The sequence below is a fragment of the Petaurus breviceps genome, unplaced genomic scaffold (genome assembly GCF_028583685.1).
Source record: "Petaurus breviceps papuanus isolate PSGF00001 unplaced genomic scaffold, PetGlider_PUasm1.0 37, whole genome shotgun sequence".
NCBI classification, from domain to species: Eukaryota; Metazoa; Chordata; class Mammalia; order Diprotodontia; family Petauridae; genus Petaurus; species Petaurus breviceps.
In genome coordinates this window covers 86,429,957-86,502,045 of record NW_027186296.1, presented here as the reverse complement: position 1 = coordinate 86,502,045, position 72,089 = coordinate 86,429,957, and positions in this window count along the sequence as shown.

Genomic DNA, 72,089 nt, shown 5'->3' with positions numbered 1-72,089 from the left:
GGCCCTGGAGTCAGGAGGATCTGAGTTCAAATCCCGCCTCAGGCACTTAACATTAGCCTTGTAACCTTGGGCAAGTCACTTAACCCCAATTGCCCTGCCTTCCCTCCTCCAAAAGAAAAAAAAAATGATCTCTCTTTCTTTAGCAAGTCACTTAACCCCAACTGCCCTCCAAAAAGCAAAAAAAAAAAAAGGAAAATAAAAAGAAAATATTTCTAAAATTTATGTCTAACATCTCCCCATTTCTTTGTAGAAGTGGGGGAACATAGGTGTAGAACACCATATAGAGCATCAAACTTTTCCAATAATTTGGCTAGTTACACTAAACTTTTATATTTCCTTTTCTTTATTCTTTATTATAAGAGACGGTTCTCAGAGGCAGCCAGGTGGCACAGTGAGTAAGAGTAAGGCCCTGGCATCGGGAGACCCGGAATCAGTTCTGGCCTCAGATACTCGGCACCCACACAAAAATAACTGGCCATGTAACCTTGAACAAGTTACTTAACCCTGGTTGCTTTAAAAAAAAAAAAGAGATGGTTCTCTAGGAAGTGGGGGTGGGAGAAGAGAACTATAGAGGGAAATAGAAGTTATATAAAACAAAAGATATCAATGTTTTTAAAGCTATTCTGAAACTGTTGTAGTTTAGTGGATAGAGAGCTATCCTCTAAGCCAAGAAGACCCAGATACAAATCCTGCCTCTGACACATACTCCTTAGTGGCCCTAGGCAAGTCACTTAACTTTTTAGTACTAGAGACAACTCTAAGCTTACTGGTGCAGAGAAGGTGATGACCAGCACCAGCAAAGGACGTTTCCTCATCCTAGAGTTCCCTGTATCATAGACCTATGAATCACATCTCAATTTTTACCAACATTTCAGAGACAAATGCTATTCAAATATTTGTTCTTGGCACTGGACCAAAGTTTAAAAAATAAAATAAATATCTGTTTTCTTGTCTTGGTGGAATATGTGGAAAATTTTTTTTTCATTTTTTTTATGATTAAGGTTCATGCAATGCCTTAGGACCCTCCTGCACATTGTCTGTAGGTCTATATAAGGATAGAAGATTTTCCCAGGAGTTTTGTCAAGAATGACAGGTTTGAAGAATGAGGCCTTTGTTGAAAAGACCTCTGTATATAGAGAATAGGCATTCTTGCTGACTCTGCATTTGGGAATTTGATGATGGCTCCTTGGTGAGGTAAGAATTGGTATTCAAGCTTCTAAATGACTGATTGTATCATGGCATTTGGAAGTTAAACATATTTTGAGTCATGAATAGTGTCTAACTCAACCATAGCCCCAGGCTTGGGCTTTAAAGAGGAGCAGAGGGAGCTAGAGCTGAGACAAAGAAAATCCAGTCCAGAGAACACAGATCCCATCTTTCTGATTGGAGGGTTAGATTCCAAAGCAACACAAGGCCATTTAAAGATCCAAGTAGCCCCAGGAGGAACCACATAGCATGAGACATGACAGAGGTCTCCCTTATCTATCTATCAATCAATCTATCTATCTATCTATCTGTCTGTCTGTCTGTCTATCTATCTATATTTATTTATTTATATAGATCTACATCTACATCTATATGTATCTATCTAGGTATATAATATTCATCTCTCTCTTCATCTCCAGGATTGTATTAACAATGGCCTGATAGATATAACCAACAGAATTCCCATAGGACTCTCAAAACATAGTTAACATTTAACTATGTTAAAATGGAAACTTTTTGTTCTCCCAAAATCTATCCCTTCTCCAATCATCCCTATTTCTGGCAAAAGCAGCAGCATCCTGCCTGTAACCCAGGTTTAGAACCTCAGAGTTGTTTTTCACTCTCCCTTCACCCTCACCTTTAATAACCAATCAATTCTTGTCATCAATTCTATCTCTGTGAGATTTCTCATCAGTCTCCTCCTTTCTACTTACACACCATCTACACACTCACGTTATCTACATATCTTTGGACACACATCCCCTTTCACCTGATCTATTATAATAAACTTCTACTAAGTCTCCCTGCTCATTGTCTCTTCCCTCTTAAATTTTTTCTCCACATTATTATCAAATTGGTACTCCTGGGCAGCTAGGTGGCACAATGAATAGAGCACTGACCCTGGAGTCAGGAGGATCTGAGTTCAAATCTGGTCTCAGACACTTGATACACTTAATAACTGTGTAACCTTGGGCAAGTCACTTAACCCCAATTGCCTTACCTTTTCCCTCCAAAAAAAATTTTGTAATTGGTACTCCTAAAACATATTTGCCTATGTCGATTTCCTCCTCAAATATATTCTGTGGTTCCCTATTGCCTCTTGGACAAAATACAGCTACTTAGCCTGGCATTTATAGTCCCCAATAATGTGTATCTCAACTATTTTTTCTGTCTTTTTTCATAACCATCTATGTCACCCCCAAGCTTTATAAACTTCAGTAGCTTCCTAGCAAAAATGAAGTACAAACTGTTTGGCATGTAAAGTCCTTTATAACCTGACTCTAATATACCTTTCCAGGCTTCAGATGCATTTAATGTATTTTACACATTCTATGATTCATTCAAAATGGCTTTCCTCTAGAAGAGGTAATGAAAATCTCTTGAGTAATAACACTATTTTCTTTTGGGGGGTCATCTCAAAATAATGCTGAAAGGAAACTTAGATTTGTTGATCCAATTAATCAAGATGAATTGGGTTCAAGTTTCATCTCTGACATATACTGGTTTTATGACCCTGGGGAAGTCATTAACCTCTCATTGGTCAAAGACTCTAAATTGAAGTGAAGGTGCTGACCTGCATTAGTAGAAGAAATTTCCTCACCTTCTTTGTTTCATCATTATATTCTCTAACAATGAAATCACAGGTTTATTTGGTCTCATCCCATAATAATTCTCATCACAATGCTGGACGCATAGTAGACATTCACTAAATGTTTATTAAGCATTATTCTGAGATTTTCTTTTCTCTTAAGGCAGTAGTATAAACTGTTACCAAGGGAGGTCAGGAGGGATAGGGTGATTAACTTGAGGGCTACCACATATATTATTCTACATACAAAGGACCCCAGTTTTCACAGAATTCATAAACAAAACACACTTACCATTAAGACAATATTGAACATAAATGCAAACCTTTTTTGATGATTCACAATTTCTCAGGAACCTCAGAATGAAAGGAATCATTGGATTGTAGAAACATGGAAGGGCTAGCTAATAGAGATTTCAGGATCATGGATGAATCAGCTTTTGCTATGGAATATTTTGAAACTATTGTTATTTTTTCCCAACAATATTCTTATGAAGCATCTGGGGAATACTCTAGTCTAAAAAACCTTTAAAACACTAGCATGGGCCAAATGGTTTATTCCATCAAAAAACCACTCTATCCCCTGAAAGATCCTACTTTAAAACACCTGTATTGTTGTGAGTGGGAGTGGTTGCATACACACACATGTGCACACCCCAGAATGATTATGCTTCGAAGCTATTTAATCTTTAAAATCACACATGTGACCTGCTAAATTGGTTTCACATGTAAACTCTCCCAGTGGGCAGATGGACTCTGGTACCCAATTCAATGCTGTAACCACACAACAGAGTCCACAAGTAACATACCCTAACCAGTTGTTTACATGGTTGTCCTCCTCTCATAAGTTCCTAAGGATCCAATAAATAAAACTATGTTACCAAGAAAGTTCAGGACTGTCAGGAGCCTCCCTACCCAATATCTTATAAATAATGCATCCCAACTGTCCCTACAAAGGCAGTCCCAGTAGCCATCAAGATCTCATTTGAAAACAGGAGATTTTAATAAATATCCACTCTCCCAATAAACCTAACACATTTAAAGATATCTTTGAAAGACAGGAACTAAACTGAAAAGCTTCTACACACCAAATAATAATAATAATAACACATCTAGGATAAAAAAGGCAGTCAATTGGGAAAAAAATCTTTGTAACAAGTATAACTGACTACAGTTTGATATCTAAGATTGTGGCAGCAAGCACCCCAAGTGTCCTCAGGGTTTGCTGCTAACACAGGTTCTTAGATCTGCTTTGTTAAAGGAAAGCAACTCAAAATGGGTTAACAAGCTTACTTTAATCAGTCAAACATATATCATTTACCTCGTTCAGGGGAAAAAGGTCAGCACCCTGAACTTCAAAGTATACAGGCAGAATTATCAAGACAGAAACAGATCAAGTAGACAGCTTTCCAAACTGTCCAACCATTACATCCATACCAAACAACATCTGTATTTCAAACCCAGGGGCTCTGGACAACGGCTAGCCCAGAGTTTCATCAAATCACAGAACACTTCTCAAAGTGAGCCCCAAAACAAAGCCTCACATCAGGGCTTATATAGCCTTCACCTGCTCAGAGAATGTAACAACCTTTTGGACCCACTGGCCAATCAAAAAGTATCTACTGAAAAACAAGCCTCCCACCCCAGGCTCCACATACACTTTAGCCTAGGGGCAGGGAAGATCTTTACATTAGAAATGTCTAAGAATAAAAGACATTTCACAAAAGATAAATAATCAAAGGATACAAACTATTCTCAAAAGTATTAAAATTGTCAACAACTATGTGAAATAATACTCCAAATTAATCATTTTAAAAGAAATACAATCAAAGCAACAATCACACCCAGTGATTTGGAAAAGGTGACAAAAATTGGAATACACAATGTTGGAGGAGTTGTGGATAGACAGACATATTTACTCATACAATGTTCTCCTGATTCTGCTCACTTCATGTTACATCAGCTCACATAAATTTTCCCAGATTTTACTGAAACCATCCTGCTCATCATTTCTTCTGGCACAATAATACTCCATTGCATTCATATAACACAACCTGTTTTGCCATTTCCCAATTTATGGACATCCCCTCAATTTCCATTTTTTTCACACCACTAAAAGAGCTGCTATAAATATTTTTGTACATATTGGCCCTTTCCTTTTATTGTAATCTTTGAGATACAGACTTAGTAGTGGTATTACTGAGTCAAATGGTATGCATAGGTTTATAGCCCTTTAGGCATAGTCCCAAATTTCTTTCCAGAATGGTTGAATCAGTTCACAATTCCACCAAAAGTATGTTAGTCCCAATTTTTCCAAACCTCTCCAATTTTATCATTGTCCTTTTCTGCCATATTAGCCAATCTGATAGGTGAGAGGTGATACCTCAGAGTTGTTTTAATTTGCATTTATCTAATCAATAATGATTTGGGAAAAATTTTAAAATATAACTATAAATAACTTTGATTTCTTCATCTAAAAACTGCCCAATCATATCCTTTAACCAGTTCTCAATTGGAGAATGATTAGTAGTCTTATAATTGTGAATCACTTCTCTACATATTGGAGAAATGAGGCCTTTATCAAAGACATTTGCTGTAAAAATTGTTCTCCCTTTCCTGCTTTCCTTCTAATCTTGGCAGCATTGATTTTATTTGTGTAAAAACTTTTTTAACTTAATGTAATCAAAAACATAGATTTTACATCTCATAATGATTTGATCACAAAGTCTTCCCTTATTCATAGACCTATCAAGTAAAATTTTCCATGTGTCTCTAATTTTCTTATGATGTCATTCTTTATGCCTAAATCATGTACCCATTTTGACCTTATCTTAGTATATGGTATAAAATGCCAGTCTCTACATAGTCTCTGCCAAACTGCTTTCCAGTTTTCCCAGCAATTTGAGTTCTTGTCCCCAAAACATGGATCTTTGCATTTATCAAACATTAAATTACTCTGATCGTTTACTATTATGTATTGTGTACCTAATCTATTACACTGATCTTTCTTAATTCCCTTTCTTAATCAGTAACAGATTGTTTTGATGATTACCACTTTGTTAATAGAATTTGAGATCTGGTACTGCTAGGCCACCTTCCTTCACTTTACTTTTAAGATGCCCCTGATGTTCCTGACCAAATTTTGTTATTATTTTTTCTAGCTCTAGAAAAATTTTTGGCACGTTGACTGGTATGTCACTGAATGAGCAAATTAATTTAAGTAGAATTGTCATTTTATTATATTGATTTAGCCTACACATGAGCAATTAATTTTTCTCCAATTGTCTGGACTTAATTCTGTTTGAAAAGTATTTTGTAATTGAGTTTATATAATTCTTGGGTTTGTCTTGGCATATAGACTCATAAGTTTTTTATGTTCTCTACAATTATTTTAAACATATTTTTTCTGTCTTTCTGCTAGACTTTTTTGATGATATATAGAAATGATGATGCTTCATGTGGATTCATTTTATATAATGCAACTTTGCTGAAGTTGTTCATTATCTCAACTAGTTTTGTAATTGACTCTCTAGGATTATATAAATATGCTATCACAATATTTTCAAAGAGTAAGAGCTCTGATTCCTCCTTTGCCTACAATAATCCATCCAGTTACTTTTTCTTCTCTTATGATTATAGCTGGACTTTCTAGTACAATATTGAATAAAGTATAAATGAATAAAAGTACAATGTAATTGAATAAAGTATAAAAGAATAAAATATAATGGGCAGCCTTGCTTCATCCCTTATATTATTGGGAAGGCTTCTAGTGTATCCTTCTCATAGATAATGTTTGCTGGTGGTTTAGATATGTGCTACTTATAATTTTAAGGAAAGCTCCATTATTTCTGTTTTCTGTTATTTTTAATAGGAATATAAGAGTTGTATTTTGTCAAAAGCCTTTTCTATATCTATTGACATAATCATATGATTTTTGTTTCTTTCCATTTGTTTTTAATTGTATTCTATTTCATCTTCTTTTAATATGAAAAATTTATATTTTTGTAAATATTCATTTTCCTTAAGTTGTCAGATTTATTGGAATATAATTGGACAAAATAGCTTCTAATAATTATTTTAATCTCATCTTCATTGGTGGTAAATTCACCCTTATCATTTTTGGTGCTGGTAATTTTATTTTCTTCATTCTTTTTAAAAAGATCAAATTAACCAATGGTTTGTCCATTTTATATTTTAATACCAGCTTCTAATTCTATTTATTAGTTCAATGGTTGTCTTACTCTTGATTTTATTAATCTTTCATTTGATTTTCAGGATTTCCAACTTGGGGTTTAAATTAGGAATTTTGAATTTGTTCTTTTTCTATTTTTTTTACCTGCATGTCCAATTCATTAATCTGCTCTTTGTCTATTTTATTGATGTAATCATTTAGAAATATAAATTTTTAGGGGTGGAGCCAAGATGGCAGTGTAGAAGCAAGAAAACTCCCTGAACTCCCCCAATAATGAGCTCAAATACCTATAAAATATGACTCTCTAAACAAACTTCAGAGCTACAAGACTCACAAAGTGACAGAGAGAAACAAATATCCTGCTGAAGGCAGCCCAGAAGGAGGGGTCCAATAACGGTGTACTGGGAGCAGAGCCCAGTCCTGCGTGAACCTGAAGTTTTGGCCCAACGGCAGCCTTGACCAGCATTGGCTAGAGGAACTTCAGGGAGAGTGGATCACCAGAAGCTGTGGCAGTTTCTAGAATTATCAACCCATAAATGCCAAAGGCAAAGTAAAAGGTCTGTGTGGACTTTGAGAATGGGTGGACTGAGAGTGTGGTCTGGCCTTTGCCCCAAGAGGGAGAAGAGGCTCAGGAAAAGCTGCCATGCAGCCACCACCATGAGGCTGCTTCAGAGCTCCTGGCCTGCAGATTGTAGGGGGACCAAGCAACCATTCTGAGGGGTAATCGCTCTTGCTTTAACCTGCTTGAATCTGCATCACTGTCTTGGGTGGAGGTCCTGGGATGTGACCAGATGCCAGAGCCTGTGGAGGCTTCAGAGAGGGCACCCAACTAACAGCTCCAGCTGAGAAAACCCCAGTCATTTGGGACAAAGTTCTCCTCTTTGGAACAGAGTTCTACTGTGGCAAAAGCTCAAAAGTCAAGTAATTGAGTGTCAACATGAGCAAGCAAAGGAAGCAAAGCAAGTACAGAAATGCAACTTTGGATTCCTTTGTGGGGGACAAAAAGGATCATAGCATGGAATACAAGAAAACAATGAACTCAGAACTCCTGCACCAAAAGCTTCCAAGAAAAATATGAATCTGTTACAGGCCATAAAGGAGTTTATGAAGTATTTTGAAAACCAAATAAGAGAAGTAGAGGAAAAAATTGGGAAGAGAAATGAGAATGATGCAAGAAAATCATGAAAAGAGAGTCAACAACCTGGCTGAAAAAAATAACACCTTAAAAAATAGACTAACTCAAATGGCAAAAGAGGCTTAAAAAGCTAATGAGGAGAAGAATGACTTAAAAAGTCAAATTTGCCAGATGGGAAAAAAAATCCCAAAAGCTCACTGAAGAGAATTATTCCTTCAGAATTAGAATGGAGAAAACGGAAGCTAGTGACTTTATGAGAAATCAAGATGCTATTAAATAGATCCAAACAAATGAAAAAATAGAAGGCAATGAGAAATATCTCAATGGGAAAACCACCGACCTGGAAAATAGATCCAGTAGAGATAATTTTAAAATTACTGGACAACCTAGAAGTCATGATGAAAAAAAGAACCTAGAAATCATCCTTCAAGAAATTCTCAAGGGAAACTGCCCTGATGTTTTAGAACCAGAGAGCAAAATAGAGGTTGAAAGAATCCACCCATCACCTTCTGAAAAAAGATCCCTAAAAGAAAACTCCTAGGAATATTGTAGCCAGGTTCTGGAGTTCCCAGATCAAGGATAAAATATTACAAGCAGCCAGGAAGAAACAATTTCAATATTGTAGCAACACAATAAGGATAACACAGGATCTGGCAGCTTCTACATTGAGGGATTGAAGGGCTTGGAATATGATATTCTGGAGGTCAAAGGAGCTGGGATTAAAACCAAGAATCACCTACCCAGCAAAACTGAGTATCATGTTTCAGGGGGAAATATTGTCATTCAATGGAATAGAGGACTTTCAAGCATTCTTGATGAAAAAACCAGGATTGAATAGAAAATTTGACATTCAGATACAAGAAGCAAGAGAAGCATGAGAAGGTAAACAGGGAAAAGAAATCATAAGAAACTTATCAAAGTTGAACTATTTACATGCCTACATGGAAAAATGATAATTGTAACTTATAAAACTTTTCTCAGTATGAGGATAGTTGAAGGAAATATAAATGTCTGTATGTATATGTGTGTGTACATACATATATATATATATGTATACATACATATATGTCTATAAAGGAGGGTATTTGGGTATATGAAAACATATGTGAGTGTGTATATATGTGTACAGGTATACATAGGCAGAGGGCACAAAATCAGTTGAATAGGAAGGGATGATACTTAAAAGGTAAAATTGAGAGGTGAGAGGAATATAATGAGAGGAGATGGGGAGAGACAGAGTGGGGTATATGATCTCATATAGAAGAGACAAGGGAAAACTGTTACAATGGAAAGGAACAAAAGGAAGGAAAAAGGGAATGAGTCAAACTTACTCTCATTGAATTTGGCTTAGGGAGGGAATTACATACACACTAAATTGGGTATCTTGCCCTACAGGAGAGTAGGGGGGACGGGGATGAGAGGAGGAATGATTGAGGGGAAGGCAGGTTGGGGGGAGGGTAGTTAGAAGCACACACTTTTAAAAAGGGACAGGGTCAAAGTAGAGAATAGAACAAGTAGGAGGAGGGATAGGATGGAGGGAAATATAGTCAGTCTTTCACAATATATCCACTATGGAAATGTTTTCCATAGCTACACAATACAACCTATATTGAATTGCTTATCTTCTCTGTAAGGGTGGGTGACAAGGAAGGAAAGGAAAGAATCTGGAATTCAAAGTTTTAAAATCAAATGTTTAAAAAAAAGAAATATAAATTCTCCCTAAACACTGCTTTGGCTGCATCCCATAACTTTTAGCATATTGTCTCATTGCTGTCTTTCTCTTTAATGAAATTATTCATTGTTTTTATGATTTGTTCTTTTACCCACTCATTCTTTAAAATTAGATCATATTGTTTTCAATTAATTTTTAATTCATGTGTCTATGATGCTTTATTGGATGTAACTTTTATTGTATTATGTTCTGAAAAGATGCATTTAATATTTATGTTTCTCTGCACTTCATTGTGAGGGTTTTAATACATGGTCAATTTTTATATAGGTCTCATTTGAATCTGGAAGAAAATGGTATACTTCTTTCTATTCCCATGCAATTGTCTCCATAGATCTATCATATCTAACTTTTCTAAAATTCTATTCAAGTTCTTTCTTGTTTATTTTGTGGAGAGCTTCAATTTTTAATTTATTAATTTTAAATTTAATTCAAGCATTTGCACTTTGGAAATCAGCAAATGCTGCAAATCACATCAATTAATGTAGTGCAGATTAAATTTAAAATTGTATTGTGTATTCATTTTTTTAAGGAAAGCTAGGTGTTAAATATTTACATTGTTGGTTTGTACTCTGAGAACCTTATTTTTGTCTCAGTGTCTTGACTGCTTTTCACATTTGCTCATCAAAACTATTCTCTATGGTTGCTAGCTTAGCAAATATATATATAGTTTTCAGCTTCCTCAATTTTTGAACTGAAATCTGTCATGATATTATTTCTACCCATTTGACCTAGGTCCCTGGGGTTTCTCTGCAGCAACCTATAGAGAACAAATTGAACTCTTCCTAGACAGAACAACCCTTCATGTGTTCTGAGTTACAATATTACCCCATTAAAAATATAGACAACCTGACTTTCAGCACTGGACACCATAGGATCCCAAACATAACTACTGGTTAAAAATATAACAATTGACCATTTCACTTACCTATGGATTTCCTGTGTCAAGATTTCTCAGTGTTGGTTCTACTGAGTCCTATACATACCATCCTTATAGCTTTCTAAGCAGAGTATTTGACCTTTTAAATGCATCAAGTATTAAACAAATAAAAAGTCCCCTCAGATTCATGTTATCCTTCTCTATGAAAAAAATCACATATATCCAATTTGTCAGGCAGCAACTCAGAGATCTAGTCATGTTTTTATTTCTTTTATCATGAATTCAAATAGATACCGTCCTTCATCCTGAGTATTTTAAGACAAACAGGAAGGCAGCAAGATCATTTTCCCACTCTTATTTCTTAAGTCCCTTTCAAATACATTTGAGAAAATGTGAAACTTCCTTCAAAGATGTGATAAAAGCAGTATATACCAAACTCAATTCTCTGACAGTGTCACCAATTCCAACTGAAATCCTACTCCAGAAATGATCCTTAACTAGTTTTGAAGAATAAACAACACTTACTGCTGAAACCTCAACTTATTCATTCATAAGTCATTCAAGTTGTACTACCATTTGAATACTCTACAAGACTCCTTTGAACTTCTTTTTCTCCAGATCATATAATCTTTATCCATGTACAAGCTGACTTCTAAAGGGTCTTACCTATTAATGAAACATCAGTGAACTGTGTCCTCACTTTAAGATTTTCAAAGAGAATTGGCTCCTTAGAGAGTGAAATCCAACCTCAAAACCCAACTGCTGAGGTTTCAGGGGATATGATACTTCATGGAGAAGGTGTTTGATAAATATCATCTCAAAGAATTCACCCACTTGGTGAGTTACAACCCAGAACACATCTGATTCTTTCATTTGGGATGAAAAAATACAGGGGGAAATCTTTATTGTCAAAGTTGGTTCCCTGATCTCACAAGATTATCATACTAATCTCTGAAATGCCCAGTTACAGAATTTTTGGTAGGTTGAAAGGTACCAGGTAGTAGTAGTGGACTGAGTGTTCAAGTTGGAGTCAGAAAGATCTGGGTTCAAATTCCTTATCTGGAATTTACTGTGCAACCAAGAAAAAAAAGTCACAACCTCTCTGAGCAAGTTTCCTCATCTGTAAAATGGTGCTTGTAGAATCATAGGTTTAGGATCATAAGGAGTTATAGGAATTGCCAAATCCAATGATTTTCTGTTACATGTGAATATATTGAGAATCAGAGGAGTTGTGACTTGTCCATGGTTATACAGGAAATAAGTGAAAGAATCTGAATTCAAACCCAAGTCCTCTGACTCCAAATCCAGTACTATTTCCATAGTGTCATGAAAGAAGATTTGCAGTACCAAATTTACAGGATTTCTGAGGTTCGAATTAGATAATTTATGTAATGTGTTTTGCAGACTTTAAAGTGTTATAAAAATGTCAGTTGTTAGGTAGTTTTCATTTTTAAGACTAATTTCTTCCATTATTTTTTCACATTTTTGACTCAAGATACATTTCATATTTATATCCTCTACACACAAGCAAATGCAATCCTTTATTTTAAGTAGCTGATGTCCCAGAAAGAAAAGATTGTCTTTATTTGTTTGTCAGGTAAAGTAAAAAAAAATCACAGAATATTACAAATGGAAGGCATCTTAGAAATAACCTATTTTGTCATACTTTACCCTTGAGGAAATTTAGGCCCAGAGAAGTGAAATCATTTGTCTATGGTCATACATGAAACTAGGACTCTTAGCCATCAATCAGATCCGTTGGTATGCTGTCACATCCCTTGGGACAAGATCCAAAATGGCTCATGAGCTTGATTGTGTGTGTACGTGCAGGGGCAGGGATGGGGGGGGGGGGGCGTTCTTACCACAAACTAGAATTGTGGAGTGATGGATTTATCCTGGATCTTTATGATAGGAGATATATTTTACCTTAGCATTCCTGCCCCAGAATGACTCTTCTCTTATAAGAGTCATTGTAAGATGACTTACTGACCTCTATAGAAAAAAATAGGACCCAGAAGTTGTAATGTATGACCAATGAGGAACTTTGGAGAAGAATAGGAGCAAAAGATATTATCAAAGAAATGTACGATATAAGAAAAGAAGATGGGCTAGCAGCAGAAAGGACTATAGATGTGTTCCACCACACTCAACAATAAATGGATTTTTAATTAACTGAATTAAGTTTAATTTCATCTCCTTTTCCCCATTTGCCTGATGTGTCTAGAACATACTTCCTCTTTGAATTCACTTAGAAGTCATAACTTCCTCCAAGTCTTGGCTCTAACAGCACCTCTCTTCTCTTACTTGTCAGTGTCTTCTGCCTCCTTAACTTACCTTGATTAATTTATTTATATGTTGAGTCCTGCTTACTCCCATCCAAATCAACTATAAGGTTCTAGAGGGTAGGAACTAATGTCTCTTTCCTTTTGTCTTCATATTTCCATTACCTAGCACTTCCCAGACATCTCCACACCATGCCAACTCTCTTCTGTTCATCATCTGTGCCTTATCACCACAGAAACCATGCCCTGAACTATCCTTAACTCTAATAAGAGAGCTTTTGCCTAGGCACTGTGCCACCTAGCTACCTAGATCATGACTTCCCTATGAGGTAATTGTAATACTCTTATCATGTATGTCATTAATGACTCCCCTTCAAGGACCCTAAAGTCCTGGTAGATTTAGATTATGGCTTATCATCCGCCTTACTACCCTGTAACAATATGGGTATCCTGGAGGCAATGATCTCTTTTGGTATGGGTCATGTCTGGCAGTACTGTCTTCTGATGCTATGTGTTGCTTCTCCCCAGTAAAATATTCCCTCCATGCCTTCTAGACTCAGTGGAGCTATTTGACCATGCCTTAAACCCAAATCACTCTGGCTCTCACTGATTGACCAATAATAGGTCCCATCCCAAGCCTGGTTTGGTCATTGTTTGAGTTGTGATGACTCAGATCAAGTGTTAATAGCAATCATTTCTGTTTGGGCCAGAAACCCTGAGGGTCTTCCCTTCTCAGTTTGATTTTTCTCTTTCAAGTAAGCAAATAGGTCATCTTTTGCCTTATTTCCTACCTAGTTTAAATCACTGAATGACTGTTGCCTCAGACAAACTGAGACCTGGGAAAGAATTAAGTTTTTAAAAAGCTAAGGTCTTCCACTTCATCTGGGGTCATTTCCAGTTGTCCTCACCTGCATCTTGCCACTGGACTCACATGATCCTGGAGGAGAGCGTAAGGCTGATGACTGTACAACCCTCCCTCACTTAAATCTAATTCACTTCCAAGTCAAGACATCACTTCCTCATGTCATTGCTCCTCTTTGAAAATTAAGAACAAACAACAATAATAAAAGTAACTAACAAAGTAATTTTTAAAAGTTCCTAGACCCCAGGTTAATAATCTCTATTAGAGAGAATTCTAGTTATTCAACGTCTAATCATTAGGGTATATGTCATTTCTTTTATCTATCTAACTATGACCTAAATCACTCACCTGAGATTGTTAAGTTAGCTTTTTTTTTTGTTTTCAAAATAGTGCCATCCATATAATTGGGCAAAACAACACCTTATTATTGACTTAATTTTATCTTCATTAATGTTATAGTCGCCCTTTTCATTTTTGATACTAGTGACTTGGTTTTCTCTCTTTTTTAAATTAAAATAAGTTTAATTAATTTAAGTTAAATTAATTTAATCAAAATAATTAAGAAAACTGGTTGTTAACCTAGAGTCCATGGACTTTTCAAAATATTTTAATAAATGTATTTCAATTAAAAAAATGGTGCCATCAAATACTTGCTAGGCAGTACACTCAGATCATTCCATATTTGCTAGGGGAGACTTACTTGAAGTAATCCTATGCAATGTTTGCAAATCCCTTAAGTACACATGAATAGACCAAGTTGGACGATAATGATAGTAAGAACTTACATGTTTCTTCAGGTTTTGAAGTGAATAAAAATGGAATGTGAAGCTTCAAGTCTATTAGGGAAGTAAGACAAGGCTCCCCCTACTTGTACTTATCTCCTCTGACCCTCTATTATGGCAACAGGCCTAAGGACAGTCAATGAGACAAACAATACAAAGAAGTCTTTTTCATAATCTCGACAATTTACTATTTAATTTTTCAGAAAAGAGATGAAAGAAAAAATAGCCTAAAATGCAAAAGGGATGCAATTTTTGAAAAAAAAAAAACAACAAAATTTATCAAGAGTTTGTCTTCCAAAGCAAAAACTAACAATATTTTCTAAGTATCCTATCATTTAATGATACCCCAGCCATGCTTTAAGAGCAGTTGTCACAGAGTTGACCTGCCAGGGTGAGTATCAATGCTGCTACTTGGTGCCTTAGCTCTCTGGCAAAGGTGCCAGCTATCTGGGTAAATGATCTGATCATTAACTCTTAGCCCTCCGGGAATAAAACATTATTTGACAGGAATCATGATTAGCACATGTTTGCAAATGTGGCAAAATTCAATTCAACTAGCATTTATTGATTGCCTACTATGTACAAGACAATTAGCTAGATGTTGGGGATGCAAAGACTAGAACAAAGACTTACCAGATAGAAAAACTAACAAAATGGTGTATAGCCTAATGGTTAGACATTGAACAACTAGAATTCTCTCTAACAGAAAGCCCTTTAACCTGAGGTCTATTAAACTGGTTTTTTTATTTATTTTTAATTTATGGAATAAAACAAGCATTTCTATAACATAATATATAAAAAAGATAATTGCATATGAAATTGCAAATCTACTATGCACACATTGCTATTCCTTTTAAATATGCAACAAAATTATCATGTAATTTCTTTTTATCCTTTTTTTCTTCCCTCCCCCACATATTTTTTAAATATTTTGTTAACTATTTTAATAGAATTAGACTGAAGGCCTCTGAAAAATGTCCCTGCCCTTTAGTTTATATTTTCTTTATTTTTCTGGGAGAATGCAACATGTACACAAGTAACCACAAAGTAATAAAAAGGAATTTCAAGAGAGACAGAAGGCTAACAGCAGAGGAATCAGGAAAAGTGGCATGTAGGAAATGGATTGATAAGAAGGGATTCTAAGAGGTCAAGCTAAGCAGGAAGTACACTTGAGACATGATAGACCACTATTGCAAAGGCACAAAGGTAATAGATGTATCTGATTACCTAACTTATGCTAGAATGGAGAGTGATAGACCAACTGGTACCATAGAATTTAGAGGTGGGAAAACACTTAGGTGGGGCCATCTCATTTCACAGAAAATGACTCTGAAATCCAGAAAGGTTAAATGACTAGCTACATAGCTAGTAAATGACATAGAAGCACCTGAAATCCAAGTCTCCTAACTTCCAGGGCACTCACTACCTTGTAGAACCAGCTTTGCTCTACAGACTTTGTGATTCCCCATCAGGACTATTAAAGTTTGATTCATCACCAAGAAACTGTTCTGTTTATCAAATCAAATTCCTTAAAAAGTTTCATTTTCAAAAGAAATATACTATAGAATATAGGGTTGTTAGTAAATAAAATGATAGTCATGGAGCAATGAAGACCCTAATTCAAATTTTGTGCATACAGTTACTAGCTGAGTTACTTTGGAAAAGTAATTTAATGTCTCTGAACCTGAGTTTCTCCATCTGTAAAATGATAAGGTTGAATTTAAGAGCCTTGAAGTTTCCTTTCCTTTAAAAATCTATTATCGGGGCCGAACCAAGATGGCGGAGTAGAAGCACGACCCTCCCGCGGCTCCGGCTTCCACCCTCCACAATCCATGTAAAAGGGGGACTCTAAACAAACCTTGGAGCTGCGGAACCCACAAAATGACACAAAGAAGCTAACCTCCCGCTGAGAACAGCCCGGCAGGCCGGCAGGAATCGGCCAGCACAACGCTCTGGGAGCCGAGCCCAGCACCAGCCGAGGCTTTAGCCCCAGGGCGGGCCTGACCAGCTGCCAGCCAGAGGGACTCCAGATCAGCAGCAGCTGTGGCCATTTTCAGATTTATCAATACATAGATGCGAAGGACAAGGTGAGAAGCCAGTGCAGTCTGGACTTTGGGACCCAGTAAGTGGGAGTGCATGGCTTTTACCCCCGGGGCGAGAAACCGCTGAGACTCCAGCACAGCCTGCCAGCGCCAAGTGGAGGCTTCAGCCCCTGGCCTGCAGAGTGTAGGGGGACCAAGCACTAGTCTGAGGGGTCATCGCTCTTGCTTTAACCTGCTTGGATCTGGATTGCAGTCTAGGCTGGAGGTCCTGGGGTGTGTGTCCAGCTTGCCAGAGCGTGTGGAGACCTCAGAGAGGGCACCCATCTAATACCTCCGGCAGCTGAGAAAACCCCAGCATTTGGGACGAAAACTCCCCTGTCTGGTGGCAGAGTCCTACTGTGGCAAAAAGCCCAAAAGTCAAATCATTGAGTGGCAAAATGAGCAGGCAAAGGAAACAAAGCAGACAGAAGATTCCAACATTACACTCTTATTTTGGGGATAAGAAGGAGCAAGGCATGGAACAGGAGGAAATCAGTGAAGTCAGAACTCCTGCACCAAAAGCTTCAAAGGAAAATACAAGCTGGTTACAGGCCATAGAGGGACTTAAGAAGCAGATAAGAGAAGTGGAAGAAAAATTGGGAAGAGAAATGAGAACAATGCAAGAAAATTATGAAATGAGAGTCAACAGCCTGACTGAAGAAAACAACACCTTAAAAAACAGACTGACTCAAATGGCAAAGGAGGCTCAAAAAGGCAATGAGGAGAAGAATGCCTTAAAAAGTTGAATTTGCCAGATGGAAAAAGAATCTCAAAAGATCACTGAGGAGAATCACTGCTTCAGAATTAGATTGGAGCAAATGGAAGCTAATGACTTTATGAGAAATCAAGATGCTGTTAAACAGATCCAAACAAATGAAAGAATAGAAGGCAATGTGAAATATCTCATGGGAAAAACCACTGACCTGGAAAATAGATTCAGGAGAGATAATTTAAAAATTATTGGACTGCCTGAGAGCCATGACCAAAGTAAGAGCCTGGAAAGCATCCTCCAGGAAGTTCTCAAAGAAAACTGCCCTGATATTTTAGAATGAGAGGGCAAAATAGAGGTTGAAAGAATCCACCGATCACCTCCTGAAAAAGATCCCAAAAAGAAAACTCCTAGGAATATTATAGCCAGGTTCCAGAATTCCCAGATTCAGGAGAGAATATTACAAGCAGCCAGGAAGAAACAATTTGAATATTGTGGAAACACAATCAGGATAACCCAGGATCTGGCAGCTTCTACACTGAGGGATCGAAGGGCCTGGAATGTGATATTCCGGAGGTCAAGGGAGCTGGGATTAAAACCAAGAGTCACCTATCCAGCAAAATTGAGTATCATGTTTCAGGGGAAAATATGGTCATTCAGTGGAATACAGGACTTTCAAGCATTCTTGCTGAAAAAACCAGAGTTGAATAGAAAATTTGACATTCACATACAAGAAGCAAGAGAAGCATGAGAAGGTAAACAGGGAAAAGAAATCATAAGGAACTTATCAAAGTTGAACTATTATTTTTTTTTTGAAGCAATCGGGGTTGAGTGGCTTGCTCGGGGTTGCGCAGCCAGTTGTTGTTTCTGGGTGTGGTGCTGGGTGTCTGGGCCGGGATTTGATCCGGGTCGTCCCGGCACTGGGGCCGGTGCTCTTGCTTGCTGAGTCACCTGGCCAAAGTTGAACTATTAACATTCCTACATGGAAAAACAATAATTGTAACTTATGAAACTTTTCTCAGTAGTTGAAGGGATTAGAAATATGTATGTATATATATATATACATATATATATATATATGTCTTTATATGAGGGTGTGCGGGCATATGAATACATATGTGAATGTGTGTATATACATTTACAGGTATACATAGATAGAGGGCATGGGACCAATTTAACAGGAAGGCATGATACTTAAAAGGTGAAATTAAGAGATGAGAGGAATATAATGAGAGGAGATGGGGAGAGACAGAGTGGGGCAGCTATCTCATACAGAAGAGGCAAGGGAAAATGGTTACAATGGTGGGGAAGAATAGGAAGGCAAAAGGGAATGGGTCAACCTTACTCCTATTGAATCTGGCTTGAGGAGGGAGGGAAATACACACTAAATAGGGGATCTCACCCTCCAGGAGAATAGGGGGGGAAGGGGATGTGAGGGGGGATGATGGAAGGGAGGGCAGGCTGGGGGGGAGGGAAGTTGGAAGCACCCACTTTTGAAAAGGGACAGGATCAAAGTAGAGAATAGAACAAGTGGGAGGTGGGATAGGAGGGAGGGAAAATAGTCAGTCTTTTACAATACATCTACTATGTTATTGTTTTGCATTAGCCGCACATGTACAACCTATACTGAACTGCTTGTCTCCCCAGTGGGGGTGGGTGGCAGGGGGGGAAGGGAATGAATCTGGAATTGAAAGTTTTAAAATCAAATATTCAAATATATGTATATATATGTGTGTGTGTATATGTATATATATATACTATTATTAATACCATCTTACATGTTATTAAGAAAAAAAAGATATACAGGCACTGAGGCATAGAGATCCACTGGAACAGTTGAAACTGGTATGGGAGAAAATATGGGAGAGAGCAGATTGGAGGTGGGGATATCCTGTGGGACTGCTGTTTTGGGGGGATGGGTGGGGGAAAAACGGGGAGAAAATTTGTAACTCAAAATCTGGCGCAAACGAATGATGTAAATCAGAAGTTAATAAAGCATTTAAAAAATAAAAAAAATAAAAATCTATTATCCTATATTTCTTTCAATTATACATATGACAAGTTGCCTTTTATCAAATAATCTTAAAAAACTTTAATAATTTATATCTGCTGAACACCCCTTTGGGGTCTCCAAAATAATAGAAGTGAATATTTACCACTAGAAACCTAGTGGGCCAAAACAGTTCAGGATAATTCCTAAAGTATTTTGATTAGTCCCAAGAAGTTTCAATCCTACATAAATCAACTTCACTCAAATGGCAGCTACTAATAGTTAAAAAGTAAAAATGCATAAACTTTTTGGCCACTGATTCCAATAAGTAATAATTATAATAAACCCCGTTATATTACTGAACAATCAAGAAAAAATATTTATGAAGCACCTACTAAGGGGCAGACAGGTGCTAGGGATACAAAGACAGCCTTTAAATCAAACCTTCCTCAGAAGAACTTACATTCTGCATGGTATAGTTACAATTTATGTAGTATTTTCCTCACAGCAATCCTGTGAGATATTAATGCAAGTATTATTTCCATCATTTTATAAATGGGAAATCTGAGGTTGAGAGAAACTAAATGACTTAGGTTTTTCAACTCCTAGAAGTCTTTTTTCATACATAATGAGTTAGTTATTTTTTCTAGGCATCATATGAAACCTTATAAGACTAATAAAAAGAACTAATGTTTCCCAAGGCATGTTGCACTGAATTTCTTCAACTGTAATCAGTTGAATTCTATGAAAAATGACTTTTAAACATAAGCTTTCCTGAAGAGGTAAAGGTAGTCATAAAATAGAAAGTTAAGATACTTTTGCATACAGCCTGGAGTTATTATTCACACTGCCAGAACCACAACTATTGTGGATTTCAAGTTTCATGTTCTCCTACACCCAAGAAATATTCACAGAGTTTAAAACTTTCAAATATGACAAGATTCCTTGTGTAAGACTGAATTTTTTGGAGTTGAATTCAAGATGTTTGCTTGAATTTACTACAAATATTAGAAGGCCTTCGGCTCCTAGTCTGACTTGCTAAGAAGGCCAACACCCACCCTATGTAAAGCAGCATGATAGAACAGACAGAGTCAGGAGACCCAACTTTGCAACCCAACCCTGTCCTTTCCTAGCTGTATGAACTTGGGCTACTAATTTGATTTCTCTGCTTATCATTTTCCTCATTCATAAAATGCGTGATGCGGAAAACCCTGTATATTACATGTTTTAAGAATGTATTTGTATAATTGTTATTTATAATAATTACATAATAAATAATAATGCTTAAACTACATGACTCATAGGTTTGTAGTGAGGTAAGCATTTGTAAAATTTGAAATTCTATAAATGTATGAGTTATTCTTATAGAGTATTATGTTCCTGAATTAATGAAAATTTTTGCTTGTCTACAGTTGCTTTTATTCAGATACATATTAAATCTAAAGCCTGCAATTTATAATACTTACCAATAGTTCCCAATAAATTTTTGTATTTGGATTGAATTTTGGTTTTATGAACTCATTACAGTAGAACATAATCACATGATGAATATTTTAAAACTGTAGATATTGGAAAGTGGCAAAGAAGAAATCAACAATGAGCAACCTGTAGGCCTATTTTCTCATCACTGTAACATTTTTATAAGAATATTCTGTTCTCATCAAGAATATATCCCTAATGAAAACTTGAGAAAGGAATATGCTAGGTTTCTTGGATGATTTTCTATGGCAGATCACATCTTCTAAGTCACAGAACTGACTGGGGGTGTAGAGAATATAAAATCTCATTATTTTATTGATTTTAAGTACTTAAGTCCCAGAACAAAATGTTCTCCTTTGATAAGATGCTTCCCGCACCTGCATTAATGTTAGTCAAGACTTCAGTCAATATGTAACTCAGAATATAACTTAGTTCACTAATCTCCTAAATACTGACAGCAAACCAAACATAAAACAGGAAAATGCATGTTCAATTTTAAGAGGTTATATCCTGTACTGAGACTAGAGAAATGATGATTTCCTTATCAAAAACAAGGGTCTCACATACTCATATTCATGCATAAAATTCAAAATATCATAGCATTTTAGGCTAGAAGGTGTCTTAGAGGTCACCTAGTCCAATTGCTTCATCATAAAAATGGGGAAACTGAGGGCCAGATAGGTGAAAGACTTTCTTATGATTCTTTATTAATTATTTGAAGCCCCACAACACTGCAGTGTTGCCATTCTGAAGTCCCTAGTAATGTACAAGGGATTGGTCTATATTACCATCCATAATTTTTTTTAAGTGAATGAAGATGGGGTGGCTAGGTGGTGCAGTAAATAGAGCACCAGCCCTGGAGTCAGGAGGACCTGAGTTCACTTAACCCCAATTGCCCTCCAAAAAGCAAAAAAAAAAAAAAAAATTAAAGTGAATGAAGAATACAAGTTGCACATACAGTGGGCAAACCTATGCTTTCAGACTTCAGGTTCACTCAATATTCAACAGACTGTGAAATGTGGCTGACTGGGTACCCCATTGAATCAGTTCATCTATATATTCATCTTGGCTAGATGATGCAGAGAGCCAATGAGTTTGGGTCCAGTAAGAGTAGGGTAATAGCCAGGATAGTGTCTGGGCAGACAAAAAGCCATGCTTTTGGCAATCCTGAACTTTTTCTGCTGTAAAAATCCATCTCTTTAACTTCAATAATTTCTCAGTGATACTATATGTTTGAGAGTAATTACGTCATAGTTTCAAATCCCATCCCTGACACTTATCGGCTGTGGACCAGTTACGACTAGAAGCAGTTACAACCTCTCTGAACCTTAGGTGTCTCTCTGACTCTAAGTTATAGAATCATTGCAACATGTGTCAACAAAGGGACTACTTGCAATGATCAAATTACAGGTCTTTAATATCTAGACTATATGGTTTTAAAGTATGTGTCAAGACCATTTGGGAAGAATCAAGACTAAAATTAACCCAGAGAGCAATGTAAAGGTGCAAGGTGAAAACTTATACATGAAAATGGTATAAAAATTATCAAAGCCTTGTATGATCTAAAAAAGTCATGGGCTAGATGTGTATGAAGAATGAGAAACAATGGAGGCATGACCCAAGTGGTATACTAGTATCCCTGAGTAATTAAAATAAGACATCCAACTTCTAAAATAAAATTTTCAACTTTCCCTATGGGATATTTATGAAAAGGCCTGAATGAGAATCTGGCAAGATTAAAAAGAATAAAAAAGGTGTGAACGACCACAACAATAAGACCATGACTCAATTAGACAGTCAGTTGCAACATGGTATGTGGACAGACAGTGTGGGTATTAGACCACAAGTCAAAAGAGTCTTGGGTCCAATATTTACTAATGGTCTTGCTTTGAGCAAGTCACAAAACCTCTTAGAGACTCAGGTTCCTCATCTGTAAAAGGGGGTAATAATATTTTTATTATAATACCTAACTCATTGGGTTGTTAGGAAGTAAGTAAAACATAATGTACTCTATAAATGTGAGTAGCTATTATCATCCTTGGGGCAAATTACAACCCACAAAATAAAACTATCTGCAATTAAATATAGGTATTAAATGGTTATCCATTCTCAGAAGGCAATGAGGGACAATGAAAAGAGCCCTGAGCTTTGAGTCAGAGAACATTAACTATTCTGGCCCTCATCTACGGGATCCTGAATAAGCTATGAGCCACTTCACCTTTTTTAAATTTCAATTTCTTTATCTGTAAAATGGGCATAATGTTTATCTGCCTGTCTCTCAGGGCTGCTTTGAGGATCAACTGAAATAATAAGCCTACAGTTCTTGGAAACCATAAAACGCCATCCACCTACAAGGAGGTGACATTATTATAACTTGAGTCTTCTCTCTAAAAGCCTAGAAACTGGCTTTGTAAAGGAGTCCTGCCTTTCAAATTTAATTTCTAATTCATTCCCTTTTTTGTCTCCAGAGGACACCTGCAGTTCATATTCCATTGCCCCCTCTCTCTCTGCTATCTAATATCCAAAGTGGAACACCAATGCCAAGACAATAACAAAAAAAAAAAAAGAAGAGGAAGGTGAATGCAGAGGTTTAGTAAACAGAATTGGAATAAAATACATGCACACACACACACACACACATTTTATAATTGTCCATAGAAAGAACATGAAATCTGAGAGAAAAACTTCCAAAGCTTCTTTGGTTTCCATTGCCACATACCATCACAATAACATAACAGTGGAGATAAATGGACACTTCCACTCCATCCCACTTCACCCTGCAAGATTTGTTCTGGATGGTAAGTACTTCCCTCTACTCCTTTATCAGATCTATCAAAGAAGTGAAAGGATAATCTCTACTCTGTCTTCTTCTATGGATCCTTTAAGTCAGTTAATTGATAAGCATTTATTGAGCACCTACTTATATGCCACATATTGTACTAAGCTGCTTTAATATCTTCCTATGGGGATACAATAATAAAAAGTACATTCCACCTTTGGGTCTGATGATAGTGCAAATTCTGCTACACACAACTAATTCAATTTTTTTTTTCTGTTTGAACCCTGAGGGTAGAACCTGGACCAATGTTCTAGGAAGGTAGATTTCTTTTGATGTCAGGAGGAATTTTCGAATGTTTAAGGCTGTATAACAATGAAATTTATTGTCTGTAGAGAAAACAAGATTTTAAGGACTACAGGATCATAGAATTAAAGTTAAAAGGTCCCTTGGAGGTCACATGGTCCAACCCCCTCATTTTAGAGGTGGGGAAAATAATGTTCAGGGAAGTTAAGTCCTAAGCTCTCCAAGTCAGTAGGCTAAGTTCCCAAAGGTAGTAAGTAATGGAAAAAAAGCCCCGAATCCATTACCTCTAAGTCCAAATGCAGTACTTCTCCCATTGTGCGACACTGTAGGTGTTGCCCTAAGTGTCTTAGTAATCAATATACCCTATTCTTAGCCATAAATGTTCTGTGTAATATCTTCTTTCTAGCAAACCTGTAAACTTACCTGTGATTATTTAGGCGTAAAAGTCTGTGGACTAAGACACCTGAAAAGTTAGATTTGGACAAATTGGAGAGCTGACCTCCTTAGAAGATAACACACTGCCTATTTGTAATCTCTCTTTCTTTCCCCAACTCTGGTGATTTAGCAGAAAGGAGGCACAGACCATAGGTACTCTAGGTACAGAATTTAAGTTTATGGGTTGACTTTAATTTGGAATGACAAGGATTTCTTAAATGCTCTTATGGAAGAGACTTTGTGTTGTGGAATACAGTGTCTTTTGTGTACTATGAATCACCTGCTGCTATGATAAATGGATAAATGAAACTTTTTTTTAATGGCAATGAGAAAAGCCATTAGAAGAAATATTAACATATTCCCAGTCAAACTGCCACAAGCTCTACTAAATAGAAGAGGGCAAAATGTTATCTCACTTTCAAGATGGTTCCAGTCTATGAGTGGCCAAGATGGTATCACTGCATTATTCTAAACACCCAAACAAGGAGGTGACTAATCCCTTTTGGGAGCTGTTGTAGGGGGGAATTTATGGCATAGGTAGAAGTTGTATTAGTTTGTTTCTTCAAGTTTTAAGATTCTATGGTTCTGTGATATGATAAAAGAGAAAAGAAAATGGCACACTTGAAAAACCACTACTTCTGAAATATCCCATAAGAGAGGAAGAAAGAAAATTCATGATCTATAACAGGGGTCCGTGTACTAATTCATGATCTATAACAGGGGCCCATGTACTAAATCTAGCCCACTGCCTGCTTCCTAATGGTCTGCAAACTAAGATATTTTTTTCATTTTAAAATACATGCATTTAAATATACATCTATTAAAATGTACATGTTTTGTATAATATATTATATTAATATATGTTAAATCATATATATGTAATATATATTTATGTGATATAATTATATAAATTTAATATAATTTATCTTTTGATATTTAAATATGTAGACTTAAAATGTCAAAAACATTCTTAGTTCATTGAACAGGCCATAGTTTGATGAGCCTTGGTCTGTAAAATCAGTTTTTAAAGACTCAATTTATCATAGCAGCAGGAGATTCATAGTACACGAAAGACACTGTATTCCACAACATAAAGTCTCTTCCATAAGAGCATTCAAGAAATCCTTGTCATTCCAAATTAAAATCAACCCATAAACTTAAATTCTGTACCTAGAGTACCTATGGTCTGTGCTTCCTTTCTGCAAAATCACCGGAGTTGGGGAAAGAGAGATTACAAATAGGTAGTGTGTTATCTTCTAAGGAGGTCAGCTCTCCAATTTGACCAAATCTAACTTTTCAGGTGTCTTAGTCCACAGACTTTTACACCTAAATAAGCATAGGTAAGTTTACAGGTTTGCTAGAAAGAAGATATTACACAGAACATTTATGACTAAGAATAGGGTATATTGATTACTAAGACACTTAGGGCAATTCAGACATTTAGCAGGTCCTTCAGATATGGCAGAAGTAATGCTCAGGAATCAATCCTGGTCTCTGCTCCCTGACCTAAGAGGGTAGATTCTGTGCTGGACCTCCAGAATGAAATATAGACCACCAGAATGTCTTTCACTCTCCAAGTGACTCATCTTTCTCTGGTACTCAGAGATTCTGTGTTCCTGGAGCTACTTAGACAGAAAAGTACCAGCAGTACTTTTATGCCCTGACTACCTGAGGGGTAAATGGGATGAGAGAAATTGAAGACATGAGATCTTGATCCTGGCAGTTGCAGAAGTCCAGGACTAATGCTATATGCCTGCCATGTTGGTATTAATGTAGAGAGTATTAACTACTGCTTTTTCTTTCATTTCTACATGTGTTAAAAGAACTGGCTGTTGTGCCTTTCCCTTCCTTAATTTCTACTTCAGCTCTGAGGGCTCTGCCATTAGGCAACTGGTCTTCTGGCCTTTAGTGAGAAGGAGGGGTTGAAAGCCTAATGCCACTCAGGACTATCAAACAGTTGGGGTTTGGCAAAATCCTTAGCCCATCATGACTGTTTGTTTTCTATCCAGGGGAAATTTAATCAATACCTGCTCTGATTCGCTTACACATGTATCACCCAAAAGTCATTTCAAAAGAACTATTTCATTCCCAGAAAGCTTTTATAAACCTGTTTCCAGAGAGATAGTAAATCCTCTCCTACCAAGAGAGTGACAACTCAAATCCCTCAAGTTTCCGAAGGCTCAGAAAGGAGATTTAAAGTGGTTAAAGTGGTTCTAAGCACATAACATGAAAAAGCTCTTTCATATCTACTCACAGCACAAATAATGACTTTTTTTTAATGGCAATGAGAAAAGCCATTAGATGGAATATTAACATATTTCCAGTCAAATTGCCACAAGCTCTACTAAATAGAAGAGGGCAAAATGTTATCTCACTTTCAAGATGGTTCCAGTCTATGAGTGGCCAAGATGGTATCACTGCATTACTCTAAACACCCAAAAGATCATTTAATAAAAACTCTTATTTTGGTCACAAGATATTCAGGTTCCTGATTTCTTCCAAAACATAGCCACTAATGTTATTCCTTCATAACTAACTCCACTCCTATCTTTCCAGTCTTCTCACACTTTACTCTCCACCACATATTCTTTGATCCAGTTACACTGGTCTCCTGGTTGTTCCATGAACAACATGCTCCATCTCTTGGTTCCCAGCATTCTCTCTGGCTATCCTTCATACCTGGAATGGTCTCTCCTTTGCTCTAACTACTGATCTCCCTGACTTCCTTTAATTCCCAACTGAAATCCCACCTTTTACAGGAAATCTTTTCCAAACCCTCTTAATTCCAGTGTCTTCCCTCTATTAATAATCTTGTTTTCATCCTAGATATAGTTTGCGTTTTATATATATATATATATATATATATATATATATATATATTTGTTTATATGTTTTCTCCCCCATGAGACTGTAAACTCCTTGAGGGCAGAGACAATCTTTTGCCTCTTTTTGTATCCTACATGGTTAGCACATTGCCTGGCATAAAGTAGATGCTTAAAAAAATCTGCTGATTTATTGATTGGTTCCCAATACACACTGATAAAATGAGAAGTATTCATATTTTATAGATATGGAAACCAGAGCCAAGAGAAGGGAAGTGGCTTGTCCAAAATATTTTGACTCTTAGTCCAATGTTTATTTCCAGTAAGGAGCAAGTGTAGTGCAGTGACTGAAGTACTGACCTTGAAATAAGGAAGACTTTGATTCAAATCACATCTTAGGCCTTTACTGTGTCACTGCATAAGTCACTTAATCTTTCAGTCTTTTTTCCTTCAGGTGCACCTACCTCCCCAAGAGTTGTGAGAATTAGGTGAAGTGCTTTGAAAGATTTAAAGTACTATCAATCAATCAATAAACATTTATTAGGTACCTATTATGTGTAAGATACTCTGCTAAACAGTGAGCATACAAAAAGAGGCAAAAGACAATCGCTGTTCTTGAGGAGCTCATAGTTTTCTTCGACACAATAATGGCTCATGTATGTTCTAAGTAGACACCTAGATGGCAAAGTAGATAGAGTGCCAAACTGGAATCAGGAAGACTTGTCTTCCTGAGTTCAAATCTGGCTTTAGACACTATGTCACCCTGGGAAAGTCATTTGACCTAGTTTGCCTTAGTTCCTCATTGGTAAAAATGAGCTGAAGATGGAAATGGCAAACCACTCCAATATCTTTGCCAAGGAAACCCCAAATGCAGTCATGAAAAGTTGACATGATCAAAAAACAACCGAATAAAAACAACACAAAGTTCTAAGTTCTTCTTTATTGGACCACCATAACGAATTGATGTCATAGTTTAAATATCCATAAACTTTTTAAAAAGTGGGAAGTAATAACAAAGAAAGGTTATAATGAGCTGGGTAAGGAAATTAACCTCTCATGGTTAAACACACAAGGTACTAATGAAAACTTGCTACTGACAAATAGAAACTGACCTATCCCTTCTAGATTCTCCTATGAGAAAAAAAGGATCATAGACATTTCATAGTAACATGAAAGAAAATTTTTCAAAAAAAATTAAAGATTTAGAGTTAAAGGTGCTTCTAGTTTACTTCTTCATTTTACAAAAGAGGAAACTGAGACACAGAGAAGTATTTTGACTCATTTATTAAGTAACAGAGTAGGATTTGAGCCCAGGTTCTTTGAGGTCAACTAACATATGACCTTTCAAGGAAAAGGATTCAAAATCTATTAAGAGAAGACACCTAAAAACTTAACTGTTGTTGAGAAAAGCATGGTCTGCTACTAAGAACATTCCAATGGGTTTCCAAAGTTATGCAAATATCTAGAGAAAAGATCACTCAGAAAAGAGATGTGTCCTTCCATAAGATCCCAAAAGGAAATTGAGAAGTGGGCCAAATACTTCCATTTTTCAGGAGAAAGTGCTTTGCTGCCAGCAATGTGCTTTGAAGCCCACTTATGGTGTATAGCCAAACATGCCAGAGATTTGAAAATTCTCTTTATGGGAGATGCAGTATGGTGCAACAAAAGCATTGGGCTTGAAGTTAAGGCTTCAAGATTCTGGATCTGTCACTATATTGTCATGAAACTTGGAATGAATTACTTCCTCCTATCTGTTCCTCTGTTTCCTCATCTGTAAAATGAGAGGGCTGGGCAAAAGAATTTCTGGGATTGTTTCCAGGCCTAAAATTATATGATTCTCTGATCTGATTTTAGGCACAGTATAACTTTCTTTCTAATTCCATTTCCTTTTAGTGACACATGAAAACTTGCTATGAAAAATTTAGTCACCCACAGTCCTGTTGCCAGGTACCAGAACCATTTCCACCAAGAATTAGATGAGTTTCAAATAAATGTTCATTGATTTGACTTTTAAGGAAGGAGGAGGGTGACTCCTCTTCTCAGCTACATCAAATTCTAGTCACATGGTTCCCATCTGCCATGGTGGCTAGAAATAGACAAGGAACACATCAAGTATCTCTGTTTTGACAAAAAGAGCCATAGGGAGTTTGTCACATTCAGTGGACTAGGTAGCTATAAAATGCAGCTTTCAGAGATGAGTCTCTCACCATTAGCATGTAATACCCTAAATCCTCCAGGCCTTCACTCCACCTAACTCTTCAACCTAGTTCCTGAAGTCAAGTTTCTACCTCTGATATACCATCTTTGGAATGCCCAGCAAATATTTTATTACAGTTCCATGGATTCATTCCCAGCCTGAGGAGATGTCCACTTTCTCTAAGAATTGACCATTGCCTTTATACAAATCTTCCAAATCAGACTTCCATGTGACTAATCTATCTAGTGACTTAATCTATCTAGTGTCTTAACCCCTAAATTCACCTTTGGCTCAAGCTTCAGGAAGTCACCTACCTCTTAAACTAGATGGGTGGTTCAGACTTCACAAAGTAGTTGAGATGTTTTTAGAGGTAAAGGACTATGCTAGAAGCTGGTTGAGAAAACACTTGGAATAATTAAGCATTTGAGAATGGCTCAGAAACCTTGTTCCCAGGTCACAAGCTACCATCATGATAATATTTTGCAAAGTATTCATTTCTTCCATAACCATGTCTGGCAGCATCCCTTCAACCCAGTAATAAAGGCAGATACATTTGTTAATGAATATTTTCTAATTATAGTCACAAGGTTTAAAATATAAGAGACAAAATAGAAGGCATACTGTAGCTGTTGGAAACCCAGAGGATTGAGGGCTCCTGGTGGACTCCTGATGGTTCTTTAAAGGGCAAAGAAGAGGGACAGGGGAATATCCCATATATACAATAGGCAGTGGTGATGATGAAGGTCTTAAGTTTTCAATGTCTTTATGAATTTTTTTTTCCATCTATCAATTACTCAGGAAGACTGTTTCTTGTACAAAAAAGGGTAGATAGTCAAGCTAGAATAAAATAGCAAGAGGTGGATTTAAGAGAAAACTATACCTAAGGGAGCCAATAAGATTTATGATTCTAAAGTATTTTTGTAAAAGCTAATGTCTTTGAAAGACAATGTTTGATAAAAATAGTATTGGATTTAGAGCTGAGATGTATTTGTTCTAATGATAGCTCTAATATTAGCTATATGACCAGAGGCTTCTCCATTTGTGAAATGGGGGTGTTACCTACACCACTACCTCACAGGATTGCTATAAGGAAGATAATTTTGAAATTGTTAAAGTACTATAGTGATATGGATTATCATTCCAGAAATATCTAGAAGGCAGAAACCTACTAGTAGGAAATAATGAACTACAGATATTAGTGGAAAGGTAGTGAGTGAGGGAGGAAGAGAGGGAGGAAGTGAGATCTGAGTTCAATTCTTGGCTTTAGCTGTTTAATGTTGGACAAAAATTAAGCAACTATAATAAGAAGGGAAAGTCAACTTGGAAAAATATTTGTATCAAATTTCTCTAATAAGGGTTAATATACTAAATATGTAGGCAACAAAATAGAAATCTACAAGAGTGAAAGTCATTTGTCAATTGACAAGTAGTTATAGGATGTAAAAGCTCAAAAGAAGCTTTGCAAGCTATTAACAACTGTATGAAAGAATGCTCCAAATCATTACTAATAAAAGAACTGCGAGTCAAAAACAACTCTGGAGTTCCACCTGGAACCCAGCAAATTGACCAAGATAACAAAAGATCAAAACAGTCAATACTGGAGGAGTTGTCCAAAGATGAGCTCAGTAATGTATTGTCAGTGGAGCTGAATTATACCAACAATCCTGGAAAATGATTTGGAATTATGATAACAAAGTGGCTAAAATTTCCATAATCCTTTACTAAGAGAGTCTACAGCTAGGCAAATAGCAACAACAACATTTTATAGTAACATTCTTTATAGTGGCAAAAACTAGAAACAAAGTAAATATTCATCAACTGGGAAATAGCTGAACAAGTTGTAGTATATGAGAAGGAATATGATGAATGTAGAGAAGTGTGAGAAACATAGAAACCCCTTCAAAGGTGGAAATAAAGAGTCAGGAAAATAGTCCGATAGGGACTACAGCAATTCAAATTCAAAGAACCAGAGAAGCAAAATAATAAAAAGTACGTGGAATGAAATTATACTGACCAAGCTTGACCACAAAGAGATATCAGAAGACCTCTCCTTCTGCTTTTTTAAAGAGGTGAAGGCCTATAGATGTAAAGTATTTCATATAAAAGCATCATTTTTTATTTCTTAGCTAGGTTTGATGAACAGTTTTATTTTTCTTTTTATTCTATATTTTAAGTGATGGCCCACTAGGAAAGGCACAGGGAAGAAATATATTGAAAAAAGTAGATGACATAAAAATGAAATCCAAAAAGAATTTTTTTTTAAATGTAGGCTAGTTGATATGGTAGAAAAGAGTTTTATAGGAAATGAGACTTCTGGGAGCCAAGATAGTGGAGTAAGCAATAAATTGCCATAATTCACCAATATTCACTTCAAAACAACCATAAAATAGTTCCCCCAAACAAATCTTAGAACAGCAAAAAGATGGAGTGAAACAATTTTTAGCCCAAGAAACTTGAAAGTTTGGCAGGAAAAGTCTGTCTCACTTGGGGAAAAAGGAGAGGACAGTCCAGGATAGGAAACATCTCAGCAATCCAGTAGCAAGCTCCACCTAAACAAACCAATGAGAGATCCTGAGCCCTTCTTCAGTGAACAGGCAAACACCAATACCAGCCCTGCCCCTTCCCCCTTCTTCCACTCCCTCCCCCATGTGCCTCAGCAAAGCCAGGAGAACAGGCAGAATCCATCTCCAATAACCTACATATGCTTTGGCATAACCCTGGGCAAAAAGGCAACTTCCAGCAGCCAGACTGACAAATCCTTTGGTGTAGCCCAAGGGAAATGCAAAAACACCCCACCAACTTCAGCACATGAAAGACATCAGCACTAGGACCTTGGCTTAACACTAGGTAAGCTACCAGATACCAATGGACTCCAGCCGCACTAGTCCCCTCCTAAGCAACCCTCTCAGTACAGCACCAAACATGAGGGTCCCCTGTGGGCTTCAAAGCTATGTCAGTGCAGAAATAGGTAAACCGCCAGGATCTGCACTCCCTGGCACAAGAAGCCAGAGGCAGTGCCCCTTCCACCCCAGGAGCAGAGCTCAAATTTTAAGGAATGGAAAGGGGGGGGGGGGGGGGGAGGGTTGGGGAAGGATTAAAAAAAAAGAACCTGACCATAGAGGCCCCAAAGAAAAATGGGAAGTGGTCTTAAGCTCAGAAAGAACTCATGGAAAAGCTCAAAAAGGAGCTTAAAAGTCATATAAGAGAGGTGGAAGGGAAAAATAAGAGTGATGCAAGAGAATTATGAAAAAAAAGAGTCAATAGCTTGAAAAAAAGAAAACTGCTTAAAAAATAGAATTGACCAAATGGAAAAGGAGATACAAAAATCCACTGAAGAAAACAGCTCCTTAAAAAGTGCAATTAAAAAAAGGAAGTAAAAAAGCTAACTGAAGAAAAGAACTCCTTAAAAATTAGAATTGGAAAAGTGGAAGCTAATCACTATGAGACATCAATAATCAATCAAATTAAAAAGAGAGAAGAAAATACAAGAAAATGTAAAATACTTCAGTGGAAAAACAACTGACCTTGAAAACAGATCTAAGAGAAACAATGTCAGAATCATTTGGACTACCTGAAAGCCATAATAAAAAGGAGGACCTGGACAGCATCTTTTGAGAAATTATTGAGGAAAACTACCTCAATGAAATCCTGAAACCAGAGAACAAAATAGGCATTGAAAGAATCCACCAATCACCTTGGGAAAGAAAGCCCAAAATAAAAACTCCAAGGAATATTATAGACAAATTTCAGAACTATTAGGTTGAGGAAAATATGCTTCAATTTGCCAGAAAGAAATAATTCAAATATCAGGGAGCCACAATTAGGATTACACAGGATTTAGTAGCTACAACATTAAAGGATGAGAAGTCATGGAACATGGTATTCTGGAAAGCAAAGGAGTTAGGACTACAACCAAGAATCAGCTACCCAGCAAAATTAAGCATAATATGTTAAGGGGGGGAAATGTCATTAAGTGAAATAGAAGAATTGCAAAATTTCATAAGGAGAAGACCAGAACTGAACAAAAAAAATTGATGTCCAATATCAGTACCCAAGAGAAGCCTAAAAAGGGGGAAGAAAACATAATAGATTCAATGGGGTTGAACTGTCTATATCCCTACATGGGAAGACAATACTTGTAATTCTCAAAAATCGTGCCACTAGTAGTACAGCTAGAAGATATACATAGACAGAGGGCATGAATATATGGTGAATTTGAGGGAATGACATAAAAATTATTAAGAGATGAGAAAGAAGAGTACACTGAGTACAGAAGGAAGGGAAGGGTAGAAGTGGGTAAATTATTTCACATGAAAATATGGGGGAAAACTTATTACAGTGGAAGTAAAGATGGGAGGGTGATGAAGGGCATCAGTTGAACCTTACTCTCATCAATATTGGCTCAGAGATAATTGGTCAAAGGATATGAACAGGCAGTTTTCAGATGAAAAAATCAAAGCTATCTAGAGACATATGAAGAAGTGCTCTAAATCACTTTTGTTTTTTTTTTCTTTTTGGAGGGACTTACCCCCCTCCAGGGCAATTGGGGTTAAGTGACTTGCCCAAAGTCACACAGCTAGTTAAGTGTCTGAGGCTGGGTTTGAACTTGGGTCCTCCTGACTTCAGGGCTGGTGCTCTATTCACTGTGCCACCTAGCTGCCCCTTCTAAATCATTTTTGATTAGAGAAACACAAATTGAAACAACTGAGGTACCTGCTCACACCTACCAGATTGACAAATATGACAAAACAGGAAAATGATAAATGTTGGAGTGGATGTGGGAAAATTGGACTGTTAGTAGAGCTGTGAACTGATCCAACCATTCTGGAGACAAATTTGGAACTATGCCCAAAGGGCAAGCAAACTGTTCATACCCTTTGATCCAGGAATACAATTACTAGATCTGTATCCCAAAGAAATCATAAAAAGGGAAAAGGACTTACATGCGAAAAATATTTATAGCAGCTCTTTTTGTGGTGGAAAAATATTGGAAATTGAGGAGATGTCCATCAGTTGGGGAATGGCTGAACAAATTGTGGTATATGGATATTATGGAATACTATTGTGCAATGAGAAATGACAAACAGGCAGATTTCAGAAAAACCTGGAAAGACTTGTATGAACTGATGCATAGTGAAATCATCAGAACCAGATAAACATTGTACACAGTATTAGCAACACTGTGTGATGACTAACTATGAATGACGCAGTTTTTTTCAGAAACATAGTGATCCAAGACAAATACAAAGGACTTGCTATCCACAAATGCTATCTTTATCCAAATGAGAACTGATGGACCCTGAATGCAAATAGAACCTTTTTTTCATTTACTTTATTCTTTTTGTGTTTTTTTTCCTTTTGATCTGTTTCTTCTTTCACAACTGTGACTAATATGAAAATGTGTTTTACATGATGGTATATATATATATATATATATATATATATATATATATATATATATACATATGCATATAACATAAAAACAAAAATAAACTATATCAAATTGCCTACCATTTTAGGAAGTGGAGAGGGGAGGGATAGAGGAAGAAAAAATTTGCTCAGAATCTTGTAAAAATGAAAGCTAAAAAATGTCCTGATAAGTCATTGGGAAAACAATACCGTTTTTAAAAAGTTATATACCTAAACTCAGGAGAGACCTTCTGTCTGAAACCCACCTCCAGCACTTACAAATGGGAAAATCACTTAAATTCTCTGAACTTTAAATTCTTCATCTATTAATTGGTGATAAGAACACTTGCACAGCCTATATCATAGGATCATTACAAGGATGGAATAAGAACATTTGTTTAAAGTACTTTAAAATACATTTTTAAAATAAAAATTTTTCTAAATAATAACTATTATATTGCAAAATGCTATATAAATTTGAATTACTTTATTATTGTTATTAAATACACCCCTAGTTTTCAGCAGAGACCATCCAAGTATCCCTGTACCTTGTTTTTACTAATATTAATACCAGTATTAGCCAATATTGATAACTTTTGGCTCTATCACTATCACTCAGTGATTCTCAAAAGGTATGCAATGAATCATCTTATGTGCCATGAAATCTGGAAGATTATTTTATTTCATATGAAATAAAATGTATAAACATTTAGTCTAAATTCAATTTTACTTTATAGTATGGTAAAATACAGAATTCACCAAATATATAAAAGTTACCTGCTACACGTTTCATTAACTTCAAAATGTGTCAGATATTGAACTCACAGAGACCTTGACAAAGAGAGCTGCTCTTATTAAAAGAAGACAACATTTGCCTGCACCTCCTTTAGTACTGACAACTTAAATATTCAATGTACCACAATTTCTTTTGGCAAAAAAAAAATGGTGAGCAGGAAAAAAAAAATCTGAGAATCACTACTCAAGATAGTTATGTCTGGCTTGGAATAGGCGTGGGATGTGGAAAAATCATGAACTTAGACAAATACAGTCACCCATGCTGAGGATAACTTCTATAGGCTCAAGTCCCAGCTATTCCCTTGTACTGAGAAGGTTGAGTTTGGGGGAACCTGGAACAGAGATATCCATTACAGCAAAACTGCCCCAACAGCAATTAGGACCCTCTGCTTCTGGGGTTATTTGTCCTACAGAATAAAACTCATTATAACCCCTCTTTCCATCACCGAAGCTATATTTCTACTGCAGAACCAAAGGAGCTAGAACTTGATGGAGTTACTAAAGAAATATTGGTTAAACATGCAATTATAGGATTATAGTGTTTGAAGTAAAGAAAATCTTGGAAGTCATATACTTAATAGCAAGCATTCTTTTAACTCTAAGTTTTGCAAAGCTATCTATTTCATTCCATTGTCATAGCAACCATTATATATAGGTGCTGTTATTCTCCCTATTTTACAAACATGAGTACTGAGGCAGGCAGAGATCAAGTGACTTGCCCAAGGTCACACAGATAGTGAGTGTCTGACACTAGATGTGAGCTCAAGTCTTCCTGATTCCAGTTCCAGAGCTGTACCCCAGAGCTGTTCAATCGTACAATCCTATGACTTTATCATAGAGATGAAGAGACTGAAGATCAGAGACTGAATGTGATTTGCCAGAGGTCGCATGATAATTAAAGAAAGAAGTTCTTTTGCTTCCCAATCCAGAGCTTTACCCAACTGACCACATCGTGTTCCTTCACCTTCTACTCCTTCTTTGCCTTCACATTACAATTAACTTCATGTGTGTTAGTGATCAGATATTCAGAAGAGAAAACTAAGAGGGTAAATGCAGATAAATGGAAGTGGATCCTTTATGACTGGAAAAAAATTGTGAAAGAGGATTTGCTGCAGGCATATAGAGTATGGCCACGGATTCTCTCTCTTGGACCAGACTCACTCAAGTTCCCAGTCCCATCTCATTATAGTCCTAATTTCCCAAAACAGGGCTCAGCCTCAAGCCCAAGAAGAAGCAAGGTATAGTGAGAACTGTGGATAAACTTGCACAGTGACCAGGGTAAAAAAAAAGATGTTCCTTCTGATCTTTGTGCCACTGTGGTAGCATCTGAATCCTATGGGGTTTTTTGTCCTGTTGGATATTCCCATGCAGTGGCTTAAAGTCTGGATGGCTTAATTTGAAAGCTTCTATATGGTTACATATACTTAAAAGAGACCCTTATGTATGAGGCAGAGAGCTCACACTTCACTCCAGAACACGTACAGGAATTAATGAAATGAATACTGAGTGCAAAGTTTAAGGAAGGAATCAGGGAATACTTATACTCTAGGGAGAACAGGCTTTCTCTAGAAAATGGACAGCCTGGGGGCAGCTAGGCGACACAGTGAATAGAGCACCAGCCATGGAGTCAGGAGGACCTGAGTTCAAATTTGGCATCAGACACTTAATACTTACTATCTGTGTGACCTTGGGCAAGTCACTTAACCCCAACTGCCTTGCCTTCCCCCTCCAAAAAGACAAAAAATCGAATAAAAGAAAATGGATGGAAGCCAGCAAGCTATGTCCAAAGCACAGACTTTGGGGGATAAGGTCCTTCAAAATATGTATTCATTGCCAGATGTGATAAGCCATGCCTGTAATCCCAACTTCTGGGGAGGTTGAGACTGGCAGGCCCCTCAAATCCAGGACTTCAAAGCTGCAATGAGCTATGTGTAAAGGGTATCTGCACTATGTTCAACATCAATATGGCAAACCCCACAGAACTGGGGAGGCCACCAGATTACCTAAAAAGGAATGACCAGTCTAGGTCAGAAATAGAGCAGGTCACAAGGTAGTAGGATCAGGTCCATGGTAACCCCCATACTTCCAGCCTAGGCAAGATAGTGATGCATATGCATACATACACTCAAAGATATATGTGCACGTATAGAATATATATAAATATATTACAAGTGTGTACATATGTATACATATATAGTATGAGTGTATATATGCATATATGCATATACAAATACAGGGCAACTAGGTGACACAATGGATAGAAAACCAGGCCTAGGGTCAAGAAGACCTGAGTTCAAATCTAGCCTCAGATATTATCTGTGTGACCCTGTGCAAGTCACTTAGCCCTGTTTGTCTCAGTTTCCTCATCTGTAAAATGAGCTGGAGAAGGAAATAGCAAACCACTCCAGTGTCTTTGCCAAGAAAATTCCAAATAGGATCATAACAAGCTGGATCAACTGAAATGACTGAACAACAACATACATATACATAAGTGTATACATGTATATGTAACATATACATACATTTGCATACATGGGTACAATATATATTTATTATATTGTCATTAAGTGATGAGGTTCTAAAGCAAGGATCTGGAAACAAAAATAGCAGAACTTACCAGTGTTCACAGGATGAGTATGAGATGAACCAAAGGAATGAGTATTGGTTGTAGGGGTAAAGAAAATGGGGGCAGCTAGGTGGCACAGTAAATAGAGCACCGGCCCTGGAGTCAGGAGGACCTGAGTTCAAAACCAGCCTCAGCCACTTAACACAAAACTAGCCATGTGACCTTAGGCAAATCACTTAACCCCAATTGCCCTGCCTTCCCCCCCCTCCAAAAAGGAAAAAAATAAGTGATAGTTTCATGGCTTTCTTCATTGGATAGACATTTTGGAATTCTTCAGTCCATTAAAAGAAATTGATCCTCCATTTTGAAAATGTATGAAATCAGGAATAAGATAGAGACTGCTAAATCAGACTTTTTCATGAAAACCTAAATATACAAGAATTAGGGGATCCCCAGTGAAATGTGAAGAAAGTAATACAAATAAAAAGAAGTCCTGCTTTCAACAGCAGGTAATCAATACATGGAATGCATTGCTTATGAAGGCAAATCTGGTGAAGGAAAATTAGTTCATTCATTCAACAAACATTTACTGGCACTTACTTTGTAGCAGCTTTAGTGCCAGCTTATTCCCAGAAATGTCCCAGAGTCAGAAAATCCTTATTTGTATTTGATTTGATAATCTATTTGTATCCCTGGGAAGCTAGAGGATACAGTGGACAGAGCACTGGGCTTGGAATCAGTACGACTCACCTTTCTGAATTCAAATCTGGCCTCAGACACTTACAAGCTATGTGAGCCTGGGCAAGTCACTTAACCCTGTTTGCCTCCGTTTCCTCATTTGTTAAATGATCTGGGGAAGACAATGGCAACCACTCCATTATCTTTGCCAAGAAAACCCCTAAATGTGGTCACAAAGACTTGAAAACAACTAAAAATGACTGAACAATAACAATAAAATAATCTGCATCCCTAGTGCTTTAGACATAATGAGAACTTAACTTTTTGTTCATTGATCCCTACTATGATTAGGAGTTTTTCCCCTTACATAAAGTTAAATATGTCTCACTACAACCTCATTCAATCAGTCCTGAACTTGCCTAGTTGTACTTTTACTTGGCCTTCATTTGTCCATCTAATCCATAAGGATAGCATATGAGGATTTGTTAAATACTTTAAAGAAGTATCCATAATATATCAGACCTACCAGTTTAATAAACCAATAGAAAAAAGAAAATTATACAAATTTGACATAATCACAAGATTTCAGAATTAGAAGAAATGTCAGATACCCCCTGGATAATGAAGCTGTTCTGTTTCTCAGTGATCACTCCCTTCTTTCCACTCATAAACCATTCTAAAATTTAGGAGAAATCAAAGACTTATGGGCTGAAGAATCCACCCTCTCTTCTCTTTTGAAAATCATAACATTTCCCACTCCAGTCCTATAGCATTTTTCCTGTTCTGCAGAACTTTTCAGAAATAACTGAAATACAATAATAATCATATTGGTCCTGTTTTTTCATATTTTATGACATTATTTACCCAGGTTTTTTAACTTCTCTCTGAAGTAAGTTATCACCTACTCATTTATTTTTGGTTTCAACAGCTTTTACCATTTTTGTTCTCTTACTAAATCTCTAAATAAGACTTCCTGTCCCAAATCCCCTTTACATTCAGTACTTTAAAGCCCAGCATCAAAATAAGACCTAGGACTTTAAGACTTCTAATAAATATGTTCTCACCCTAGTGCCCTTCCTCTAAAAAAAACTTTAAATGTACACACACACACATTCATACACACATCTCTTTATGAAAGTAGAAAAATACAAACACAAAATTAAAATAACATACAAATTTGTGTCTATCTCAAAAACTTCCATAAGTGTAACAGTACTTTTTAATACTTTTCTTCAATATTTCTATGGATCAGTGATCTCCAGAATATGTGTTCTAACTTCACTGGGGAAGCTCACATTTCCATACCTTCTCACAAAATCGTAGTCACCGAGTTTGAGAATCAGAAAGGACCTCAGTAGTCAGATGTTCTTATCTATACATGAAAGGAATCTTTACTATAATATACTCAACAAGTGGTCATAACAATTTCTGCTTAAAGACCTCCAAGGAGAAGGAACTCATCACCTTGCAAGGCAGCCCACTATACCTTAAGACATTCAATGCAACTCTTACTTATTTCTTTCCATCAATCTTCCATATGGGATCTACCCAACATGCTGTAGACATTTCCCTTATTCTTTATTTTTTAAAAATATTTTAATATTACTAGCACATTGCACTAACTGGCTACATCGATACTGATGATAAAATAATAACTAGCATATATATTGTAATTTCAGGTTTACAAAGCACTTTGCCTACATTAATCATTTGATTCTCACAACAACCCTGCAAAACAGATGCTATTACCACCATTTACAAATGAGGAAATTGATTGAGAGAGGTTAAATAATGTGTCCAAGGTTACACAACTGTTCAGTCTTGTGCAAGTTTTGAACTCAGGTCTTCCCAAGTCCAATTCCAACATTTGATCCATTTCAGCACCTAACTGTCCTAGTAATACCTCACTCTTACTAAATTACTGCACCTATTCTGTTTCCAATCAACATGTCCTTGACTCAAATTTTTGCACCATTTTCCACATATAAATCCGCTCCTCCCCAGAGGCAAACAATATACTGTGACCCATCTTCACTAGATCTATATCTTCCCATCGTCCTTTGTATCACCATCTGCAATTTATTCTTTTGAGATCATGATGTTATCCTTAGACATATAGCATCCCTGGGAGATTATTGATGCGGCAAAAATGAGCTTTTTCAACAAGGAGCAGCTTGGGGTCATTGAAAAAACTGCCTAATCTTCCAAATTCTGTCCAGGCTGTCCTATTAAATTCTGGGCCTAGCTTATCATTGATCTTCAGTGCCTTCTGAGATGCTGATGACATTTTTCAATAGTTTGTCTCATTGAACAAGATGTTGAAATCTTGGTAGTTTTCACCTTTTTAAATGTGCCTTGATAGGCTAGACTCTTTTTGAGTGACTACAGATATTGACTGACACTCCATGGTTTTCTAGGGCCTCAACTAATCAGCACATCATTATCCACAAACAGGAACATTGTGGGGACCTCAGCATAATAAAAAATTTCTCTTCTATTTGGATTGGTTTCAGTGCATTCTCTTTGGCAATGGTTAAGCTCTTTGGAGGGTACCTGTCTCCCAATCTTGAGTATTTATTGATGATAATAACCAGAGCACGATTGAATAAAGTTATCTTTAGTTATATCTATTAAATCATCTTGAACAACATGTTAGATGCACAACAGGTACCTTAGTTTGGGGAAGTCCATAAGGTAGTACTTTGCTCTAGCCTACAGAATCAATTTTGTGTATGGTTACAAAAGATGAACAACAGGATCATGTATCCTGTGTACATATGGATAGAGAATTGAGCCCTTGGGCTACAAAGATGTGGTTTGCCATAGAAAACTCTAAGCAAAAACCTGTGTGCTCTCTTCTCATATTTTAAAATTTGGAATATCATTGATAAATACCATTCTTACAATGATTTTGTGTTGAATTGGTGGTTGCTGATGTCTTCACAGTTGCGTTTTATTTTCCACTCTCTTGCAATTGTCCCCAATTTGTGAGATGCCCCATCCCATAAATGGAAAGACAAAATCTCTATCAAACTATAGATCTAATACAGTTAAGTTCAACAAGTTGCTTCTGAGAAAGCTTTCCTTCTTGGACAAATCCAGGGGAACTTGGAAGGGGCTGATTTAGGTAGCTGTGTTAGGAGAACTTGAAATTAGATCCCTCCCTAGGACAGTACCGACATCCCTTCTGATCTGAACTCAGGAAGGCTGTCCACAGCATGCCTGTTTATTTCCCCCTAAATACGCTTCTCCTGAATACTCGGTGGAATGAAAAAAAAAGCAGGAGTAGGATATTTATTCTGTTAGCATTGTTGTTTCTGTCTGAAAACTCATAAGAGGTCAACTAGCATAATCAGCAAATGTCTGTTGCATTGAGATATAGAACTGACATTCAACAACAAATGTCTTAAGTAGCGGAATAATGATATTCACAAATTAGGAATACGCTGTGCATGTTAGGCAGAGGGCATACTCAGTAAATACTAGCTGATTGCTTGGCCAACAGAAAATGGAAAAGATACCCCATGGACTGAATCAAAAAAAGTTGGCCAAAGGTTTATAGATCTGAGATGGAAGAGAAGTCCAAAGGCAATTCCATCGAACTATGTCATTTTATAGATGAGGGAATTAAGGGACAAGGAGGTGATGTGATTTGCCCAAAGTCACAAATGTAGTAATATCAGAGGTAGGATTTGAAATTGGGTTTTCTGATTCCAGACCACTGGGTCTGTACATTGTGCCACATTGCCTCCTGCCTTAGAACTTTAATCCAAATTCCCCTGCTTTATTATCCATGACCTGCAAGAGATCACTAGCTTCAATGGGTAGATTGTCTTGGCAAAAACTCCAAGGGTTCATACTTCTGGTTTCCTCTCTAAAGGACTGTTGATCATCTGGCCCTACGTTACTAGTGTGTTATAATAAGGATCTCATTCAAAAACAAAAATAAACATCTGTTTCCATTTAAATGTTTGCTATATCAAAATAATCATCACCTTTCACCCATTAATTCCATTGTTAGGAATGTACCCAAAGAAAACCTAGCTGCTCAAATATTTTCATAGCAGTATTATTTACAAATGCAAAGAGAAGGAACATGGTTTAGTAAGTGGATCCTTGGATACAGGATCAGGAAGACTTGAGTTCAAATCTTTCCTCAGATACTTATCAGGAGCAGAAATATATGATAAGTTAGTACTTATAAGGCACATCATTTAAACTCCCTGGGTCTCAGTTTCCTCATTCAAAATATGAGGACATTGAGCCCAATGCCCTCCAAGTTCAGTTCCAGTTCTAAATCTATGATTTCTATGAAATAAATTGAACCAAGCTAAATGTTCATCAATGGGGAAGTGGTTAAGTAAATTATAGTACATTAATGTAATGAAATACTATAAAAGAATTAGAATTAGTAAGCATGATGAATATAAATAAATATAGAAAGACCTTTATGAAATAATTTAAAACAAATTTTAAAAAGCAATCCAGAAGAATTGAGTAAACACTAATGATGATATAAGGAATGTGAACAGAAATAAATGGACAAGAAATTCTGAAGGATACTTAGAGGAAATGGATGGAAAGTTATGGCATTTTATGAAATGAATTCCATTTATGTAAAATGTAATTAGTTGCAAATCAAGTTTAATTAATTGTATTTGCTTAGTATTATTGGACAAATCCTTCTTAAAGGATTTGTGTTATCACCATGATAGGTGTCATCACTTGCACAAAGAGAAAGATGGAGGTATGAGGAGGAATAAGAAAAACAATCTAAGTCCTTTGAAAACAGAACAGATTTGAAATGTTTTCATTCTTATAATCACCTAACACTAATGGCATGGAAACATGGAAAGATGAAGGGCTGTTTAAATGTTTTTGATCATTAATGCACAGTACAAATTCATTTATTGCTTCAAACTAAAATTCATGCCTGTGCCTTGCCTTCTGGGCAAGGGTGAGTGGGAGGACTATTCACAAAGTGCAACCAACAGCTATTTTGTTTTATTGAAGTGTTATCATGGTACACACACACACACACACACACACACACACTTTATTTTTTTTGTTTCTATGTATAATGAGATAAATGTTCTCAAAGAAATGCACTGATAGTTGAGCCTAAGGAATTTAGCTGCCAGTCCTCTTTGGAAGGAAGTCTGCTTTTGTCATGAGGATCTAACATCTTGATTAGGGATTGTAAAAAAAAAACAATGAAAAAAGAAAAATGCACTATTATCCTCATATGCTTTGAAGAGATGACCAAAATGGGGAGAGATGGAACAAAAACAATTTAGCAGAGATTCTCAGAGCATCCATTTCAAGTCCTTATGAGTTTGGAAACAAAATTTCATGAAGCCCTTAATGACTTAAATTCTTATAACATCTCAGTTGAAATGTCTCTCAAATCCAGGCTTGTGTTGGAACCAACTCAAACCAATCTGTGAGAAGCAATTGTCAAATTTTTAGTGTAAGCATTTATGCCTCAGAAATAGCAAATGTTACAAATCAGATCTTGATTCTCTTTATTATCTAGGTTTAAAATGATAGAGAAAGTTAATAATACAGATGAAAATTAAAAGTATGCCACATGTATATATTTTTCAGAAACCAATTGATAAACACCAGTATACCACTGCTCAGAAACAGCTCTTTCTTTCAATTCCTGCTGCTACCATCCTAGGCCATTCCTCATGATCCCAGTCTTAGACTTTAACAGTAATATCCTAACTGGCCTCTCTTCCTGTAGTCATTCCACCTCCAGTCCATTTGGTACATCGCAGCCAGGTTTATCTTTATAATAAATACTCTTGCTCAATGACCTAAAGTGGATGCCCATTACTTACAGCATTCCAAATCCTTAGCCTGACATTCAAGGTTCTCCTTAGTCAAACTCTAATCTACCTTCCCAGGTTTATTTCTACTATCCCCTGGGAGTCCTTTGTTCTGGCTTGGTTGGTCACCTCACTGCACCCTAAAGACATAGAATCTCCTAATTTTAGAGGTGTAAAGGGTTTACCCTTAATGAGAAAGGATAGAGAAAGCTGCAGTTAAGAGAGAGCCTCAAAGCATTCATCAAGTTTCACCTGTTCATTTAAGGAAATAAGCCATAGCTTATGAGTTGGCATAGCCCAAACACATACCCAAGGTTTCCTGCCTTCAAAAGCATCACTTTCCATAATCCCCTTTCTGTTTCACCCCTATATTCATTCCTAACTCTAAGCTTTTTGCAAATGCTATTTTCTCCACCAAAAATGCATATCCCTTCTTCTTCTTCCAAATCTGCCATCCTTTGAGGCCCACCTCAAGTCTCACCTCTTCCATGAAGCCTTCCTTAAATTCTCTAGTCCCTTTGGGGTCAGAGATTCTTAGAACCTAAAGGGACCTTGAAGATCATACAGTCCAGTCCCATAATTCTGTAGAAGAAACTAAAGTCACTTGGATGACTTGACCAAGCTAGTATTTATATGGCATTTTAAGGTTTGTAAAGCACTTTATATGTTAATTCATTTAATCCTCACAACAACCCTGGGAGATTGGTACTATTATCACACCCATTTAACAAATGAGGAAACTGCTACTGAGTGAGGTTATATGACATGACTAAGGATGGTTTTGAACTCAGGTCTTTATGACTCCAAATGTGGTACTCCATCACTCAGCTGCCTCTTAACAATATTAGATAGGTTTCGTTTACAAGGGAGTGTGTTTACTGATGAGGGTCTATGAGGTACAGAGCTTCTTTATAGCAAGACATTTTATGGTGGATGTCCAAGAAAATAGTAGGCATGTTCTAGTTTGAAGGAGAATATTGGGAAACAAACATGTGAGAAAGAATATGAACCAGAAGAAATAGGCTTAGCCTTTCAAAGATGTAGAACTGAGCCAGATATCAAAGAATATTTTGGGAAGAAGAAAAAAATATCTCATAAGAGAAGGAACAAATAGGAGACAAGTAACAAAGAATTAAGACTATTCATGTGCCTTTATTAGCGGCAAGCTAATGGGAGCTCTCTTTGGAGTTATTTTGAACCTGGTAGGAAAATATTAGGCATCTAATTTGCCCAACAGAAATCCTACAATTCTATTTCCTTCCATTCCACAGAAGTATTATTTAGGAATAGGTGTTATATGTGAATGGAACCATGAACATCATCTTCTTCCTCCCCTATCCACTGTCCTTTTATGCAATGTCTGTGGTAATTATCTGAACTCAAATTAACTCCCCCTCCCCATCCATCTCCTGTCTCATAGTGTCCTCCAAGCTGAGAATCAGTACCAGTTTCCTGTAACCAGACAATGAAGGCTGATATAGTAACATCTAGTATTACAGCAACTAGATAGATATATATTTTCTGAGACTTCCATGTCTCTACAGCATCATTATAACTAACATGTATAATGATCTCTCTAGGTCATTGTAAAATACACAGATGCCTTCTGAATTCCTCCCCCATTCATATGTTTTCATATCCTTTCAGAGTTGAGTATAATTTATTGTTTTCTAATTCCTTGAAAATTAATTATTTCAGTATGATATATATGGTAAATTTTTAACCATATTCAATAAATATTTATTCCACTAATGCAAAAGTATCTAGGATATGATTCTTGCCTTCAAAGAACATGTAATCTAAAGAGATTAAAAAGGTATGCAAATAACTAATGTACAAAATATAGCAAGTATATAAGGAAGGTACAAAGAAAGTTCTGTGTAAGAGTTACTGAAGGGCAGAGAATGATTCCTGAGTGGGGAAATAAGGGAAAATTGTTGAGGAAGTAGAATTTGAGCTGCGTCTTAAAATATACAAATAGGATTTTAACAGGCAGAGTTAAAAATCAAATGTGTTGAGGCAGGAAGTCACAATATGTGGGTAATGGATAGCAGGTAGTCTACTGACTAAAGCACAGAGTACTTGGGGCAGGAATCCCAAGTCTACCACATAAAAGAATTGAATTTAGAAACAAAAGACTTGGGTTCTCAAGTCCATCTCTGTCATTTACTAGTTGTGTATCCTTTGGCAAATTATTTTATATCACTGTGGCTCAATTTCCTTGTCAATTAAATGATGATAATAATAACCACCATACTACCTACCTCATAGGGCTGTCATGAGGCTCCAATGAAGCCATGTATATACAGCACCTTACAAACTGCAAAGTGCTATATGCCAGCTATTATTTCAATATTTTACTGCAGGAAATTCTAGAGGCAGAAAAGTAGGCTCAATAAATGTTTGCCAATTGCAAGTGCTAACAACTTTGTTTTGACTAACTATGTGACCTTGGGCAAGTTAACTTCTTGGACCATAGTATCTCCATTTTTTTTAAATGGGGGTGGGGTGGAGGTGGGAAGAAAGGAAGATAACTGTATTCAATAATCTGTTTTTTCAACTCTGAAATTGCATGATTTTATTTATTCATTCTGATCCCAAAGCTCCTTTATCCAGAGGGTTCAGAAAAGAGAACAATTAACAGAATACATAAGGAATGGGCCTTCTGTTTTGGCTTGGTTTTCCTCCTTATGTCAGATTGACCACTGAGGAATTCGATACCGGTCTTCAGGCTTGTGAAGAAAGTCTAAAGAAGCAGAACTAACAAAATTCAGTTTTCTTGCCTGTAAAATGAGAGGGCAGGATTAGATAATCTTGAATATCTTTTCCAGTTACACTATCTCCCAATCCTATTATGTTCAGGCTTTCCCAATTTCAACTAAGAATAAATTATGACAGGAGTTCAGATTATAGCAGGAAAACTTTAAGATAGACATCTGCGAGGTCTTCTTAGTGAAAGCAAATGTGTAATCTACCTAGGTAAATATGAAGAGAAGGGGAGAGAATCTGGAACCTTGTCACCCTGCAACATCCCTCCACCATGTCACGCCCTTCTTCTCCAACTGATGAGGTCCTTCTGGGATCTTCAATTTGGGTAAAACCCCAAGTCAGGTATCCTTCAATTCCCCCTTCAGGCTATGCTTCTGACTATCCAAACTTAACCACTGTAACTCACCGCCTTCTCACCCTGAAACTTCCCTCACCTCTTGAGGCTTTCTCACCCTGCATCATTTCTTCATCATGCTGGCCCCTTTCTCCCATGGATGAGTTTCTTCTGGGATCTTCATTTTGATGATGGATCCAAGTCAACCATGATCCATTCCTTCTCAGTTGGAAGTCTGATTTTGTGGACTTTACCCACAACCCCTCCAAAAGGAAACTCCTTCACCCCCACTAGCTTTTCAACTCCTTCTACCATTAGACAGTAAAGGATCATCTTTCTTTTTGCCTGTATTTATGCATAGCATGGTTTAGCATAACAAATATTGCCTTAGTTTACTGTGGTCAGAAGTGAGATAGGAAGAGGACTTCTCCAAGATATATTTTTTATGCTTGTAATTCTTTAAAAACAGGATTTAATTTAAATGAAAAAAGTTTGAAACAACTTTTAGTTGAGATAAAAAAAAGTCAGATTGATCCTTCTCTGATGCCTTTTTCTGTCCACTCACTACAGGGTTCATTTGTAAGTGTGACCCAGAGATTGGTAGCACCAAGTATCCAAACAGTGCCACCATCTTGGAACTTTGGTCATATAAATCAACATCTCTTTGCCTCAGTGTTTTTAATCAATCAAATGGGAATAATAACAATGATAAAGCTAGGCTAAGTCACTAGTTTAAAATGTGGACAAACTCATTCCCAATAGCCAAAGTAGACTACATAGAGCAAAGAATGCTCTTGGTAATGAGAGTTAATCTTGGTGGCTTTTATGAAAACACAGAATACAGGGAATGAGGATGATGGCCAAAGAGACAAAGTATGGGGAATACATCTGTCCTCCATTTATATACCCTTTGGCAGATACAGAACAATGATTCAGATAATGCTAACATCTGGATGTTAGCTGCTATACACAGATGAAAAAGCAACTGATTTTTAATTTTTGTTCATCTAGGCTTTCTTGTGGATCAAACCATGATGATAGACTCAGGGTAAGAAGGAACCCTAGAGGTCATCTAGTCTAAACTATACATGAACAAAACTTTCCTCTTCAATTTACCAGAGTTTTCAAAAAGACTCTGATGAAAGATCTCTAGTGAGGAGAAGGGGTAGTATCCTGTAGTGTAGTCAAAAGGTCTGAGATCTGATTCTGTCTCAGTCACTTTTTACTTGTGTCATCTCAGGCAAATCACTTGTCCCTGCTGGATTTCCTCGACTGTAAAATTAAGGGGATGACCTTTGAGTTATTGTCTCCCTTTAAATCTGTGGTCTTGTAATCCTTTAGCCCTAGGCAAACCCACACCTCTTGGGGCATCCTATTCCACTTTTACATAGTTCGTATTTATAAAGAAAGCTTTTCTCTCCATCAAACCCAAACCTACCTCATTGAAATTTCTAATCACCGCTCCTACTTCTAGCCTCTGGCACCAAGTAGAATATATGAAAATTCTTTTCTACATAACAGCCTTTGAAGTCCCCTCTACCTTATCAATGTCCATTTTCTAATGTGGTAGCCAGATCTGAACATGTTTCAGACATACTCTGACCAGGGAAAATTACAAAAGGCCCATCACCATAGTCTGGGACACTATGTCTCTCAACGAAGCATTAACTATCCTGACTGCCATGACATGATGCTCTCATTCCACTGAAATCCCATCCATTTTTTTTTAAGCAATTGGGGTTAAGTAACTTGCTCAAGGTTACATGGCCAGGTGTTTCTGGGTGGGTGCTAAGTGTCTGAGCCCAGATTTGATCCCCAGGTTATCCGGACACTGGGGCCAGTGCTCTTACTCGCTATGCTACCTGGCCACCCTGATCCCATCCATTTTTAAAGGAATAGCTTTTGTGACCTATGCACCTTTTCCACCTTGTATTTCTTTTCCGCCTTGCATTTCTGAAGTTGCATTTTGAAACACAAATGTAAAACTTTACACGTATCCCTATTAACTCCCCTCTATTTAATTTGGTTCCATTATCTTTTTTGGAGCCTCTCTCTGCCATTCAGCCAGTTAGCTAGCCCACTCAACCATCTCTGCTTTCATCTGAGTCTTTGACACAGATGTTAAGCAACACAGGGTCAATTTCTGTCCCAGGGAACACCACCAGAGGTCTCCTTTTAAGTTGGAAAAAAATCCATTAATCATTACTCTTTGAATCTGTCCCATAAACCAGTTCAAAACCCACCAAATTGTACTATATTATAGTTCGCATCTCTTCTACAATAGTAAGAATGTGGTATTCAAATGTTTTTTTATGTCTAGGTGAATCATATATATAACATGATCCTAATCTATTAGTTCAACAGTATCTTCAAAAATAAAATGAGGTGGATCTAATATGACCTTTACAGTTATTTCTTCTTCTTCATCATCTTCCTTCTCATTGTTGTTTTCCTCATCTTCCTCCTCCTCACTATCTTCTACCTCCTGTTCCTCTTTTTCCTTCCCCCTATTCACTAGCCCTTCCTTTAATAACATGCTGTAGAATTCTTGCCAGGAACCAAGGATTCCTGTACTACAATCTGTAGATGGCATGTTCTTATTTATGAAAATTAGAACATTTCACCACCTCCAATGTAACAGTTCTATAGTCTTTCAAAGCTCACTTATAGTCGCTTAATAATCAAAACTGCCCCCTTTTAAAGACCCTGGCATGTCATTTCTCTGATCCTGACAATTTTAACTCATTAAAAGTAGCTAGGCATTCTCCTTCTATCTTCCTTTTCATCCCAAGAACTAGATTTGAGGTCAAAAGCTGCATTCGATTTCTTGCTCCTGTCTCTTACTGCCTGTGTGACCTTAGGCAAGACATGTAACCTCTCTGACCCTGTTTCTTCATCTGTAAAATGAAGGTATTAGAATCAATGCCCACCAAATTCCTTTCTAGTTCTATGATCCTAATTTCTATGGAGTCTTAGCAGTCACATTTGCTATATCCTTGCAATTCTTCAGCTTACTCTTGTGAGAAAGAGCAAATCCTAAAAATTAGTAGAACTTTTTCCTCTACCTTCTTTCGTAATTGTCCAATTCATGCTTTAAAACAGTTCTATTTTTGCTTGGAGCTTTCTTTTTCCTCTAATACAATTGTATAACATGTCCCTTTTGTTGCCATTATTCATCAATCAACTGACAAGCATTTCTTAGATTCCCGTTATATGTCAAGCATTGTGTTAGGCAGTAGGGATAAAAAGACAAAAAAGTGAAACAGTTCCTTCCCTCAGGGAGTTTATGTTTTCTTATGAGGAACAACAAATTCCCCCAAAGTATATGTAGAATGCATACAAAATTATAAGAAGGCAGATTTGGGGAAGGTAGCACTAGCAGCTGGGGAAGGAAAGAGAGGTTGGGGAAGACTTCATGTAGAAGGTGGTTCATGCATTGTCATGAAGTAATTAAGGAATTCTAAGAAGGAGACATGAGGATAGAGTGAATTCCAGGCAAAATTATGGAAATAAGAAAAGCTGTGTCACATGTGAGGAAATAAGAAATAAGAAAACCAGTCTGACTGGATTGTAGAGTGTGGGAAGGGGAGTGATATGTAGAGCCTAGAATGATAGCTTAGAATTAGATTATAGAAGGCTTCAGAAAACAAAGGAAGGAATAGATAGATAGATCAACAGATGGGATCCTAGAAGTGATAGAGAGACATTAGATATTGTGACAATATCAAACCTATGGATAAGGAAAATTATTCTGGCAGATGTATAGAACAATCACTGTGGAAAAGGACTAATTCTAGGTTCTGAGGATCTAGGTTCAACTCCTATCTCTGAGACATTGTCTGAATGATGTTGGAAATGTCACAACCTTCCTGAACCTTAAATTCTACATCTATAAAATGGAAGGACTGGACCAGATGGCCTCTGAAGTTCCTTCTCACTCTATATTTATGATCCTATGAATTAGAATGGAGAAAAACTTGAGTCAGGGAAGCCAATTACAAGACTTTTGAAAAAAACCCAGATGAAGGTTCTGAGAGACCTGAACTATGTGCTGACTATGTCAATATTGATAAAGGATGGAAGGCAAGGGATGCAGTAAAATATAAATTACACAAATTGACACTTGGTTGAATTCACAGGAGGAGAAAGAATGAGAAGTCATATATGGTGCTGAGATTGTGAACATGGAAGGGTAGGGATACCCTCAAAGGAAATAGGGAAGTTAGGAAGAAATGTGTATTGGAAAAATTGGGAAAATTGACTTGCTTTGTAAATGTTGAATTTGAGAAGTCTGTAGGAGATCCAGGTTGAAATGCCCAAAGGCAATTGGTGATGTGGTGGCAATGTGGAGTTCAGGACAGAGACTAGGGCAAGATATATAGATCTTGGATTCATCTTCAAAGAGATGATAATTGAAACTATGAGAGTTGGCTAGAACACCAAAAGAAAGAGTGTAAATAGAAGAAAAGCAAGGTTAAGGAAGAATCTACAGCTAGAGAGCTTCATATGGATTATTTGCCAGCCAAGGGAGACTGAAAAGATTCAGTCAGGTAGGAGAATAACCAGGGAAGAACAATGTTACTAAAACCCAGAGATGTTAGAATACCTAAGAGAAGAGAGTAGCAGATAGTGTTAAATACTTCAGAGAAATAAGGAAGAATGAGAATTGAGCAAAAAAAAAATAAACCATCAAACTTGTCAGTTAAGAGATCACTGAGAGAGTGCTTCAGCTGAATGATGAGGTCAGAAACCAGATAGCAAAGGTTGAGGAATGAGTGAGAGGAAATGAATTGGAAGTCATTAATGTGGACAGCTTTCTCTGGGAGTAAGACTGTGAAAAAGAGAAAACAGAGTGATAGCTAGAGAGAATAATGGGTTCTAGTGAAGGATAAGAGAGTTTGTTTGGGGGATAAGGAAGTTTGTAGCTAGCATTGAATTAACTAATGGATACCTTCAAATGATTTCAAACATTAATAATCCAGAAGCTTTTCTTCTAGGACAATGATGCACTTTGGTCTTCATCTTCTATTACCTTCTCTTGTACCTGTCTTTTTAAAATTTTATTTTGATCTATGTGTATCCACTTTGATCTCTTTAGATAACTTTCCCTTTTCTTCCTCATAGAAATGTCCCTTTTTGTCTTCAGAATCTCATTCCTGAAAAATTCCCATCTTTTCTGCTCTGATTTCCTATGTTGAATTTTTAGTATATGGGATTTAGTATAGCTTTTCTATGAACTCTGAAATCTTCTCTCTCAAAATTTAGATTTCCTATTTGACTATTCTTTATTTCCTCTCCTTTGTCACATAAACTCTAAGTTCATGGGAGGAGAGGTCACTCCACTTCCTTCCACCCACCCCCATCATTCTCAACTTTTCAGTATTAGCAACTAGTTCCTCCTTGTTGGTCAAAATCAGGTTCCATATAGCAGTCTCCCCTACTTTTTATTTATGTTTTGAAGAATGAAATTATGATGAAGGCTGGTCAAAAAAAGTATGTACTGTGTTTTTGGCAGATGGAATTCTACAGCAGATGTCCAGATAATCAAAGTTCCCTATCAATACTATCTCCTGCCTGAATGCCAGATGTGATATTTTCAAACATTTTCCCTATCATATCATTCTATCACAGTAGTCTTCATCTTTGCTCTCCTGTAATGACAATATTGTTTATGTTTCTGCCTCTGTGGATCTTCACCATAAAAAATTCTCTTCATGTTTCCACTCTCTTTTTCCTGCATTTCCTCACCAAAGTAAATTGTCTAAATTTGGAATGCTAGTACACTGATACAACATTCTTTCAACCTCCTATTACTTTTGAATAAATTATATCTCTACAGAGTCATGTCCTAAACTTAAAGTCATATCCCACCAAATCTTAGTGATATCCATGAAGTTATATAGACATTCTAAAATGTATGTCTCTAATTCATGTTACCTGTTAACTCTACTTTAATTCATTGGTGAGGTGTTGTCTGAGGCCATGGGTTTTGATGCTAGTTCTTTTATTTTGTCTCCTATGAATCTCAGTTGTTCTTTCTACAAGGTAGCTGCTCTCCATGGTATCTATATGTATGTAGGCTTTCCCTCCCTCCCTCTTTGCTTTCCAGACTAGGCTTTTAATTAGATTTGTAAGACTCCAGGAAAATACATTTTTACCAGGCCCAGTTAAGTGTGCCCCACCCCTTGCAAAGAGTTCATCATTACAATATTTTAAGCAGTGCTTCAGAAATTCAAATTCTGTTCTCAGACATGATCTTTAACAGCCATTGACTTCTGCCAAAGCTCATCTGAAATCTCAGCTTTCGACAAGTGGCAGTGATGAAAATGTTGCCTATGCACTAACTTTTTCAGGTTCTCTTTCACAGATCAATGACATTTCCCTTCCCAGATTTGAGACTGTTATGATGAGAGGCAAGGAAATCTTGATTACTAATTATTCCTAATCCAGAGGCTTTCTAACACAAAGAATTAGAGCTACAAAAACCAACATATATTCACCAAAGACCCAGGTTTACTCAAAAGTGGCCCAAGTCAGGGATAAAATAGGAAGAATGGGATTTCTGTCTCTGAAGATAATAGCAACTCTGATCTATACAGTACTTCAAGATTTAGAAAGATATGTGTTTCCTCTGTCCTTACTCCCTGAGGGCCACATGTTACATTTCACCCCTCCTCCTAGATTCTCCAGTGAGTGGAGGAGGAGGAAGGAGAGGAGGTCTCTGTTCTCTGCCAATGGCTAGAGCCCTATCGATTGTGTTCCCTCAATTTTAGGGGTCCAAGAACCATAGTCTTGTATCATGTTAGCTTTTACAAAGAAATGTTTACTTCAAAGATATAATAAAAGCAAATATGCAATATTTCCCCCAAGGTGTGTGTGGGGAGGGTGGAAGGATGGTTCTCTTCTATACCACCTACATCTTTGGGGAGGAGAGAGGAATTAGACTCATAAATTAACTCATTTCCTGCTTGGCATTAGTCCCACCAAGTTCAAGTCCCAACCTTCATCCTCCTCCCCTTACCCACACCTACACCTCCAGCATCCTGACTTCTCAGGGTCAGGAATAGCTGCAATATCAAGCCCAGACACCTGGGCTCAGAGGTCCATAATTGTTGCATTCCCAGGTCAGGGGTTCCATTCCCTGGACCTGGAATTGAATGACAAAAATTAAATGGAACAAAATTCCAAGATAATTTTTCAGAACCACATTGTCTAAGAGGAGAGGGAAGTGGCCCTCAAGTCCTTTCCCCCTCCCCTTACTGGATTGTGTCATCTGTTGTAAGAGAAATGAATAGTTTTAAAGACTGAGAATTCTAGCTAAGCAGACAATGGAAAGAGAGTGCTCCCAACCCCATGGTAGATCAATGAAAAATATTTACACCTATGTATATATCTGTTTTTCTCTCAGAAGCAAATGTTTGACCTCTCTCATATAGATGCCTCCATGTTAGGTGATTTGGTCATATATCAAACCCCATTACAGAGAGAGAGATAACAGAGACAGAGATTTTTCTTTCTCATATTTGAGATTGTTATGACAGAAGGCAAAGCAATCCTGATTCCTAATTATTCCTAATTTAGGATTCAAATATGACTTGGATTCCAAATCCATTCTTTCCACTCAACCAAATAGCCCTTTCTTAGGAAATCTTTGGGAAAATAATAGACACTCACTCTCCCCTTTCTCTGGCCTCCTCCATCTCCACACCAAATGTTGGCCCTTCTCCACCCTCACTTCCACCCCCACCCCAGATGACTCAACCTTCAGGTCTAAAGAACAATTGGTGAAGTTCCTACCTGGAATCATCATTTCATGAGAAAGCCCAGGCACACTTTGCTCAGTCTCCACTTCTGGTTCACTTTCTCACTGATCTGCTGCAATACTGGGTTTCCTCTCACCCTTTTACAACTTCATTTTATGTTTTCTCTTCTTCTATTAGGGGGAAATTCCTTGAGGGTTAGGAACTATCTTGTTTTCTTACTTTTGAATCTCCAGCACTTATCACAGTGCCTAACAATAAATGCTTTTTCTTCTTTCTTTCCCTCCTTTCTTCCCTCCCTCCCTCCCTCCTTCTTTCCTTCCTTCCTTCTTTGCTTCCTTCCTTCCTTCCTTCCTTTCTTCCTTCCTATCTACAAACATCTGTCCTGCATATTTCAGTCATTTGCCTATCAAAGGACAGGACTGAGAGGAGATATGATATCCTAGGGATCGTTTCTACTGGAGAATTCTATGAAATACCATATTTCACTAGAAATATGGTTTGACCTTAGTGGGGACAGAAAGGCCAAACAGACTTGCCACATCTGAAATCATCACAAAGTTTTGGGTTCCAGGGTCCAGAATCTCACATGACCTTAAGAACACAAAGCAAATGGGCAACTTTATGCTTTTGAGACTCAGAAATCAGTTCTTGGGAAAGCCCTGTGATTTGTATCTACCAAACATGCATTGATCTTCCCAGAACAGACTTTTGGAGGTGAATGTTAAGATCAACAAATTCTGCTTTCAGCAGAATATTCTCCTGGGCAATGTAGCTTACTGTCCATTCAAGTGTCAATTACTTTGATTTGTACATTTTGACTGGCAGGGTTACTGTCTAGCCCCATTGCCCCAAAAAGGAATCTTATACATCATTGACACTTTGTGGGGAATAAAGGAATCTAGCCAGTGCCTGAGGCCTCCCTCCCAGGCTCTGTCTCTGAACTTCCTTAATTACAGGATCTTCAAAAAGTGTCTGAATTTTTTTCTTCCCCCAATATGCTCAGAGGAAGAGCTAGAAAAATTGCCTGTTTCTCAGGCATCCTGCTTCTTTTCTCCATGCCCAGTTGGATATAAACTGTCCTCAATTTGCCTATCAGTGTAGGCATCTACTGTTGAGATGAGAAAATGCCATCTTTCTATTAGTTTTTGCTGGCAGTTACACGATGTCCTTCCTGCATGTCTTGTCCAGACAAAAGCACACAACAGACAGCTCAAACATACTTGAACAAATCAGAGGTTCCTGGGAAGGAAATGATTCTGGATCCCCTATTTTCAAGATCTCGTTAAGATAGCAACTTGTCACAATCCCTTTCTCTGATTTGGCTGGTTGGAATGGGCAACCTGGCTTAGCCTGTCAGAGTCAGCTCAAATCGCAGATCTCCTGCCTGCTTGAGACAATTAACATGAAACACCGGGATTACCGTCTGTCACATTTACAAAGCTTTTCAGCTAAAGACAAGGCGTTGCTCACATTTGTCTCTCCCAACAATTTATGCTTTCATGGTGTCAAGCTGTTCAAACACCCCTTCTTTTCCCTAAACGGACTGACTCACAATTCTTGGCACTGTTCATACCACTTACATAAGCAAAAAACCATCAGCACCGATTACTCTGTCAAACAAACACAAGCCATGGGAGAATACAGATATGTTTACATTTTATCCCTGGCATTAGATATGTTCTATTTTTAGTGAAAGGGAAGGAAAATTATGACACCTTCACATTCTTCACTCTCCTTCACACACAACCATTACCTTGATTTTCAAGTGCTGGATGGTGGCATAGAGGCATACCTCACATAGCATCATCCTGATCAATATTGTTTCAGAATGGCCTTAATATAATATTCCCCAAATCCCTTTTAACACATGAAATTCTGGTATATCACAATTAAACCATTTTCCCAGGATTCAAATGGAATGATTGGTGATCATAGATTCATGTACCTAGAACCAGAAAGGAGCTTGGAATTCATCTCTTTTGATAGCCTCATTTTATAGAAGAAGAAACTTAGGCCCATAAGAATAAGCAACTTGACCAATATCACATGGTTAGCAATTGTCAAAAGGTGAAATTTGTACCCATGTCTCCTGACTCCATAGCTAAGGCTCTTTCCACTATAACACATTATTTTTTGAGTTCCACTGCTGCTGATCATTTTAACTAAGTCTATTGATCGTGATAATATGCTCTTCTTTTGGTTTTGGGTTGTTCAGTCATGTCAGACTCTTCATGAACCCATTTGGAGTTTTCTTGGCAAAGATACTGGAGAGGTTAGCCATTGCCTTCTCCAGCTCATTTTACAGATGAGAAACTCAGTCAAATAGGGTGAAGTGACTTACCCAAGTCTAGCTAGTAAGTGTCTAAGGACAGATTTGAACACAGGAAGATGAGTCCTGATTTTATGGTCCAGCACTCTGCCCCCTGGGTCACCTAACTATCCCCAATATGGTCTTCTACATGTGTATAAATATTGCTGCTACACTATTCACTAATCTTTTTTTTTAAAGCAATTGGGGTTAAGTAACTTCCTCAAGGTTACACGGCCAGTTATTATTTCTGGGTGTGGTGCTGAGTATCTGAGCCCGGATTTGATCCAGGACATCCCGACACTGGAGCCAGTGCTCTTACTCGCTGAGCCACCTGGCCACCCCTAATCTTTTTTTTTAATATATGGCATAATGAAAAGGTTGGACCTGGAGACAGAAAGAGATGAATTCAAATCCAGACTCAGACACTTACTAGCTATGAGACTTAACCTCTCCAATTTTCTCAGTTTCCTTATCAATTAAAACTTGGGATAGTAACAGCATCTACTTCCAGGGTTTTTTGAGGATAAAACATGATAATATCTGTAAAGTTCTTTGCAAACCTTAAAGTGCTTTATAACTACTAACTAGTATTACTATCATTAATGTTTTTATTATTATTTCACATAAGGCATAGTATGTCTGCACAAAATATAGAACTTTAAAGCATAAACACCAAGAATAGTGCTTTGTCACAAATAAGAAGAAAAGAAAAAAGGAAACAAGCATTTATTAAGCTCTTATTTATTAAGCCAAGCACTATGCTAAGTGCAGGAAATATAAAGAAAAAAGAAAGATAGCCCCTGACCTCAAAGAGCTTATACTCTAATGGGTGAAGACAATACACAAAAGAGAACAGAAAAAGAGGGAGGAAGGGAGGTGTTCTAGGTTGAGAAGGCTACAGGGATGGTTGGATATTCCAGACTGAAAAGCCCCAAGTACTAAGAGAAGTTCCAGCTTGAGATAATCTGGTTTGGAAGGTTGAGAGCCAGGAACAGACTGGGAGGAATGATGGTTGGCCTGGGCCACTCCACAGAATGGAGGTTCCCATCGAAGAAGGGGGAAGCTGTTTTGCTCAAACATATGCTAATGCTTCCAATGAGTAAAACCAGCAATAAAAGCTCCAATATGAACTGAGACTTTGCAGAGCCTGACACAGGGAGAACAAAAACCAAAAGGAGCCTGGCTGGATGAACTCGCTACTAGTGATTTCCCCAAGCTTCTCAGAATTAAATCTTGAGAATCCAGTATTTCTAGAACCAGTCTCTCTGGTGCTTCCAGGTTGGTTGACACCTAAATTTGGCATTTACCCATAATCCTGAGAGATAGGGGTGTGCACCATTATGTAGGCATGAAGCCAGAGACCATCATACACAGAGGAGAGGCTCAAAAGAGCTTGCACTGATCTGAGTCAAGTGTACCATATATGTTTATCCTGGCAGACAGGTCACTCCTCCCCTTAGAGAAAAACATTTTGTGACCATGAATCCTTCTCTGTCCCATTCTTGGGTCCTGGGGAGGATTTCACAGTTGCAATTCCTTCTAATGAGCAGGGTGTCAGTGTTAATTGGATGACTGCCAATATATCTTTTGAAAAAAAAGTTTTTAAAAGCTCAACATTCATTAGTTTGGTTCTTCATTAAATGAAGCACATGTGGTGAAGGGAATAATTAGTGATGTTAATTGCAGCTTCACCAAGAACCAAAGGGAATCCAGTGAAATGTCCTGACATTCACAAAGAGCAATGTGTTCGGTGCTCTTGCAACTAATTGCAATTAGCAAGCAACCGCACATGCATATGCTCCATGTCTGTAATTAATCACACTTCTTTATCATTGCAAATGTACTCTGCTGATGCCAACACTCCTGCCTTCTGCTCAGCCTCTTCCCTTCCAGGGTCAGTTCCTCCAGCCAGAGTCTCAGAACAAACCACAACCTGCCTTCTAGTTATCCCACCTCCAGAGTCAGGACTGTCCCTCTGGGAATGATGGACAGCTCCTTATGCCCTGTGAGAACAGCTAGGTGGTTCACTGAACAGAGCACTGGGTTTGGAGTACTGAGTTACTGAATGTGAATACTGTCTCAGATATTTCTTAGCATTGACCTGAGCAACAGTTCACTTAACCTCTTTCATCTTCAATTTCCTCACCAGTAAAATGAATCAGTTGACTTCAAGTGTCCCTTCATTGGCTGTCCTTCATTTTTGAAGAGGACCAATGACATCTCAGGGGTGGATTTCTTGACTTGAGAGTAAATTGGATTGAAGTAAGGCAGAGCTGCACAAAGTTGTCAGCCTCATTTTTCTTCCAGAGTTATTAAAGTCCAGTGGCAAGGCAAAGGTCAAGATGAGTGGTGATGACCTGAAATGCAGTGGATGCCATTGGTTTCTTTGATATCTAATTCCCTCATTTTACAGATGAGTAAATCTATGACAAAATGTCACAAAGGTCACATAGCTAGTAAATTGCAAAGAAAGAGCTCTAACTCAGATCTGCTGGCCCTAGGTCTTGCTACCATGCCTACACCAAAATTTTGCCTACATCCAAACCTGCCACCAGAATTCAGCCCACCATAGTTATGATGGTTTTCTTTTCCAGCCATGTTCCATCATATATCTCAGGATCATGTGGAGCATGTCTCAGGGGGAAAAAAAGAGAGCCATCAATGCAATCCAGATTCTGCAAACCACTAATTTTCCTAGACCAAGAATTTATCAGGTCATCTGCCATGTCTGCCCCATTTCCCTCAGCTGAACCATTTCTCTGATGCTGATATCAACTCCTTTATACTCCACAGTTACTATACCCATCAAAGACCATATCAAACTTTTCACACAGAAGATCCTGTGTGAGCGGAAATACTCTGGGACATTTTATTCGCTTGATTCAGGAAATAAAAAAATTCATATTCAATGAAACCCAGATGGAACAGCACAGAGAGAGCTAAGGTCAGACCATAAGCTTTTGGCTTTTATTTAAAGGAATGAAATGAGGAAAGTTCTGGTGGATTCAAGCTGTTGAGAATTTGGAGAATAGTTTAGTTCTTTTGAACAAAGTCATTTTTCTGTGGCTAAAGCCTTGGCCCATTCATAGCAAGCTTATCTAGAAAGGCTTCAATTTAAATATTTTTTTGCTTCCTACCACCACCCCCCAACCAATAAAGAAAAACAATCTTGACAACTTATCCAGGCTAGGTAAATGTTAAAATATTATCCTAAGTCTTAAAATTTCAAAGGTTTCAGAAATAAAAAGTATCTTAAAGATCATTTTGGTCACCCCCCTTATATTGCAGAGGAGAAAACTAAGGCCCGGATTAAGGAAAGTAACATATCCACAATCACACAGTAAGAGAACAGCAGGGTTAACCTGAACCCAAGTCTCCCAATCCATGGTTTTTTTCACTGTGTCAAGATATATTTCTATAAGGTGCTTACCTTTCCATCTATGTTAACACAACTTCTAAATCAAGGAATTTTAGAGATATTATATGAACAAGTCATGCTATTCTGTAATGAGAGACCCAGTGGTGGTGTATATCAAATCATCAGTTGCTAAGACTATTATTTAAAGTGGGATGTTGGGAGGGGAGGAGGATTGTGATAGCTAAAAAATTACAGGTAGGCAAGCAGACAATCAGAAAATCTTGTTCCCATTTAGTCTATTCACACAAATGCTTGAAATTCATCACGTATTTTAGAAATGTTCATATCCCAGGACAGATGGAGGAATAAGAAAATTCTAAACAAAACAATATTTAACTGGGTAATTTGAGCTCTTCAAATCAAAGCCTGAATATTTTTTTCCAATTCACTTTATAAATTTGGGATTTTGGAGGAAGGGAACAGAGTAGGTGGTAACGATTGTAATCTAAGGTCCTAAACCTGAAGAGGGATTCCTTGAGGAGGTTTGATAAGCATGCCAGTTAGCGGAAGAGTAGGGCTCCAGTTAAAGTCCTGCTCCTTCTAAGAAGTAGACCATTCACTTTATATCTATTAAATAAGTTGGGACCTGAACAACAATAATGTCCTGATGAGCCCAGTGAAAAGGAGGAACTCAGGTACCATATTTGAGAGACTTGAGTGGGCCATCTTCTAAACCCCATCAAACATATACACGTATGAATGGGACCTAGACAACAATTCTTCACTCAGATGACAATCACAGGCCATATTAGTAAATTACCATTATTCTGAATGACTAAAGCATGTCTCCAGGAGTAGATACATCACATGTTTCTGCTCCTTCTTCCCTCTAAAAGTAAAAATGTTAGTTTTCCTATAGTCCCCCAGGTAAATGTCCTAACTGCCCTTTGGAATAATCTTGCCATTTTTCCAGTATTTCCCAAGTTTTACATGTTTCCAGAAATCTTTCCCAAACCACCTGAGGAAAACTAATGACTTGATATGTTCCCTAACAATAAATGAAAGTTTGTTCACTCTCTCTTTCACTCCCACTTTCCCACTCTCACTCAATCCCTTCCTTCCTTCCTCCCTATTTCCCTCTCTCCCTTTCCCCCCATATCCTTTTTTTCAATGTGGATATGTAATTTACTAAGTTCTAGCTTAAGAGTATGACTCTAATCACTCTTTTGCCTATATCCATTTAATAGATGTGTACAATACTTTGGAAACCATCATGTATTTAGAAGTGTATACTAAACAAGATTTGTTGACAATGTCAAGATACTGAGCAAAGCAGAGTAGTAGTGCCCCACCTGTCTAACAATCATATCTTTGGCTACTTCAACTATATGCAATACAACCCTGAGATCAGCGGGTAAAAGTGACTCTCAACATCATTTTGGCAACTTGAGTAGTAATTTTGGACATCCATTTTTGTTCTATGTGTTAATATATTTCTATAGCTACTTTTTTAGTTTTCTGTCTCCTGTTTCAAGTTGTTGGTTGTCATTTCTGCTATCAGTATTCCTACTTCTAAGTGTTACATTACTAATCACAAATCTTTTACATGCAAGTCATATACTTTATCCTTATCTCTCACTCAGATCTTTAATATCTATTTTTAACCTAGAATTCTAAGTTTAAAAAAAACTAACTTCAGTCTACAGCATCTTAAAAGCATCAAATGAGAAAGGGAAAGAGGCTACTGTCAGAAGTAGGAATGCTGATAGTAGAAGTGGTAATTGGTAACCTGAAATGGGGGAGAAGAAACTAACAAGTAGATAGTTTTATTGACACATATTACAATGATAAATGTTCATAGAGAGAACCCTGAGACCTAAAAACAACCTTACTAAATTATGTTCAACATCCTTTAACAATGCAAGGATTTATATATTTTAGAATAATTCTCATTAGGAGTTAAAATGGAAAAGTGCTAGTATTTTAAGCATTAAGCATATGTAATCTAGAAAATTCACCTAAGTGGAAAACCTCATTCTCTGATGATGCCAGATAAATAAAATGCTACTTCACAGAACTAGTTAACTTTTTGGTTGAGAATTCATTTGAGAATAAAAAGGATAGAATCAATGGAAAGAGAACATCAGGATCAGAACAGAAGGGATAAGATTCATAAAATAAAGAAATAATCTTGTTTGATTGTTGCATGTTGATCTAAATTTGTGGAAAGAACTGATATCTATATTTCCTTAAAAAGAAATAGATGCTCCAACCCCTCATGGGACCTTCCCAAATATTCTGTGGTTTCTTTATTTAGAGATAATACATACAGTTATGATTTATCATCTTGGATGAGGGAGGTTATATGTACTACAAAAATCTTAAGACATAGCTCATCCAATGATAATTATGTATCCCCCAAACCCAAGAGAGTGCTTGCCACATAGTACTATTTAATAAATGTATTGGATTGGATTGAGCTGGAGTTTCATGCATCCTTATTACTGACTCTTCTGAGAATGTCCATGGTCTTTATCCTCCAAAAAGTCAGTCTTGAATGGAGAGCACTGAAAAATTACTCATTTATGCCCATCCTTCAAGGATCAGCTAAAGTCAATCCTCTTCCATCAGATTTGTTCAAAGTGGTTTCAACCTCTCCTCATCTCCTTACTGTTGTCTGTACCTCTCACTAGACAATCCATCATATGCTGCCCTGTGACATGTGGTCATAGGATTGTAGGCCTAGGGTTGGAAGGGAGCTCAGAATCAAGTGGAGTCCATAGAGTCCAATCCCCTCACTCTACATTTGGGAAAACTGAGGCCCAGGGAAGTTAAATGAGCCCCTCAAGGTCCTACAGGCAATAAGCATCACACCATGGTTTAAACCCAGTCATGCTGACTCCTGGTGTTGGTATTCTTTGGGCATTTTCTCCTTTACTATTCTTCCTTCCAACTCAGTATACTGCTATTAATCAGAAGGTCTAATTGAATGTTTGCTTTAGCAGTTTAGACCCTTTGACAGGTTGTAGGTAGGTACACAGAGTAAAGTTGGGAGGCGGTCTGCATAGATATTATGAGGCAAAGTCAGTATGTGGAACTTAATGAGATGAGGAAAGACAAAACTATCCTTCCCCACATTGGGTGGTGGGGGACCAAGAACCATAATCCTTTGAAGTCAATGGTGAGAAAGAAAATTCCAATGCATTATCAAAGAGCTCTTAAAAGGGATGATGGTGGGACCTAAGATGAAGAATGGGTCTAGAATATTTAAAAAGGTCAAATGGATAGGAGAATAGCCAGTCAATACAGTCAAAACCAACCAACATAGTGATGACATCTAATAGCAAATACATCCCTCTATCCCCTCAATCTGATTAATATTGCTGATCTCTCCTCTCTCCTACTACCAACTAAAATAGTCTCTCCCCTAGAACATTTCATCTGAATCTCTCCTCAGGTATAATAAATAAAAATAATTAACAACTTTTGTATAGTATTTACTATGTGCCAGGCATTGTGCAAAGTGTTTTACAATTATTATCTGACTTGATCCTCACAACTCTGGGAAGAAGGTATTATTATTATCATCATTTTACAGGTAAGTAAACTGTGACAAACCCAGGTTAAATGACTTGCCTAGGGCCACAGAGCTAGTATTTGAGGCTGGATTTGAACTCTGATGTCTTGACTTCAGGTACTCTGTTTGCTTTGCCACCCAACTGCCCCTAGGCGGCTAAATTAAAAAACAAAAACAAAAACTAGGAATAATAGGTAGTAGTTTTCCTTATATATACTTTCCTTATATCAGGCATATTTATGTACATGCCTTCAGCCTACTAGTAAAACATAAGGTCCTGAAAAGGAAGGACCATATTTTTCATCTTTTTATCAATGCCCATGACAATTCTGAGTTTATAGTAGATACATAATATTTGTTGAACTGTATGGGAAAATCCACATTTCTGACTTGTAAGGCTCTTTAAAGCTCAAAGCAGCTTCTGACTCACTGTTAATCTAAAACATACCAGAGTGATCTGACATCAGTGTTCTCTCCCACCCTCCTGTACTCTGCAACTGCATCTCTGTCTTCCCAAGAAAGGTGAAAAGTCATCCCTTCAGAGAGATTCAGCCCTTTCTACCAAACACTAAACAAGGCAAAGCCATTTGTTTGTACAGACATGTTGCTCAACTCTCAGCTTTCCAACCAATACTACTCTTGGTTTTATCTGCCCTCTGAAAGCAGGTTTATAGATGGCTGGGGATGCCTTATCTTTGCTTTGACAATATCAGACCTGGAATTTTGAAAAACAAATCTATTTGAGCCTTTTCAGCACTTCTATAAGCACTGTTTTCATACCACAGTTCTTCCCATTCCTTGTCCCCATCCGATCTGCTTTTAAATTTGGGGGTTGCAAATTATACAATGTGGAAGTTTACTTGTTGAATTAACAATGAATGACATTGAAAATAAAAGAATATTCTCTCCCAGGTTCTACTAGGGAAAAATATATCTGAGAAGGAATGGGGGTGCTTTAATCCTTAAAATTAATATTTCAAGGTGCAGCCTTTTCACTTTATTGTACAAACTTGGTAATAATCAAGGGTTAATCTATATCCCTTTTATTTTTGCAGCTTAGTCACTCACTGTGTTCCCAAATCCAAACAACCATCTTTTTTCTCAATATTTGTAATGTTTTGATAAAGTTTTATTTATGACTTTTGTTTTTCTATCAGTAATTTCCAGATATCTCCAACTAATCATTCCATGAGCTTTCCTTTATCACAAAGAAAAACAACAAAACAAAACCAACAGATATGAAAACCATAGAATGTACATCACTCTACACCCATATCGCTTGATGAATTTCCTCATCTCTTCTCCAGTCAACCACCTGACCAGTGAACAGTACTGATTTCGAAGAGATTAGGTAAGAGAGAGTGAATGGCTCATTGTATCTACCAGTACAAAGTGGGTAAACAAATCAGTTACATAGAGTTAATGGAACCACCCTCATATATGAAACACAGAATTTTAATTAATTTTCTAGAGAATTTTGTGGACTGGCAGTTCAATATGCATTAATAGAGTAGAAAGTCATGCAAATGAGATGATGCTATATTTGTCTATCATAACAAAAGAATGGTGCCTATTAGGAAAGATAGGAATGATTAATTGTAAACTGCCCACAACACATCTAGAGAATTGTGTTCTCCTGAGGTTTCCCTATCCTCTAGGGATCACTGACAAACAAAAAGTGTTCAGAGGAAGATAACTTCTCCGACCAACTCCAGTGGAAGACAATGGTAAAAGATCTCAAAAACCATGGCAAATGGGAATTGCTTGAAGGAATCACCAAAGTTTAACCTTTTGAAACAAGATACAGATGGTAAGTGACCAAAGTTTAAAATTATACAAGGCTATCATGTCAAAGAGAATTAAGACTTATTCTGCCTACCTCTTAAAACAAAACTAGAAAAAATGGGTAGTAGTGTTCCTCTGTCTACAAAGAAGGACCTTCCAAATAATTGGTCCTAGGTGTAGAATTTAGAACTTAGACCTCAGATGTGATATATTCAACCCATTTTACTGATTGGAGCTTTCAAAAAATAGTCTTTGTCGGTTACTGAGCTTCATAACATTGGAAGCATTTAAATAGAGGCTGAATAATGCTCCATTAGGGATGCTCTAGAGGGGACTCACGCTTCAGATAGGTGTTGAACATTATGATCTCTGAAGTTCCTACCATATATCTATTATTATTTACTAACCAATTGATCTTCTTCTCAAGAGCAAAAATAATTAAATTATTATCAAATGGTAGAAAACAGTACTGGGTAAAGCTTCTATTACTTCAAATTGGCATCTCCTTTCTTCAGTCATAGCAAGGTGTTGATTGTTTTCATCAAAGACTCCCAATATCCAAAGTCAAAGAACTGGGATAAATCCCTTTGAAATAATTTACAAAACAATGCACAATTAACCAATGTCATATGTAAACACAGTCAGAATTTATACCTTTGTATAGAAGAACTTTTTATTTTATATTATTTTTTCCAATTACATGTAAAGATACTTTTCAACATTCATTTTTATAAGATTTTGAATTCTGAATTTTTTTCTCTCTTCTTCCTTTCCCCCCTCCCCAAGATGGCATACAATCTGATATTATGTCCTACATGTATAATCATATTAAACATATTTCCACATTAGTCGTGTTGTGAAAGAATAATCAGAACAGAAGGAAAATATCACAAGAAAGAAAAAAAAAGAGAGAAAATACTATGCTTCAATCCACATTCAGACTCCATGAGTCATTCTCTGGTTGTGGATAGCATTTTCCATCATGAGTCTTTTGGAATTCTCTTAGATTATTGTATTGCTGAGAAGAGCTAAGTTTATGGTCATCACACAATGTTACTGTTACTGTGTACAATGTTCTCCTGGTTCTGTTCACTTCACTCAGCATCAGTTCAAAGTAAGTCTTTCCAGGCTTTCTGAAATCTGCCTGCTCATTATTTCTTATAGAATAACAGAACAATAATATTCCATTACATTCACAAATAAAAGACTTCTAAATCTGACCAGTTGTGAAAAGATATATTAGAATCAATGTTGGACAACAAAGATCTTCAGTGTTATTTTAACATTCAGTCATCTTATCACTGTAGTCATGCAGTTATGCTGGGACAGTGGATTGAGCACTAGAGTTGGGGGGCAAAAATGATGATGATGATGATGATGATGATGGTGATGATAAAACTAACATTTACACAAGTGGTTTAAGTTTTATGTACCTGAACTTAAATCCAGCCTTAGATACTTACCAGCTGTATGACCCTGGGCAAGTGGCTTAATTTCTGTCTTTCCTTATGTGTAAAGGATTGATCTTTTGGATTGAAGGTAGAAAGCATGTACCTTCCTGGGTTATTGAGAGTATAGAATAAAATGACATCTGTAAAATGTTTCGCAAATCATAAAGTGTTATATAAATGCTAGTTATTATTATCCATGCCTTCTCTTGACAATCTTTTCCATTCTTGAGGCTTTTCCTGTTACCTTTATACCAAAAACTCCCATATCTGCAACATCCCCAGCTCCCTAACCTCTTCCCTGAATTTTCCCTGAAGTCCTGCATTTACAACCACCCTCTGAGCATCTCCACATATATGTTCTTTTAGTATCAAAAATGCAATATGTCCAGAATGAAATTCATGATCTTCCCCTCAAAAAAAAATCTCTCCCCAACTTCCCTAAGTTCTGTTTTTGGCACCATTATCCAAATTTAAAAGCTCAGATGTCTACCTTCGACTTTCTGCACCCAAATCATTCAATAAGCCTTAGTAAATCTTTACAGTATCTCTGGTATCCATTTTCTTCTTTCCCTTTCCCACTCCTAGGGCCCCAGTTTAGTACCACATTATTTCTCACCTCAACTATCACACAAGTTTCCTAACTAGCTGATCTGACTGCAATTTCTACCTTCCTAAAATCCCCACTATCCAGACATGCATATTAATCTTCCTAAAGAAAAGCTCTGACCATAATTAGAAACCATCATTGATTCCCCACAACCTACTGAAGAAAGGCCCAGGTTGTTTTTCTGGGTACCCGAGGCCTCCACATGCTAGCAAGAATCTATCTTTCCAGCCTTGTCTCCTCTAACTTATTTACAAGTATATAATAAACCAGCCTAATCAGACTATGAGGAATTTTTCACATATATCTAAAATCCTTCTATTTTTTTAAGTTTTATTAATCCTTTCTTTTTTTCCACATTATAATAACTTTCAAATATACCTTCCCTACATTGAAACTTCCAATGTCACAAAGAAAAACAGTTCCTCAAAAATGACTGGGAAAATAACTTCATTTGAAAGTGAATTCAATATTTTTCACCCAAAGTTTCATAGCTTTCTACTAGTAGGAGGAAATGTGACTCATCACCTGTTCTCTGGAAATAAGATTGGTTATTGCAACAAATCTATATTTAGCTATCTTTTAGTATTATTTTCATTTTTATTGTTACTTTCATTGTATATATTTTTCCTGGTTCTACTTCCTCAATTCTGCATCAATTCAGGAAAGTTGGCCTCTATTTTTTCTGAATTTCTCATATTTGTGGTTTCTTATTGTGCAGTGATATGATATTGAGTAAAGAGCTTGTTTCAAAGTTGTTGCTACCACAAAAAAGTTCTGCTACTTAAATAGATATAAATATATACATACACACACACATATATATTGACCATATATAATACATATATATTACATTACAACATTTTTTTCTTTCACCATTTTCATGTATATATCTAGTATTGAGATCACTAGGTCAAAGGGGATAAATAGTTTGGGACCTTTTATCTCTGTTTGACACCATAGGATAGAAGCAGGAGTAAAAAGTTAAGGTTGTAAAAAGGTAAATTTAGTCTCAATGTCAAGAGAAACTTCCTAATAGAGCTGTCCAAAGGTAGAATGACCTACCAGAAGAAGTAATGAGCTTCTCAGTAGATTTTCCTAGATCTTCACATAGAGGTTAGATTACCCTTTTGTAGGGTATGTTAAAATGGCAATTCCTTTCACGCATGGATTGGATTTAATGGACACTGTGGTCCTTCACATCTCTCAAATTCTGTGACTCTATGCCTTTTTTGGAATTGTTGGGACCAATTCTCATTTCTACTAATAATATATTAATGGAACCATCTTCCTGTTTCACTAGGGGTCTTTCCATTTCCATTCCTAATACTCTGCCACATTATCTCCACTTGTTGTAGAATTATAGATTGTTAAAGCTCTGAGGGGCCTTAGAGACCTCTGAGGTCCAATCCCTTTATTTTAACATAGAAGGATCCCTTCAACTGTAATGGGAATGTAAATTTAAAGATCTTCCCTGCCCATAGGCTAAAGTGCAACTGGAACCTGGGGTGGGGGGCTTGTTTTTCAGTAGATACTTCTTGATTGGCCAATGAGTCAATAGGGTTGTTACATTCTCTGAGCCAGGAGAAGGCGATATTAGGCCCTGATATGTAGCTTTGTTTTGGGGCTCACTTTGGGAAGTGTTCTGTGATTTGATCTGGATTCTGGGAAGCCGTTGTCCAGAGCCCCCTGGCTTTGAAAAACCCAGATGTTGAAACCCAGATGTTGATTTGGTATGGATGTAATGGCTGGACAGTTTGGAAAGCTGTCTACTTGATCTGTTTCTGTCTTGATAATTCTGCCTGTATACTTTGAAGTTCAGGGTGCTGACCTTTTTCCCCTGAACGAGGTAAACGATATATGTTTGATTGATTAAAGTAAGCTTGTTAACCCATTTTGAGTTGCTTTCCTTTGACAAAGCAGATCCAAGAACCTGTGGTGGCAGACACCCTAAGGACGCTTGGGGTGCTTGCTGCATCAGCACGAAACATCTCTTAGGTCACATTTTCAAGATACAGAGCTAAAGTTACCAAAGTGGCCACTGGGCCTGCAAAGTACATTGCATTACCACTTCAATTCAAAACAAGAGTCCAAATAAAGTTCTCTTGGGGGGAGGGGATGTCCTTCCCCTCACAAAGCTCCAGCCCCTGCTTCCAAGTACAGAGAGGGGGCTGGGCAACAAAATCAACAAGGTGGGGTCCTTGGCGGTCCAAGGCACTTCATCCCACCCACCATAGTCACAAGTCCATCCTCCCCCTGGGTCCCAAACTGTGGGATACAGCCAGGAAACACACTCAGTGCCCCTGCTTTGTTGCTCAGTTCTTATCTTTTCCTGTGGCTGAATTCCAAACTGCTGGGTTCCTTCTCCTCCCGCAGGCGGCAGCCGCTCCTGGCTTCTGCCCAGGTCCTGATGCAGGCAGCTCACCATTCCTGCTCTCAGCTCATCAAAGTACACATGCAGGTCATTCTTCTCTCCTACTCCACGGCTCCACAGAATCAAAGCTACCACAACTGGGAAACAAACAATTATCCCAGTCCCCATACTTTCCTTTTACTCTGCAGATCCTGTTCGTGACGCCATTTTGTAGCAGCAAGCACCCCAAGCGTCCTTAGGGTGTCTGCCACCACAGGTTCTTGGATCTGCTTTGTCAAAGGAAAGCAACTCAAAATGGGTTAACAAGCTTACTTTAATCAATCAAACATATATCGTTTACCTCGTTCAGGGGAAAAAGGTCAGCACCCCGAACTTCAAAGTATACAGGCAGAATTATCAAGACAGAAACAGATCAAGTAGACAGCTTTCCAAACTGTCCAGCCATTACATCCATACCAAATCAACATCTGGGTTTCAACATCTGGGTTTTTCAAAGCCAGAGGGCTCTGGACAACGGCTTCCCAGAATCCAAATCAAATCACAGAACACTTCTCAAAGTGAGCCCCAAAACAAAGCTACACATCAGGGCTTATATAGCCTTCTCCTGGCTCAGAGAATGTAACAACCTTATTGACTCATTGGAATCAAGAAGTATCTACTGAAAAACAAGCCTCCCACCCCAGGCTCCAGGTGCACTTTAGCCTAGGGGCAGGGAAGATCTTTAAATTTACATTCCCATTACATCAACATGGCCCATTACAGCTACACACAGGTTCTAGGTATTCTATGGGTCATCTTTAATTCAAATCCATAGTTGTGATACCCCAACTGGTATTCTCTTTTATTAAATTGAAAAAATTACCCAATAATTCAAAGCAAAAGACATTTAAGCAAACAGAAAAGTAAATAATAAGAAACACCTCTACTCCTCCACATGCATAGAGATATAACATCCCACAAATTCCCATGCCATCCCTATGAGAGGGATTATTGACCTCTGAGCAACAAACATTCCTGCAGTTGCACCCCATAT